This window comes from Episyrphus balteatus, chromosome 1, assembly GCF_945859705.1.
Source record: "Episyrphus balteatus chromosome 1, idEpiBalt1.1, whole genome shotgun sequence".
NCBI classification, from domain to species: Eukaryota; Metazoa; Arthropoda; class Insecta; order Diptera; family Syrphidae; genus Episyrphus; species Episyrphus balteatus.
In genome coordinates, this window is record NC_079134.1 from 51,722,568 (window position 1) to 51,794,656 (window position 72,089).

The 72,089-nt window shown below is 32.4% G+C and overlaps 1 protein-coding gene, 1 long non-coding RNA gene and 1 pseudogene across 4 annotated transcripts; 2 read left to right on the forward strand and 1 right to left on the reverse strand.

Annotated features, from left to right (window-relative positions):
* Nucleotides 1–5,223: 5,223 nt before the first annotated feature.
* Nucleotides 5,224–18,747, forward strand: LOC129906504 (uncharacterized). 2 transcript variants are annotated; one of them, XR_008770808.1, is made up of 4 exons: nt 14,612–15,508; nt 18,079–18,461; nt 18,521–18,627; nt 18,697–18,747. It is a non-coding gene; the product is annotated as an uncharacterized LOC129906504 (long non-coding RNA). The 2 variants fall into 2 exon arrangements; XR_008770809.1 differs by lacking the exon at nt 14,612–15,508 and adding an exon at nt 5,224–7,760 and having other exon boundaries at nt 18,521–18,735.
* A 4,597-nt stretch (nt 18,748–23,344) lies between these two features.
* On the reverse strand, nt 23,345–48,288 carry LOC129921100 (uncharacterized). 2 transcript variants are annotated; one of them, XM_056002776.1, is made up of 8 exons: nt 48,080–48,288; nt 35,028–35,751; nt 29,827–30,148; nt 29,355–29,749; nt 29,166–29,287; nt 28,984–29,099; nt 24,796–24,913; nt 23,345–24,724 (listed from the first exon to the last, which is right to left on the reverse strand). In XM_056002776.1, the coding sequence occupies exons 2-8, from the start codon at nt 35,311–35,313 to the stop codon at nt 24,245–24,247; spliced, it is 1,839 nt and encodes a 612-aa protein (XP_055858751.1). In that variant the 5' UTR covers nt 35,314–35,751; nt 48,080–48,288; the 3' UTR covers nt 23,345–24,244. The 2 variants fall into 2 exon arrangements, with proteins under 2 accessions (XP_055858751.1, XP_055858750.1); XM_056002775.1 differs by lacking the exon at nt 48,080–48,288 and adding an exon at nt 42,491–42,674.
* Nucleotides 48,289–57,636: 9,348 nt separating this feature from the next.
* LOC129920948 (uncharacterized) lies at nt 57,637–58,667 on the forward strand (annotated as a pseudogene).
* The last annotated feature ends 13,422 nt before the right edge of the window (nt 58,668–72,089 follow it).

Consider the following 72,089-nt stretch of genomic DNA (forward strand, 5'->3'; position numbering starts at 1 on the left):
GATTGATGTTTACTCCATATTCCTCTAGTCTTTTAAATAAAATCTCAAGATGCTCTTTGTGTTGTTCTTCAGTTTTACTGGCGATGAGAAGATCGTCGATGTATGCAAAAACGAAGTCAAGTCCAAAACAAACTTCATTCATAAAACGTTGAAACGTTTGAGCAGCGTTTCGTAGCCCGAATGGCATTCGAAGCCATTCGAAAAGACCAAAAGGTGTTGTAATTGCGGTTTTATGAATGTCTTCGGGTGCAACGGGGATGAGATGATATGCTCTCACAATGTCAAGCTTCGAAAAAATTTTGCAACCATGAATATTCATGGAAAAATCTTGGATATGGTGAATTGGATGACAATCCGGAACCGTGGCAGCGTTTAGTCTGCGGTAATCACCACAAGGTCTCCAATCTTGGTTGTTTTTCTTTTTCACCATGTGAAGAGGTGAGCATGTGCTTGAAGATGAAGGCTGACAAATTCCCAATTGCATCATATGTTCGAATTCAGTTTTTGCAGCTTTGTGTCTAGAGGCGTCAAGCCTTCTAGGCCTTGAAACTGGGAGCTGGCCTTTTGTGACAATATGATGAACAATTGTATGTTTTATTGGCGCAAAATAATTGGGTTCTTCTGTTAAACTCGGGAATTTTTGTATTATATCATTATATTCCCTTGTAACTTGAAAATGTTTTGGGGTTGGATCGTCAGATCTTATAGCTGTTGCGTAAGTATGGAGCTTTGTGAGGGGATCAATTAATCTTTTGTTTTTTGTGTCTACTAATAGATTGAACTTTGCTAGAAAATCGGCTCCTAATATTGGTCTATTTACTGAGGCTAAAATGAAGGAGTGAACAAAATTTCGCCTTAGGCCAATATCGAGATTTAATAATTTGGAACCGAATGTTGGAATTGAAGTTCCATTAGCAGCTGAGAGTAGAAACAAAGGATTTTGAGATGTTGATCCTCTTTTATTGTTATGAGGAAGAACTGACAGATCCGCCCCCGTATCAACAAGAAAAGTGAAATTGGAAGTTTTATCTTTAATGAATAAGCGGCGAGCTGAAATACACTGCATGTTTGCCGCTGCAACAGCAGGTTGAACTAGTTTGGGTTATTCTTTTTATCAAAGTTGCAGGGCTTGTCGCATTTTTTAGCATTTTTCCTAAACCGTCTATGATACCAACATATGTTCGACCCTAAATTTGAATTTGCACGACTGTGTGAACGACTACTCCTGCTTCTATTATTTTGAAAAGTTCTATTTTTACTACGTGAACGGGTATCGAACGAAATTGCTTCAATCATCGACTCAATTTTACTAAGCCTTTGTTCAAGTTCATTAGAAGAATTATTATCTTGCTGAGCAGTGGAAACACTACAAATGTTTGTATTTTGTGAAGCTTCGTAAATTTTGTCAGCGAGAGATGATAATTCTTCTAGAGATTTTTGACCGACCGATAGTAAGGCGATATTAATTGGTTGTGGTAATCGACGCATCCACAAATTTTTGACGATATCGTCATTAAAAGAGGTACCGGCTAACATTTTCATCGAACGTAAAACTTCCGATGGTTTTCGATCACCAATGTCCGCTTTGTCAATGAGGGTTTCTAAACGTTTTATTTCGGAAACCGAATGGCGTTCTACGAGTGCTGTTTTAAGTGCGAGATATTTGTTTGTATTAGGTGGATTTGAAAGAATGTCAATTACCGAGTCACAGGTGTCTGGTGGCAAAGCAGCAACCGTGAGACAGTATTTTGTCTCAGAACTGGTTATTCTATGCACTGTAAATTGTGCTTCTGCTTGGATAAACCATGTGACCGGATTGGAATTCCAAAATGTAGGAAGTCGAACTCTAATTGACTCTACTTCTACCGGAGGGGGACTCGATTGTACCGTTGGTGGTGGTGGATCCGTTACGTTTGATCCATTTTGACCACTTGATTGAATATCACCAGGCATTTCAATTTTGATTACTTTCATAAATCAGAACTTGAAATGAAATTGAAATTCCGAATGAATTCCAAAAGAATCGTAAAAATTTTGCAAAAAAAAAGTTTGCACGAACCTTTCCGCTTTAGTTTCTTATTTTTAGTATTAAGCTTAAACCGCAAAGAATATTAAATTAAAAAAATTACTGTCAAAACTGTTGTTCCGATAAAAAGTTAAAAATCGAGAAGTATTTTATAAAGATATAAAATTACTGGAAATTTATTTGTATGTGTGTGTGTGGTGTTGCAATTAACTCTCACCTGTACAATTTTTCACAAAAAAAAATTTTTAATTCAGGAACCAGGATACCAGGAACAAGGCTACCGGCAAGTTGAAATTTTGAGCCGGTGTACAAGATGATGCTGCTTTCGTTTGAACTGGTATTCTAGTTGGGCGCTGATGAGTTTCAGGATTTTGCGCTGATGGCGTTGATGCAGCTTGTTGTAAAATGAGGCAAGTTTTTGTTTCGGAAAAAAACTTGGAAAAAATGTTGACAAGTTATTTGTTGGGAGAAAAAAACTTGTAAAAAAAAATGGCGGCAAAGTTATTTATTCCAAAAAAAAAACTTTGCGGAAAAAAAATGTGTTGCAGCGTGTCTTTTTTGTGAGATGATTGGTAAAACCTTTTGTGGCGAGCGGTTGCGAGGCGGTGCCTGCTTAAGCACCTGTATGCGCTTTGGTAGCAACACTGATCGATGGCGACAATCGTTGGTGGTGACGACGGAAACGTTGGAAAAGTGGTAGCAGCAATGACGAACAGTAGTGGTAGTGGGTGGCAAGCAACGACGGTTAGCAACAACAACTGGCAGCAAACAGCAACAACGATGGGCAACAATAATCGGCAACCGCCAAAATGGGCGGTAGCAACAGCAAGCGGTAGCAACAGCAAGCGATGGTGAAAATTTTTGTGGCAACAAATGATGGGACGTATTCATATATATATAGCACGTATTTGACTGTGCAGTGACGCTTGGCAAATTTATTCGTGAAATTTTTCTCGAAAATGCCTGCACAAATATGTTCTTGTCGTTGGTGGCACTCGATGCAAAAAAAATGTTGTTGAAACTCGCTGGCTTTGTTGAAAAACTTTCGTTTCAATTGAAAGCGTGATGTTGTATGCCGTTATAACTGTAGCGTGTCCTACAACAGTTTTAAAACTGCACTTTCTATATGCGGCAAATGGCGTCGTATCGATGGCGAAGAAAAAGAAAAAAAATTTTGATTCGGGGTCACCAATATAGCACGTATTTGTATTGCTATTCTTTTTTCTTTTTTGACGACGAAACACTTTTTAGTTTTTAAGATTTTTATTTTACTTATTCTTAATAATACTTTAACAATATAATTTAAGTTAGGTTGGGAGCAATATTGCACCAGCACACAATTTAATAGTTTTTATAATTTAATTGAAAATTGAAGTATGAACTGCATGAGTGATGAAATGGAAAGCGAATGAATGAATGACAGACAAAAGTTTGACAGTTGTTTTTTTGTTTTCGTTAAGTTGTTTTGGTGAGCGTTCAGAAAATGAAACTTTAAGTTTGAAACAGAAGTATGCGGTTGCGTTCGCGTAAACGATTTAAAATCGCGATGCGATTTTATTTTGGAGTATTATAAAATGTTTTATTTTATTTTATAAAATGTTTATTTTATTTTATATAATGTTTATTTTATATTATATCCACCACAAGATCTTCGGCACAGGCAAGTTCTACTTGTAGATATAGTCCATTACAGGGGGTCACACATCTTTTCTTTCACGCGATGGCCACGACTTCTTGTTGTTTGTTGTACAGATTGTCAGATGCATAATTTTTTCGGCGGCCGCCAGACTTTTACAGCATCACTTGGTCCTTCAATATTTATTTTGGTACTAAGTTCCTCGCTTGTACCATAATTTGATAAGGATAAAGATAAATATTTCATGTCTTTCTTTATCGACTTTTGTTAGGCGAACAGATAAGCGTGTTTGCAGATAATGAGTTTGCTGAATACTCATAGTCATTGGTGATTGTCGTCGATGGAAGTAAAAAAAAAAAACGCGGAAAGTGAAAATGTTGTCCAAAGCATTGGCATAACCTCATTTTTGGTAGCCTCCCAAAATCCTGGTGTTCAACACCACCAATACCCATGGGTGGTAGATTTTACAAAACACGTTTCTCTCGTTGATGGTGAAACATCATAGCAACTTTATCGCGCTTCTTTGATCTCCGACTACGAAGGAACATCGCTCAAAAGAACATTGCTATTGTCATTAATTTCTCCATGAGTTTTTGGGCCTGCCTTTTCATTGCGATTGTTTTCAAATGTCGTATGCTATCTTCGTTTGAATTGGGTTCTCAGGGTTTCTTCTATGTACATGAAAGTAACATCTTAGTCCATGGTATAAAAAAAGAAGGTATGATCATTAGAAAAAACTCAGTATCGAGAACTGTCAAATGAAAGAAAAAAAGATGGCTACTTAGTGTTTTGACAGCCCAGCCCATTGAAATTGTTGTTGTAAACAAATTTGTCTTGGAAATTGTTGTTGCTTTTGACTTTGCCAAATGCCAAACGTCAAAACACTATTACCCCATTTTGTAAGATGGCGGCTCTAATGATCATACCTTGTCTTTTTATACCATGATCTTAGTCGGTCATACTTTATTTTATCCAAGACGGTATTTTTGACGTGAATGCTTCCTCGGATTTTTAGTGGCGTTGCGTTGGTGTTGGCAAGTACTTCCATAATGCTCAAAATTTCGCGAAACGTTTTTGCAATTAATCGACACTGACATGCTCCTGTTTTTATTTTCTTTTACTATGCCGGTGCGCCGCGGCGGTGATCTCCAGTCGCCTTATGGAAAGCTCTAAGATCTTATTGTGTGTCGCTAGGCTCACCTTGGTGTGAACAGATGAGTAGCTCATATAAGGTCTTCACCAAGTAGTTTGGTTCAAAATGAATGGACCTTTCTAGATATTGCAACAAATATTTTGTCAATGTTGTTATTCAGGACAAATTTAGCTACTACAAGTTATGCTTTTAAACCAAAAGATTGTTCATCAGGAAATTTAAGCCAAACTTTGTTTATTTCCGTGTTGTTGTTTTTCATGGTAGGTAAGAAGCCTTAGATATCCTGTAGATCCGTTAACAAGGCCAACTTCAACGACTATGTTACGTGTAATCATATATTTTAGGTTAATTTTGAATCTTGCCATATTAGGAAGACCGTCAAGATCCGATATTTTCATATTTTTTGTAAGCCTTCTAATGCTCGTACTTTAATTCCTTCTCTGACGTTTCCGAGCACTGTTTTTTTTCCTGTTTGGATAAAACGTTGCAAGCTCCCAATGTCCTGGAATCTTCTATAGTGTTCGTAATCGTTTCCAACTTCCATTTTTTCTTTCTTGTTTGTACAAACGTTTCTGTGGTCTAAAGTAAACTATGAAAAAATTCTACGTATCTATATACATACTCCTTGTACACATAAACCTTACAAACAAGAAACAATAACAATTTTTGTGCAAATTAAAATCGAGAATAAGTCTTCAGAATCTGAAATTAGAGAATAAAACAGCTTTAGCATTGTTTATCATTGACTACAGTCAGATATCAATTTAACTGAAGACAATATACTCACCCTTTGTCTGAGGTAAGGAATGGTTATACATTTTTAAAAAATATTGCAGCATCAACGGGTGCTGCAAATACAAATATCTAAACAATTAAAGAAACATTCAAAATTTCTTATATTTGTTTTCCTTTTTTTTGTATTCTATCTTTAGCATAGTGAAACCATTTTGCAATATTCCCTTTAATGTCAGATATCCTGGTGTACGGCAATTTTTTTGTTGTACATTCTGGAATTCAGCAATCAAAGTTGAAAAGATATGGATAAACAATAAAAAAATTCATCATAACCTTCAACAATGGCAATGCTGTCGTAATGTTGCATTTCAAAGTTTTGATTTTTGCCGTAGAAATCATATTTGGCCGCAACTTTCTCACTAAAAATAGCTTTTAAACTACCTAGACCTTTAAAATATGTCTAGGGTTTGGTCCGGCATTTTGTTGAGCAGGCTCATCTTGTCATCTTCTTCCCTTTCTCGAACGAAATTTTTTAAGTCATCGATTGTTTTACATGGTGTATCTAAATATGGAAGTTATACAACTTAATTTTTGGTTTTCTTCTATACTTCTTTCATCACATTTGTAACGAGATGATAATAATTTACTTGCATCGCTTTTAAAATTTGTTTTGTATCCTCAGAGTGGGATTTCGTGAGGAATTTCTCAATTTTTAGAGATGCGTTAGTTTAAGAGTCAATGAAAATAGTGGTAATACATTTGTAACGGGGCAATAGGATGACGACCTCGGGATAGGAATTGTGAAAAGGAAAACCGGATCTGGAACAGGATAGGGATTTCTGAAAAGGAATGGGTTAGGACATGAATGTGCATCGAAGTGGACCATGGCATGCTGGGGGAGCATGCTGTAAAATAAGATCAAAAAAAGGGTTCAGTTTGTTTCTGTTGCAATGCATACATTAATTCTCACAAAAAAGGGAAATTGTTTTCTTTATCTATTGTAAAATAAGCAAATAGTACAGTAATTTTAGGTATTTGTATCCCCAATCTGTGGAAAAATTCCTATTGGGCTGAATTTTGGTACAGACCTTCGTTAAGGCGTTGTAATGAAGATGTGAAAAATCGACATTGATATCGTGCCGGCAGCGCACGGTTGTCTAAAATGACTTATCTCGTTGCAAAAATCATAACTTTTGAACGGGTTGAGGTAGCGGTTCAATTTTTTTTTTATTTGAAGGAAATTTTCAGGGCTGTTATACCAATGAATTTCAATTTAAAACTTTTCCATCTATCATAGTCAGGAAGAATTCATGTCGAAACAACATTTTTTTTTCTTCGTTAAGTGTGATTCCAGTTGGTGCTAGATTTTTTATTTGGTTCCTTATATTGCTGACAGTTGTCTGAATAATATCTCTGCTCTGGAATCCTTGCCGTATTTAAACATTATCGGTCAGCAAAAGTGAATAGATGACGACCTTGGATTCTTCCAATGTTCGTTTAAATCACTTCTTAGACGAAGTGGAACTAGTGATGCCATAAACATGTTCGCGTCAGATACTACTTCACCATCTTCTGAAACTATTCTTTGTTTGTATGCACTTTTCCCAGAAGACCCATCGCATCCCCATTTGCTTAACAAATTTAATTGTGTTGATAGGACTTGTAGTTCCCTGTTGTCTAGGCTGTTTATTATCCTCTTTGCTGTATGGTCCACCAAATCTCGAAGAATAAATTCAGTGGAAATCAACATTAACAAATACCAGCTTGAGTACATCAAGATTATTTATCTTTACCAAAAAATTTTTCGGACAAGAAAGCCAAAATTATCAAATTTGATATTTATGACAAACAGATGATTGTTCTATTTGTAACATTAGCAGATTTTGAATGCATACAGAAACCAATTGAAACTTGTTTAACTGATTTATCCAATTCTTCGAAAACAAACCTGCAAGAACATGTTCCCTGTGCATTTTCATATTATATGAAATGCTTTCATTATTTTCTTATCCTTATATTTTTGATTTATTTATTTAGATATACGAGAACATTGTGCGAGTGAATTCATCCACAGTTTAGCTCAAGACACCATGAACCAGTACAGCGAACACATCAGAAGCGTGACATTGATGAAACCACTCACAGAGATGCAGTCAACATAGATGAAGGCAACAATATGCGGAAAAAAGATTAACGTTGGAAAAATCAAGGTAAGGGATCATTGTCCATAAACAGGCGAATATAGGGGGTCAGCCCATAATCTTTGTAACCTTATATATAAAGTGCCAGTTTTGGTCCATATCTTATCTGGTTATGATGCACATTTGTTTTTCAAATCGCTTCAAGAAATCGAAAGTGAGATTAAAGTGATACCTTAGAATAAGGAAAAGTATATTTCTTTTTCTAAAAAAAAATCTGTTGAATAATTAACATTCAACAGAACTTACATTCTTAGACTCTTTCGTTCTTTGAGTGAAAGCTAGAAATCCTTCAGACTTCGTTATAACCGGAAAATGCTTTGAAACGGAGCAAATTCTGGAATAAGAGAAAAGGAGTATTTCCATATGATTTTATGGATTCTTGGCAAAAAATTACTAAGCCATGCCTTCTCCTGAAAGAGTTAAATTTTTTAACAAAATCACGAATGAGAAATGCTTTATTGAAAATTATCAGTTGACAATTAATATATGGAATCATTCTAACTGCCGTAATCTAAGAAAATTATAAAGTAATTTAGCTTAAAAGTGGTGTTGTGATGTTAGCTGATATTTTTGAAAATTTCAGCAAAATTTCCAAACATATTGTCGGCGTAAAGCAAAATTATTCTAAGTTCATAGGATTTCGCACTTACAACAATTTAGCTTTACGCCGACGATAAATGTAGATACTCTTTGAATCCATGTCACTACTATTCAAGTGCTGGTTTATATTGGGATGCTATATTAAAAGTGACGAAAATGCTACTTGAACTCTTGACTGACATTGAAATGTAAAATTTCTTTCAAAATGGCATAAGAGGTGGTCTCTTACCCAATGCAGTCATAGATAATAATAAATTTATTGAGCCTTATGACTATGAAAACCCGTCCTCATACTTAGTTTATATATAGCCAATAATTTATATGGATGGGCAATGTCTCGCTATCCAAATGAATGAATGCAATGTAACACTGAAGAAGCCGATTTATCTAGGTTTCTAGTACTTGAAACTTGAGCTTTCAAAAATTCTTATGTATGAATTCCACTATGTCTATATCGAACCAAAATATAATGAAAATGCTCTTCTTAATTTAATGAATACCGATTCCTTTATATGTATACAATACCAAATCTGAAGACTTTTCTTCTGATATTTTTGATGATATACGATTAAGGGGACAAATGTATAATGACAATGATCCTTTATTGCGAAAACAAAAACATATGTACATTATATTATATATTTTCTTTTTTTTTCGCCGTCGGCCATCTTCCATCTCAACCTATAGTAAATTAGCCTCCCGAAGTATTTTATATACATCCAAAATTTCAAATCAAACTTCTCCCCTTAAACATTAGAATCAGATTGAACTTGAGAGTACCTACTGTTAGGCAGAATTTTTATTTGGTATCTTAAATTATAATATGTATCTATAATAATATAATATTTATATCATTGAGTTACATTAGATTAGAAGCAGTTCGGTTGAGGTATTGCTGCCAAAGTTTTTTTAAGACAAAAAAAAGAAAAAAATTAAATTGAATTAAATTTAAATAAAATTTATTTAGTTAAAAATAAAACGCAAAAATTCAAGAGTTGTGAAAAGTTCATACTTCCATTTGGTATTTTTTTTGGAAATACATTAGCTAGGCTTTTGTGGTGAACAAATAAAAAATTTTCAAAATAATAAAAGTGGTTGATATTTTGGCGGTCCCAGATTATCGTAAAAATTATTTTACAACATCTTTTTTTTTGTGAAAAGAAAAAACAAAAACTGAGTTTGGACTCGTAAGTCAGCAGCATCCATGGTATAAAAAGACAAGGTATGATCATTAGAGCCGCCATCTTACAAAATGGGGTAATAGTGTTTTGACGTCTGGCATTTGGCAAAGTCAAAAGCAACAACAATTTCCAAGACAAATTTGTTTACAACAACAATTTCAATGGGCTGGGCTGTCAAAACACTAAGTAGCCATCTTTTTTTTTTTTCATTTGACAGTTCTCTATACTTTAGATTTTCTAATGATCATACCTTCTATTTTTATACCATGAGCAGCATCTGCACTGGTAAGATCCAGAAATTTTCAAAAGTTTTGGAAAGGGAGTTAGTCGCTGTCCACTGAAGCACCCCGGCTTGATTGAGCGCGCGCCGGCCCGTCGGTTGAAAGACACCCACTACACAACCTAAAACGAAAAAGGAAAGAAAAGCGATTACTTACATACCAAAAATAAAGGCTTAGTAAGTTGTTGTAAACAGAAAAATAAAACAAAAAAAAATACAAATTAAAATAAAAAAAGAAAAGTTCACCCAAATCATCACGTGTCCAACAATATTCGGATAGTTAAAACTATGTTAGTTTGTGTTTGCCTTTATTTATTAAAAATTTACTTTTTATCGGCGTCAAAGTTTAACTTAAATTATAATTTATTATTAATTTTTTTTTATTTCCTTAAATTACCCAAATTTAATTAAAATTCATAATTCTGTAAGTGATAAAAACCATTTCAAAGGGGTCAACGCGAGACATATGTGTTTGGGTATCCTAGGGTTAAATATACCTCCAAAGAATTCTCTAGGGGTAGGCAATCCAGGCTCGTTTTGGTGTCTAAAAATAACTTTATAACCGCAAAGGGTAACAGTGATTTTTGGGTGGATAGTAAATAGACTCAGAGGAAGGGTTCTTATACGCATTTTTCTTTCTTACTTTTGTTTTAATTCAATTTTTTTTTGTTGATAAATTTGGTTTAATTTCTTTCTTTATTAATTTCTTTTTTGGATTTATTAGATTTAAAAATGTTAAAATAAACTTCAATGACGCCAAAGGTCGAAAAAAGAAATCTTTTTACTGGTTTTGTTTTGGTTTCATAAAATTTAAACCATGATGTTTTGAAGAAATTTCCAGGGGTGCGGATGGTAGCCGATCGTCAACGATGGTGAGGACCTGATTCTGCTGGAACGACAATTTATTTGGGAGAATCCAACCATGGCCGAAGAATTTTCATGGTTGGGTGGGTAAAGGCCATACTGCACTAACACGTGCAGTGCCCTTGGGGTGGTGAACGTCCGTCCGAGCCAAATTTTGAGTTTTGTTTTTAGTAAACCGGCCTGATTTGTGTTTTTGGCTGCTGGTATCGTTTACTTCCGGGAATAAGATCCCCCCCACATCCGACGAGCTGACGCTGTGCATAGCAAGCAGGCCACGTTCTCGGGAGTAGACACTCTTTCCTTTTATCCCTGTGTTCCTTTTCCATATGTTTCTGCCACGGTAAAGTAGTTTCACCGCCTTATCGACTCATCCTTATCCACACTCCTCTCCCCTCCACTAACCAGCAACAAAATCAATTTCCTAGACTAAACTTTCACATAAAACAACAACAAACTGCAATACAAAATATACGGAAAAACAACAATAACAGACATCACCGTGTGTGCCGGGTATGACAGCGACATGTCGCGACAGTGCTAGCACACAAAAAAAAAAGTTGTATGAACCAGAAACCAGACCTATCTTTCTATATGTTTTTGGGACCGCTGAATCCGATTTTCAAGTCCGTTTTGCCCGGTCACCCTTCAGTTTTGAGAAAAATGCAAAAAACTCCAAAAAAGTCATAAAAATTCAAACAAAATGCACTCACAGCTCAAAACTGGAGGGTGATGGGGCCAAACGGACTTCAAATTCGGATTCAGCGTGCCCAAAAACATATAGAAAGATAGGTCTGGTTTCTGGTTCATGACACTTTTTTTTTTTGTGTGCCGGTGTAATTATAAAAAAGCTAATTACATTTTGTATATTTTTTTTTTAATTTTTCGTATAGCTTCGTTCAAACTTGAAAATGGTTCGAATTCCCGTCATCTTTACGCCTTATACAGGTTTATTTCGCAGCCCTTTCCCCCTTTTTTATTTGTGTCCCCGTGTACCTCTTCCATATAGAAGAAAAGAAAAGTAATTTTTCCTTTCGCCCTCTCGTATGTTGTGTTTTTGTTCTTAATTTTAAGTTTTTTTTTTTGTAAATTAATAGTTTTAAGTAAATTTTTAAGGGAAAAGTGTATAAAAAAGGCTAAAGTCTATATATAAAAAGTTAAAAATTATAAGTTAAAATGGAAAGAAAAAGAAAATAATTAAGCGTATAAATACCTAAAGAAATAAAATTGTAAATAGTGGCCATTTATTGTGTATGCATTGTTTGATATCGAGCAAAAAAAAAAAACAAGTCGATGAAAAAAAAAATTCACGACTGGGGTCGCACGTACTTGCTCTTGCAGTTCAAAGCACTTTTATGTTAGTCTACTTGTAGATTTTAAAAGCTGGATATAAATTTTAAAAAAATTGATATTGGGGAAGAGCCGACATTTAGGGCAAAATTTTGTTAAATGAAAAATTTTTTTTTGTTATTTGACTTTTTTGAGAAAAAATAAAAATGCAGTTTTATTGCCACTGCTTTAAATATTACGTATACAAAGTTTAATCAAAATCGTTAGAGCCGTTTTCGAGAAATTCGTAATATCGTATTTTTTTGTATGGGAGGTATACGTTCTAAACGAGATATAAAAAAACAAAAAAAAACAACTTTCAGAATTCCATAAAAATCATCTGTACCAAATTTGAAGAAAATCCATCCACCCGTTTACGCTGTGGAAATGTGTACAGATGGACGCACAGACGCACGGACGGAATTGCGGGACCCACTTTTTCGGAATTCTCCATCATCGTAATGTTGGTTTTGATTAAAACCTCAATTTTTTTTTTTTCGACACGAAATCAATACTTGCCCTATAGAGCAAGTAAAAAAAATATATGTAAGGTAGATATAGAAAAAAAAAGAAAGCAAAATAGAAAAGGCCTTAACAAAAGTGCATGAAGAAATACCAAATTCTTTAAATAATCTAAAATTCTTTGAATACAGCTCGACATAACCAGAGTGGTGTACTGCTGCGGAAATGTACACATATAATAGCGAGTAAGTAAATTTTATACGCCATGAACTTCATACCTATACCATAATCGAGAAATCGGGATCAATTAACTTTTCCAAAAGTAAACAACAAGTATTTGTTAACAAATTAATTTATTTTTTTGGCACACTTAAAATTTATTATACGTAAACTTTATTGCTTTTATCAGATCGTCGAATGGATCCTCCATTTTTTTTTTAATTCCTCCTGCACTGGTACTCTTCAACCCAGTCACAAAACTCGTGGTTTTAACTATCATTGTAGAATGATCGTTTGACCACTCGCCACTGCGACAAAGGGGTTATCGGTATCATTATGGTTCACCTTTTTGTGAATGATCCCATGATCAGTTAGGCAGTCGTAGGCCTTCCAATAGTCCGTACGGATGGTGGTACCAACGTGTACATGTCTTCAAGGTCTTCAGACACATGCTCAATCATTCCTAGCACCCAATGGCCATCCACACGCCGACCTTTGTTATATTTGCGTCGTCCAAATTTGCTTTCGTCAATTTGAACGACGCGTCCAGGGCCGCCAATCTTACCGCTCTGCTCTTGGTTAGCCATGAATTAGTCGACAGTTACTTCACACCAGTAACCGTAACAGTCTGCGGTTGTTCGTGTAGAGATACTGCTGTCCGGTGAGTTGAAATCCTCAATCCGGACAGTATCGCAGGTGTGCTTCTTAGCAAAACAATACATCAAAAAAAATTCTTTGCAACGGTATCCTAGCTTATTCGGACCAGATTTCCGAAGCGCGAAAAAATTTTTTTTTGTCTCTGCATACGCCTTTATTGCAACGAAAATAGCCTATGGAATGTTCCTTTGTATATATGGGCATTGGACAACGGTGGAGTTTGCAGTTTCTGCTTGCTGGGAGTAATCCCCGCTCCTCCGCAAACTTTATTGCCAAACGCTCGTCGCTAATTTTAATATAAAGTTTGACCAAATTTCTTTAAATATAACCAAAAATAACAATAAACGTACATTATTTTTAAACTTACCACATTTTTTGAATTTCCTTCGTTTTGATATTCTGACGTTTTGAAGGCGTTGATTTGATTTGATTGAAGCTTTGGAAACACTAGCACTTGCACTCTCCATTGTAACAATTTTAAATTGCAAATTATAAATACACTGCAACTTGTTATAAATTTCCGCATTTTTAACCGTTTAAATATCGTATAACAGTAATAAACAGTTGTTTTTACTGTAAAGAAACTACGAACACTAGAACGACCGCAAACTTCCCAAAAAAAAAAATAAAGAATTCCTTTAAGAAACCAACAAAAAAATCTAAATATGGCCAAAAATTTACAGTAAAATCCACATCTGCTAACACTTACCATATCAGAGTAACATATTCTCATTTATGTAGTGGTAAAGCACAGTACACTTACTATACATGTATACACATATACTCTAATCGTAAAGAACTGTAAAAAAAAAGTAGTTCTGTTCTTCGTGGTCGTCTGGTCGTTATAATTCATTCGTTTGAAGAGAGCTAATAGCCAGCTGCATCACTCTGCAACAAAATCAACGTGACGGTTAAACCGTCCTGTCAAAGTAATATTATTAAAAGTAAATTACTTTCAACTTCACATTAAAAACATTCTAATCGCCAATTTACTTGAATTGGCAATCCTTTGAAAAACACATAATAGGAGTTTTTCAGAGGACTGCCAATTCAAATAAATTGGAATCGTGATAAAATTCTGGGGCTTTTATTTTGTTATATTCCGTAAACGACAGGATCCCATCTTCTAATAACTCTCGCACCAATTTTTTTCTCAATCTTCCTTCCAAATATCGTTTTGAATGAAGCTTTAAAAATTAAAAAATAAATTTATCAAAATATTTATTATTATTATTTTCAATTGGCAGTTAGTTGGTACCATTCATGGAAACTCCTTTGCTGCCATAACTTCCAATCAGTCTACATATCAACTGACGTTCCTCTTCGTTTACGATTTCTTCAATAGTAGACATATTTATGCTATAATTAAAATTAAATGTGAAGTAAATATACAAACATATATATTAATTATGATCAAGGCGAAACCCGGTGTATTAATTTTAAGAAGTTTTGTCAGTATAAAGGTTGTTAGTATAATTTTGGAGCGGTAAAATTTAATTGGAAGAGATTTAAATTGAAAAAAAAAAACTATTTCGTGAAATTTAAAATTCTTTACTTGAGTTCTGGGAGAGAAAACGAAAAAAAAAAAATACCGGATTTAGCCTTAGTATCACAGTTCCCTTCAAGCAAGAAAACGGAGTCCAGAAAAGACACTCCGACCTCCGACCGCGAAAAGCGGGGTTGCACTCACACACTTGCAACTTTTTGTGTATGAACACAAAAGTCGAACGAGAATCGATTCTCGATCGTGGTGAAAAAGTGCGAAAAGGAAAACACCATATGATAGAGACAAGTGCAACCCCATATTTCACAAAAGAACAAAACCAAAACGTCAAAATTAATAAAACAATAAAAAAAGTCTGTGTCTTGTTGAGTGGATACAATTCTAAAAGTAAAAAAAGTAGTGTTAATTTCTTTCTATTTAATTGATTTGTCATAATTTAGACAACAAGCAAACCATTTTGTGTAGCCAGACCAATTATAAGTTGGTAATTTCATTATCTTAAGTTGATATAATAATGTATTAATCCATCCATAACTAAAAAGTGTATAAAGAAAAATCTCAATAAAGTTACTATAAAAAAGTCTGTCTTTATTGAGTGGACATTCCAGATCAAAGAAAGTATAACAAAATAAAAATAAAAACCTCATCTCTAAAAAAAAGTATTGTAAGTATATTTTTATTTTTTTCTAATTTTTATTATTAATTCTACTTTATATTATTCTATTGCATGAGAATGCAATCGTGCCATATTGAAACCGTTTTAAAACTGATCGTCTATTGAAACCGTTTTAATAAAATTAAAACGGTTTCAATAGACAATCTTCTTCTCCATTACCGACGATAGTCATGATCTCGGATGAGATCACAACCCTCCCATGTTATACATTATGGCTTTTCCGCATGTGGGGTTCGCCGGGTCGACCTCAGAAAACGTTCTTGCTTGAAGCGCTGTCCAAAAACATAATGCACAAACACTGGCCAGTAGAAGCCCTATTCCATTGGAGGTGGTAGTCTACTAATAGTAGATGTTTTTTTTAATCTAATCTGGTACAATCATCTACTTATGCTCTTCTTCCCGAGTAGATACGATTTGTATTGAATTCGTTGAAAGTGCGTTCCATTGAAAATCGCTAGTAAACTACTAGTAGTACTTTGCCACCTCCCAAAGAAACAGGGCTAGTAGGGTAGAGTTGCTAGTAGCCGGCCCCTTAAGGATATAAAATATATTTTATGAGACAAAATCCTTAAGGGGCCGGCTTTATAAAGCACAGGAAACGTCAAATATCAACATTTTCGACATTTATTTATTATTTTTTCGGTATGTTTAAAAAAAAGTTAATAATAGTTCCCAAAAATATTTTCCTAAAGTTTTTTTTTATAGAAAAGTCCGATTCTCCTAAATCCGGCCTTTGTTTCTTATTTTCCACTGACTTTAATAGGTGAAGCTTAAATAAATTGAATGTTTTTTATTTAAATTTTTGTGTTTTAATAATTTAGAAACAATTTTGATTGTTAATAAGTTATAACATCAAAGGATTCAAAAATGTATTTTTTTTCCCACTTTTTAAGGGGGCCGAATACAGGAAACTCTTGAATTTTAAAGCTTTATTTGTGTTTTACCTCCGGCCCCCCCTTAAAATTACCAAAATTAACATCTTTTTCCTATTTAAAACCTATTTTATTTGAAGAATAATATATATTTAGTAAGAAAAACAACATTTCAAAGCATTAGCTCTGAAATTGTTTCCACAAAACACTAATCGATTGTGTTGTCAGAAAGTATAAAACTGCCGTAAATAAATGGGGGCTTCAGCCTCAAATTACTCAGTGGCTCTACACAACACTAATCAGACCGATTCTAACTACGGTGTTTCAGTATGGTGGACTGCTCTAGAAATAAATGCTAATTGTGTTAAACTAAGCACTTTGCACTACCATTTCCATTGTATTGAAGTGACGCTTAAAACCGTTACATCAACAACCTGAATCGAAATCATTGAAAAATCTGGTTAGTTTTTCACAGCTGAAATTCTGACGAATTCATTTTTCAATTTATAAAATTTTTGTATGCATTAAAAATCACTATTTTCTGATGAAATTGCTTAACCCTTTGCTTCCTAGTGGTTTCAGCATGAAACCACCCATTTATTACTTTGATAGTTTTTTTTAGTAAAAAATGGACTTCTCCTTTTGTACTCTCAGCTCAAAACATTCCTTATGCAATGTTATTACTGGTACAATCATTATTTTTTAATTTTAGTGCGTAATTAGAAAATATCAAAATTTTTTTTCAAGATATTTGTATTTTTTTCCGGGAGCAAAGGGTTAACTGATATACAAACGACCTAGAAAAAATATAAAAATAATATTTTGTTCCAAAATTTGGTGAAAATCAAAAAAAAAAACACGGAATGTTTTTAGCAGCACTGTATGTTTTATCTTAACGCAATGAAAATCAATTTCCACGTGCGATTTGAGGTTACCTAAACCATTTTCCAAAATAAAAATTCTTAATTGTGAAAACACCAACTTTTTTTAATTAAATCGTTTATTTTCAAAATACTATATATATAAATAAATATCCATTTGCTCAAAGAAAGTTTCTGACAACATATCTTTTACATTTAACAAGTTTGATCTTAACTTAAAATGCAAATATTATTCTTATATATCAAAGTATCTATTAATTAAGATTTGAATTCATAATAATAAACAAAATCATCCTTTTGTCGGTTTAACAAAATGGACTTATTATGTTTTAACAATAAACGATTCAATTCATTCATATATTTATACACGACTTGAATTTCGTAATGTAAATAAAAATTGTTTTTGTTTTGCAAACCATGGTTAATAGGATAAAAACAGAGAAATTTTAACTATTTAACATGGACCTCCTTTGGTCCCATTCGTTACTTAATAATAGGTTATTAAGTAAGTTTTCTTTAAACCAGGCAAAAAGTGACTTAGTCCACCTTAATAATTATAATTATTTTAACCACAAACATGCAACTTGGAAACAAATGCAATCTGTTGACATCACGTCCCTAGTCCCTATCATTTTAATCATTATTTTCTTTTGTCTATATTTTTTTTTATTAAAAATTAGTTAAACTTAGCACTACTTTAGCCATTCTCTTATAAATTGACCTAGTGAAATAACTATTGTATACAAATGAATAGCATTTCTGTCTTTAAACGTTATAAATGTCAATCTTTAAATATTTCTTCTAGGAAATAATGTGCTGGACAAAGGCGAAACAAAAAATGCATTTAACAGTGATACGACATCAACGGAGGAATGAATTTAATCGCTAATATGTGGGACGACGTTTATTCACTAGCTGCTATTTTGAATATTGCAACATTAATTGGTTGTTTTTTAAACCATCATGTCGATTTGAGACAAAGGCTATTAGGTCAAAGCAAACTCTCTTAAAAACTTAGAAGTAAAATCAAACGTTAAGCAGAGCAATTACTTGGAGAAGCAACCAAAGCTGTAATCTACCTAAGGTTATTCGTCGAAAAATGACAAACAATCTAATAACCACCTGCCCATGTGTACCACATCAATTTGGACCAGCCACCAATATCGTGAAGATGTTTCACGAATAAAGGTAAGTCCTTTGAAATGGTCAAGGTGACCATAAATAAATAATTTTCAAAACTTTTTCAGACGCTAAAGTAGATGTTGAAACTCTGGCCTGTCAGTCGGAAGGAATAAGAAGCGCCTGAAGGTTGGTGGAATTCGCAAGACACATTCCTGGATTCGGGATTTACGATGTAAGCTGCGTTTTTATTTATTTTCTCAATACCTTTCCAAAATAAGATTACTAAACAAATATTTACCAGGATATCGCCTTTGAAAATGACGAATAGGGTCTTATGTACGCAGAGCTAGCATGGAAGGATTCTTAAATATTACGGTCAATGCACTTTAAGTTATAACAAATGAAAATAAATGAAATGTATTTTATTGTATTTATTGTAATTTCTTTTGCTACAAAAACATTAAAATAAAAAAAAAACATTTTCAGTGAAGAAAATTAATAAACAGGGATTTTTTAGGTTAGAAATGTCAAATATATTCGATACTCGAGTATCGATCGATGTCAAAATGCCGGACGTCATTCGTTCCGCCTTCGGCTCCGTTTTCTCGGAATGGAGATTTTCACCACACTAATACATATGCAATCGACTTCGCGGTGATTATAATTTCCATACTAATTTGAGCCGCCTTCGGACCAGTTTCTGATCCGAAGTCGGACTCAGCTCCGCCTTAGGCGGAGCGGATTCGGACCGAGGTCGGACCTGTTTGCTTGAAGGGTTATAGCTTAGTATGTTATAACTTAAAGTAATACTTAAGCTAATTTTTTTTTTGTTTTTTATTTTTATTTTTTGTTTTTTTGTTTTTTTTTTTTTCTTATTATTAGTATGTTATGATATGACTTAAAGTAATACCTAAACTAATTTTTTTTATTTTGTTTTTTTTTTTACTTATTCATAGAGTAAGGATAAAAGACTATTTTAAATTAGTTATAATATCTACATTGATTTTAAAATTAAGTATAATATATTTAAAAAAACGATTATTAAAATCACTAGCTATACCTTAAAAATAATAAAAGAAATATGAAGTAGTTATATGTAAATAAAATCAATATTTTTATAATTTCAATATATGAAAAAGTGACGTGTGCTCGTATTTGTTTCAAATGTATCTACAAATTGTTATCGGTTTGAAGAGATTATTGGTAAATAGTTTAAATGGAATTTTTAGATCTTATTATGTACACAAAGGGTAGGGAAATAAAATAACAATGAAAACAGATAAATATTAACTTTATTTATATTATATATACAATTTTAATATAAACTATGTACTAAATTTTTATTATACTATATATACAATTTTGCAATTTTCTTAAATACATTTATATGAACATTTCTGTGCCTAATTTTAAAAATAAATTGGTTTATGGTATGAGAACATACTTTCGCATGTTCCACAATCTACATTTTTAATATTTGAAAAGATGACATCAATTTGAGTGTTGTATTCTGTTGTAGACTCGTCTAATTTTAAAGCTGACACTAGATTCCAGCTCTTCAAAAAGGTGTGTAGTGGACTGTTTGTATCATTTATTATGTTTATATTGAAATCTCCTAGTAAAACGGTATTTTTGTTTTCGAAATTAGCTATGGTATTTAAAAATTCTGTAAAATGTTTCTTTAATTCAAAAAAAGGTGTTGATGGAGATTTATACCCTGTGATCACTCTTGTATCACTTACATCGAATGCTACTAGATCGATATGCTCTTCTTGCCTATTAAGATTTCCTGGTCGGAGTGCCAATAAATTGCTTATTTCCTTTGTTGTCTTTTTGAAACACATTAGCCCTCGTGGTTTCCGTTCAGAAAAGCTGCCATCAGATCTGTAAAAGCAGGTGTACCCAGTTATATTTATTGAGTCTGATGGAATTGTGCTTGACTCTGAAAAAATCAAAATGTCGAAATTCCCATACCATTTATCTGCTATTATGCACCCAATGTGTCGTTTAATAGACTGTGCATTTTGATAGGCAACAAGTAAGTCTTTTTTTATATCGTTAAAGTTGTTGTAGGCTAATTCCAATTTCTTTTAATGTCTCATGCGATCAAGCTCAGTTAGAATTGAGTCCTCTTCTTTTGCTGAGCCTTTTCGTAAAATATTATAGTCCTGACAGTGATGTTACTCTGCTTAGGGCAGCGTATAACATAGATCGCCGAATATATCTTGCTTTCCTCAGATCTAAACATATAGAGCTATATGTTTGCCCTTGGCTTTTGTGGATAGTAAGAGCCTCTGCAAGAACAAGTGGAAACTGCTTCCTTACTATTTGGTAGTGGTTTGTAGTGTTGACGCTAATTGGATGCATTTTCCTTGATATTGGAACCAATGTTTTGTCAATTTTGTTGTTGACGACAAATTTAGCTACCGCCAGTTTTGCCTTTACACCAACAGCTTGCTCGTCAGGAAATTCAAGCTATACTTTGTCTACCTCCTTATTGTTATCTTTCATTGTAACTAACCTCAAAATTCCAGTAGATCCGTTGACAAGGCCATCTTCAACGTCTATGTTAGTCGTTACCATATATTTAAGGTTGATTTTGAACCTATACTCCAGTCAAAGCGTCGAAAAAAAGGACCTTACCTTGCGCACAGAGGCACTGTCAGTTTTTATTTCATGGATCGACATTTTTCTAACATATTTTGAAGCCCTATTCATGTCCTGCATTTTAAAGAAAAAATCAGCTCTTTATCATCAAAGATGGCCAAGCAATTGATAAATGAACGCATGCAAAACCGGTGCGAAAACACCCAACAATATCGTTTTTGGGAATAACTCGGTTTCAGAATGTCCTACGACAAAAAATAAAGCTATTGATTGTTTGTTACAATATTTTCTATCGATTTGGTGCACATTATTTTTGTTGAAACAAATAAAAAATAAGTAATTTTTAAATAACTAAACCCACAACCATACATTCGGATGCTCTAGGTTCGAGATTTCGAAAAGTGTGATGCTTTTTAGATTACAATAACAGAAAGCGAATTCGAAAAAATGATTGAATTTGGTGGTGTCCCATCAGGAGCATCAGGCTCTACAAGTGTAGGCAAGCCATAAGTCCGGGCTTTCTCAAGAAAATCTAATCTCTGGTCCAGAATCCAGAACAAGCAAGGACAATTGATTTTACCAAAGATTTGAGAAACGACAAATTTAAACAAGCTCTTGTCCTCTTCTCAATATCGAACTGGAAAAATCAAGATCTGGCATCCTTTATAAGAATTAAAATGAAGGAGAAATTAATTAAAATAATTATCTTGAGCTACGTACAAAGTTATATATACAAAGTTGATGCAAATGGAATAGTTATTCAGACTGAGAGTCCTGATTTCTCTTTACCCTTGCACGAGTAGGCCGACACCAAAATCTTATACCATGCATACAAAACATAAATCCAATATTGTCATTCAGTGTTCAGAAACTGATATAATTGTTATAATGTTATGGGGACTTTTTTTCTATGGGAATTGTCACTTTAGTCGCCTGCGACTTACGTTCACACGAATCGAAAAGCTTCGCCGCACGGCAAAAACCGACTCGTGAAAAGTCCCCATTAGGCTACTTCAGCAAAATAAAAAGCCAAGTTTGGATAAAATGCGGAGCCTCCGAAAAAAAGCACACAATAGGCGTAAATGCACTTCATACATCCTTAGGCCTTAATTTATGCAAAGCTTTGGCAGAGTTCCACGCTTTAACAGGATGTGACTATAATCCTGCATTTTTTAAGTAAGGAAAGCAACGTCCTTACAAAATACTAGAAAGCAACATCGAATTTCAAACCGAATTTGCTGATTTGGAAGACAAATTCGTGGACATCGAAAAGAATTTTCAAATAGGTACTTTTAATTGTAGGCTCAACGGTTTTCCATCTAGTAGTAAAGTGAATGACCTTAGGTTCCAAATGTTTCTTCGAAACTATAAAATAAAAATCCTTACCGAAACGTTCTTAAAGAAGAATCTAAAAAATTTTGACGCTTCCTCTTTACCACCTTGCTATACTGAGCTGCATCAGCAAATCAAAAGAGCTCATTACATTGCTCACTTATGGCGAAACGCTGCACAAGCAAACCCTTCGCAATTAAAGCCTGAAAATTTTGGATGGATTTTATCTGACGAAAAGTATGAATTTCAGTGGGACACAGTTACCGCATACTGTAAAAGATATAGTCATGGATAGTAGAGTGTCCCGTCATTTTATGATGATTTCTGTTTTTTCTCCTATGGACCCGTAAATTTAATTTATTTATAGAGTTCAGAATTTAAAGCAGAACTTTTGATACCCTTTTTTGAATAGAAAAGCGCAAAAATAAATTCTTTTTGCGAGTCTATTTCATCGTAAGAGGTCTCAAAAGCTGCGTATTGAAGAGAAGACTCTGATAAATATTTAAAAGTATATTTACTTTTTAGTTTCGAAATAACTTTTGGGCCTCTTCCAGCGATTTTAAGGGTCGAAAAGTTAGATTTAAATTAACAACTAAGATCATATTAAAAGCTACTTTTGAAATTTACAAATTTGGAATCCTGAGATCATTTCGAACAAATCTGCATCATTACTTTGTAAAACCTGCCGCGTTTTCAAGACCACCATGAAGTTTAAAAAAAAAAACTTATTTTCGTCATATCTCGGTTAAGAGGTTTTGGTTTACAGCCACAGAAATAGTCAGCAGTTTAAGTAATGTCGTTTTCCTTCACTCCAACGAGAGTTCCCTTTTAGGACTTATTTTTTCACACAAACAGTTAAAAATAAAAATTTTCTCTAATTTACGTTCTATTAATTGAAATGGGTACATCAGAAGCATACTCCTCAGTAGAGTGAAAGAAAACCACATTAATTTTCTTTGTTCAGTGTGAAACCTGTGTTGTTCAAAACGACATTTTATTAAAGTAAGACCTTAAATTGTTGATTTCTTTTTATTCATAGTTTATGCAAAATTTTTATAAATACATAATATATTATTTTTATTTATATATAATCAACATAACATAATTAGAATTATATCTAATTGAAAAATAAGTTTTTAAATAAATTGTTGTTGATAATTATATGTATTAAAAAATATATATATATAGATTCACTCTTCCATTTTTTGTTTCTTTTTGCTTATTAAATCAAATAACTTAAAATAAAGAAAATATTTATATATAGATATTAAAAATTTAGGTACATACTATATATATTTTTAAAACTAACTGTAAAATTGATAAACAAAAAAGTTTCAAGTCATAATTAAAAAAATGCTCTTAATTAAACTGTTTCGTTGAAAGATATTTCTAGCTAAATTAAAACTCGCAAATGGTAATATATTTGCTATAAATCGTTCAGATATGTTACTAAAATCTATTTTTTTTGTTTACTTTATCCAAAAATAAAAACAACAACATTAAAAGCGCAGATTATAATTTATAGCACCTCTTTTTCTTTTGAGGTTTTTCTACGAATTGTATTAGGTATTATTTTTTATTAAACTACAAAATATTTGTTCATATTTTTGTTTTGTTTCAATTTGCCTCTAGATCAGCTAACCTTAATTTGTTTAATATGTTTCTTTTCTTTTTGTGTATAAATTAAACCTTCTAAAAAATATCCTTAATCACATATATTTGTCATAGGGGGAGCAATGTTGTGAGTACAATGAGCGTGAAAGGGAGGAGAAGTGCTTGATACTCTTAGAGTTTTTAATTCCGGAAATGGTCAGAGCGTAATGTAGGGATTGATTTGATTGGAATGTAAATTTGGAGACCTTTGATTGCCATTTCAAAGTGCTATTGAAGTATTGATTCTTTTATTCATTTTATTTTGGAGGTTCAAAGTTGAAACGGACGGGAAGGGCTTTTGGTGTAATGATTTCGTCTTCATCTTCATCGTGCATTGAAAAATCACCCGTTCCACTTTGCTCGGTAAAGAATTCATTTGGCACTATTTCGACGTCTGTTGGGGGTGCTACTGATGATGTTCGTACATTATTAACTCCATGGCCTGAAGCTTCGAAATTTGTATTGATTCCAGAATGAGGTTTGATTGACACGTATTCTCGAAGAATGTCAGAATACAAAACATCACTCAAGTAAAACATTGTACCCAAGTTATAAACAAATACTTCACTTTCTGTGATTTTGGCATTATTTACGGTCACATTGCTACCGGGTCGTCGTGTTATTTTTATTGATCCACCACCGATTGCTTCGAAGACTTCGCCATCTTTTAAATCACGATCGTAGAGTCGTCCACGAATGAAATGGTTGAGGAGCATTTTGATTCCTCGTGGAGAAGCCTAAGAATTAAATAAGAAGAATTTTAATAAGAACAATTTTTATCAAACATGAATTTCAATTTGATACTGACAAGCACATCGTCGGGAAGAAGGTCAAATCCAAGTCGTTCAAAAGCCTCATCATCTGGCACGAAAAATGTGTAGTTTGCACCAGAGACATGTGGCGCTATTTCAGCATTGTTAAGATATCTTGTAAAAAATGAAAAATATAATTTTGTAAATACATAGTATTTTTCTAGATAACGTATGTATAATAATACAGTCAAATAAGGAGAAAAAAAGGGTAAATCTCGGAATGAATGTTAGTAGAAATTTTTTTTGCTCAATATCTTCCTTTTGCCATTCTATAATATATCTCAAAAGTCTAGAAAAATCTCATGTCCGCTTGTCGCGATTTCAAGGTCAAATCGCGAAATGGAGATTTTCAAAATTAGCAAAAATAGGCTATGGTATTATATACATATATGATACATGATTTCAAGGTATTTTTTAATGCTGATTCCAAAAAATCTAAAATCAAGACAATCTGACGTCTCTGGAAAAAGTTATACCTGTTTTTCATCTGTCAACTCATATTATTATAACAGTTGCAAATTTACTGCCGAAAACCCCTAAAAGTTATGGTAGACGAACCAAATTTTGCATGAAGATTTTAGAATCCATCATTATTAAAAATCAAAACAATCCATTACAAAAAATATATATACCTATGAAATAATGGTATTTTTTGATGAAGGGGCAAATTTTAGGATATGCACTAAAGAAGATTCTTGTTCATCTTAGGAATAAGTGCTAATAGGCTAATTTTTTCATTTTAATCTTTGTTTGGATATTCTTTAATTACCCTCAAAAATCAAAAAAAAATCTAATGTCCGCAGGTCCTAATTTTCTTGGTTTGAAGATAAGTTGCAGATTTTAAAAAAATAATAAGAAAAGTTTAAATTTTTATATGTATACCTACCAACATAAGCGACATGATTTAAAGGTATTTTTTAACAATTATTCCAACAAAACTCACAAACAAGTCAACCTGACCATCCCTGAAAAGTAATGCACCTTATTCATGTTGATCTGACACAAATATCTGAAGTGTAGTTTTTCAATTTTTTAAAATCTGCACCTTATCTTCAAACCAAGAAAATTAGGACTTGCGGACATGAGATTTTTTTAGATTTTTGAGGGTACTTAAAGAATATCCAAACAAAGATTAAAATGAAAAAATTAGCCTACTAGCACTTATTCCTAAGATGAACAAGAATCTTCTTTAGTGCATATCCTAAAATTTGCCCCTTCATCAAAAAATACCATTATTTCGTAGGTATATATATTTTTTGTAATGGATTGTTTTGATTTTTAATAATGATTGATTCTAAAATCTTCATGCAAAATTTGGTTCATCTACCATAACTTTTAGGGGTTTTCGGCAGTAAGTTTGCAACTGTTATAATAATATGAGTTGACAGATGAAAAACAGGTATAACTTTTTCCAGAGACGTCAGATTGTCTTGATTTTAGATTTTTTGGAATCAGCATTAAAAAATACCTTGAAATCATGTATCATATATGTATATAATACCATAGCCTATTTTTGCTAATTTTGAAAATCTCCATTTCGCGATTTGGCCTTGAAATCGCGACAAGCGGACATGAGATTTTTCTAGACTTTTGAGATATGTTATAGAATGGCAAAAGGAAGATATTGAGCAAAAAAAATTTCTACTAACATTCATTCCGAGGTTAAACCCTTATTTGACTGGATTATAACTTTTTAAATAAGATTGCAAAACACATTTTTAGAAAGGAAATGAGTTCTTAGCTATTCTTTTTCCAAAGGGTATTTTTTGGCGGGATAGATACGGGATCCGCTTAACAATACAAAAAAACTTCATAGAATTTAACTGAATGAAGTGGTTTGCAATGAAAAAAAAATGATGAAATGTTGGTGAGCTTTGACGTTGAGCCACTTTTTACGAATGTTCCGGTACAGGAAGTTCTTGTTATCGTCAGTAAACTGATCAAACCTTCGGCATCAATGACAACCAGGGTTCGGACTTTACTTCGATCGAAGTAGATCTACTTCGATTTTGGGAAAAAAATAAAATCTACTTCCCTACTTCTCTTTTTCAGGATCTACTTCTATTTCTTGATTAAAAAATATTTTTCAAATAATAAATTTAGAGAAAGGGATTTACCTTCAATTTTAAATCTGGTCGAGGCATTGAGAAATAAAGCTCAACTGAAATCTCAAAAGATGAATGGAGGTAAATTATTCTATTCTTCTAATTCAAGATATAAATAAAGTTTATCAAAGTAATTTTGACTGATTTTGATGAATTCCTGATCAAAAATTTGTTAGATTTTGTTGAATTAACCGTTTTACCCCAAAGCATCGTTACAACCACTAGATGAGAAGGGTTTTTTGGAAGAGATCATAATAAAATAAGTAAAGAAAAATAATTTTGTTGATAAATAATTTTTTTAAGAATAAATTTTTGTAAATAAATGTTCTGAAAGTTTAATTTTGAAATCTACTTCCGACATTTTGGATCTACTTCACTTTTTTTTCAAATTTGCTTCGAAATTTTGAAACTGAAGTCCGAACCCTGATGACAACTCTTTTGGAATTTTGTCTTTCTTCAGGTTATTTCTGCTTCAACGGAAAATTTGATCTGCAAAAGGATGGCGTTCCTTGCCCTTTTGGCTCCTTTGATTGCAGATATTTGGATGGAGAATTTTGAAAAAAAAAAAGGCTCTGAGCAGTTCAAATAACAGTTTAAATAACTTTTATTCTTATTTTGCTTCTCATGATTATGACAGTATTGTGTTAACGGAAACCTGGTTGAATGATAGCTACCTTCCGAGTGAAATGATAGGTATATGCTCAAAAATTAAATGTGTATCGTAAAGATCGTTGTTCTTCCACAACCAGTTACGACAGGGGTGGTGGAGTTTTGATTGCAATTCATACTAGGCTGGTTTGTAACCAGTTGGATTTAACATCTAATCAGTTATCTCATGGTTTTGATATTGATCAAATAGTGGTTAAAATAATTTTCATTAATAGTGTTAACATTTTTATGTGAGCTTGAGCTATATTCGACCAGGTAGTCCCTTTGAGTTATATAACTTTCATTTACAAAATATTAAAAAAATCATTTGTAATTTAAGTCCTTCAGACCATTTATTATAATATTTCGGTGATTTCTGTATTGGTGATGTTGATTGGTTATTCGATTATGATGAAAATTGTTTACTTCCGTTTAATTTTACAACCAATATTGAAAGCTTAGTTTTTGATTATATAAGGCAATATAATTTCTTCCTTAAACCGCATTCTAGACCTTGTTTTTGTTGACAAGGAATTTGAAGTTTGTATTGAAAGCTTAAAATTCTATCTGAGTTATAGAGGGAAACGCAAAATCTAATATAGCAATTTGCATATGATTTCGTTGATTAGATTTTTCTATGTGATAATATTACGATTTTTTTGGGTAATTGTTTATTTTTGACAGGAAATAGAAGAATGTGTCAAAAAAGAAGGTAATTATTTGGCCAAACATCGAAAACTGGATATCAATTTTACTTTCACAACGCTCTCGTCTCGTCGTCTCGCAATATTGTGAATCAGGCATAAGAAAAGATACCCCAACTTTCGCAATAAATGGCAATGTTATGTCTCCCTTATTCGTTTTTTTCTTGGGAAAAACAGGAAAACGCAGTTCGAATCACCAAATTTAAACGAAATCGTTAAAGCTGGTTTTCCAGAAAATTTCGACACCTTGAAACAGTTATAAGAGATATATTCGTTCTAAGTAAATGTATTAAAAAAACCTTTGAAATTACAAAAAAAAATTATCTTATCAAAAAATTAAACCCATCCTTAAGGCGCTGTTTACTGATGAATGCACAGACGAACCTACAAACGCAAAAACCAACGCGTTCGTCTCGACAAAATGTATGAACTTCCCCATTTTCGTAATGTTGTTCAAAGCCTTGATTTTTTCTACACGAAACCAATACAAATACTTCTTATAGAACAAATGTATCAGTCTTTTCAAAAACCACTTAAGTGCTTTTTTGCTAAAAATGGTGCCTAATTGAGTGTTGCAACAATAATCAAATCTAAAATTTTTGTGAGTCATTCCCATACAAATAGGAGAAATATTGCAATAAGAACCCTATAACCACCCAAAATATTTTCGGTCAATGAGTGTTTTTTTTTCAAGATCTTAAACCATATTAATTTAACAAGTACTCACCTTGTTATCTGAGTAAATCTTGGATCCCTTTCCAGCGCTAAAAATGAATGCGAAAGGAATTGCGCTCCGAACCATGGGAAAGCCAAAAGCGGTGGTGTTTCCTTATCCTTGTGCATCTGTAGATTATACGAAAGTGTTATTTTTTCACATTTCATTTGACTTCCTGGTAAGATATTGATTACCTGATGCAGCTTTGACACAACTGCCTCCGATACAAAAAGTACTTCCGATATGATGAAAACTTGATTGCCATTCGAAAGAGTGTAGTCAGCCATAATAGAGACATTGTTAATGGATGGTGAAGCTGTAACGACCAAAGACTAATGTCAGAAAAAAAGGATTCTTTTCTGCAGTTCATGCAATATACTAACGATAGCCACGAAAGACGACATTTTCACCGCCCATTGTTCGCATTGTCATGCGATCCACATTCCTTACATCAGCCATTCGGATGGGCTTCTGAGTGGGTAGAAAATGATTCCGCAGCACACTCTCGGTGAACTCCTGCACACTAAACGGATAGAATCCCCAGTCAATGGGGTGCCATCGTTGAAAGGCATTATCTGCCGGAATAAGTATCGTGTATGGACCTTCGTCCATTATCTGCGTAAGATTGCTTTTGCTGAGGAAATGCTGGAAAACTTTGGTTCCGGTTTTCATACTTATCAGGAAGGACATAAGAGGACTCGATTTCGATTCCTTTGGTACTGGTTCGTTCTTCGTTGTTGCATTGCGACTTTCTAGCCTTTGTGGCTCGTTATAACGACTAAAATAAAATAATTACAAAAAAAAAGTCATTTTACAATAACTTGTGTGAAAAAGAATCCTTAGAAATGTCCTTACGTATTTGTTTCTTGGATATTTCTCTTCGAGTAAGGAGACTTTCTGTCACCCAAGTACCCGTCGATTAAGATTGCAATTAAATTATCGCTCAGTCGTTGTTTGTGCATTATTTGGAAGCCATTCAAGAGCCATTGATTGCTGTGGGACTTCTCTAGCTTACGGAAAGTGATTTTATGACCATTTCCGTTACCATAGTGGTCTTCATCAGTAAAAGTATCGAACGCCTTGCCCGGCACAATATGTTCCAACATAAACTCCTTCAGTCTTGGTTTGTCGATAGTTCGAACATCGATTTTGGGAATAATCAATGTGAATGGGATCTCTGAAAATAAAAATAGATATAAGGTAACTTTTTGGGGTGATGAATCAATCAAGTCATTGATTAAATTTAAAAAAATGAATCACAATCAAATGTGCCTCTATCTACGCACACCCAGAAATTATGAATTAACAATGAATTCCGATTGGGCATACTTGTTGTCGGCGATGCTCGTTAAAATTCTTGAGCTCAAACCAATTAGTATGCCATCGCGTGATTCGTCAGAAAGTAACATTTAAATAAGAGACCGACTTTTGCTATGCGGCATATCGTATAGGTTATTCAATACATATGTCGTATTATGTGTCAACCCGACTAATAGGTTTGAAAAAAGTAATAATTATATGCAAATATTGCTGGATACCACTCCTGATTTATCACATAAAGATGAAATGACGAGGTAAATTGTTTATAAAGAAACACGCACTTTAAGTGTCTCATTTCATCCATGAATATTTCTTTTCCTATGTAGAAATTCGAAATGCACTTCAAATAAATATTTTAGTCAATTCATTTTGAAATGGATCATTTAAGGTAAATTGTGCAATGCTGATTATAAAGGGTGTCAAACTGAATGTATTAAAACCTAATTTGAAATAAAATTTAGTAAATTCACCGATCATTAATATCTGAAATACATTAATATATATTATTGGGTATCAGGAATGTATACATGGGTGATTGGAGTGTTGTTTTATTTAGAAAACTGTGGGTGGTCAGAACTGGTAATTTGACTTGGCTTTAAAAACAAAGGCAAATGGAATTCCAATGAAGAAGATCTCTAATTAAAATTTAAAAACTCGATTTTTTTTAGAGATTTTTACAAAAAGAAGAATTTACACTACCATCTGTGAGAACATTAAATCGGTAGTATGATAAGCCCTATCTGAAACTGGGATTTGAAAAAGGATTCTTGAAATGTTAAAAAGACAATTTAAAACAGACCAAGCAGCTAAAAAAACTGCGTTTTGGTTTTTGACGAAATGAGTAGGCATTAAGTTGGAGCAAGAATACAGTAAAAGAGAGGACACTGTTAACGGTTTTGGAGACTAAGGCAGAATGGGGAGATATACAAACTTTGTTTGCATTTCCTTTGACTAAGGAGTTTCAAACAGAACGGCATAGAAAAGCTATAACCGTCGAGTGGCTGTAATATATTTCTTATTTTTATTTTATTTAATTATAAAAATACATATATTCGTAATATCATTTTTCTTAGGAACCTTATGACATCAGACCAATTTTTATTTAAAAGTATTATTTAAAAGTATTCGCAATAATTTACTGATTTCGGATATTATTATTTAGAATGAGGTTATGTCATGGAAAATATTTTTTTTTGTGAAAATAAAAAACAATAAGATCTATGCTCAAACCTTAGAAGCGCATATCGAACCCGACAGTTTTCAAACAAAAAAATGTATGTTTTTTTTGCTACGTCTACAAATGTGTACATGTAACAAAAAAGAAAAATTTGTTGCATGGAACACGAGCAATAATGGAATAAACAAGTCTTTATTCCTAAGCAAAACATTTTAATAAAAATAAAAGTTGATTTTATCTACATAGGTTATTAGAAAAATAAAAGAAGTTAAGTTGCGAAAATGAGAGGAACCCAGACTTGCTTTCTGTTTTGATGATTTTCGTCAAACTTTTAATAGAAAATTTCAACTTAAGAATCACATTAAAAGTGATAAGCATCAGCTCACATCCGATATTATTACCGATTGTCTGAAAAACAATAAAGGTTCCTACCTACACGAAAAAAACCTCGTAACGTATTTCTATAACAAAATGACAGAAAATACAAGTTATGAAATTTCCATTTCCGAAAATATTTTTAAAGGTGGAAATTGGCAAATAGTCAATTAATTTGGGTCTCTAAGATCTGAAAACTGGAAGATTAGAGTTTTAACTGTTTTTTTATTTTAGATTTCAGTACGAACATTTTTCGTATGACTAGCAGAAATCAGGGCTACCTTCGTAGATTTTCAAAAAGAGGCAAAAAAAGAGGATTTTGATAAAAAAAAAGACCCCAATAAAAAAATGTAAAAATAGAATAAGTTAAGTACGACAGTCACACGAAATACCTCATTTGCGCCTTTCCCGAACCGCAACATTAACTTTTTAACACAATTTTTCTTAAAATTAAAATTGTGCTTATAATAAAAATAATACTCGTACACAAAATTTATTAAAAATAACCTTATAAAAATCAAATCAGCGCTAAACAACAGCAACGTATATTTTTTTTACAATTGAGTCGTTATAATTGAAAGTGGTATGAGGCAAATTTTCCATGATTTTCAAAAATATGTCTATTTTTTAATCAAACGTACATAATTTTAAAAAAGAGTAAAAAGAGGAATCAAAATATCAAAAAGAGGGATTTTTTGACAATTTTGAAAAAGTAGAGGGAAAGTGGATTGGGTGAAAAAAAGAGGAAAAACGCATCTTTAGAGGCGCAAAGGTAGCCCTGGCAGAAATCACAAATAACAACACTGCAATATGAAAACAGAAGAGGATGTGCCTTGCATTCTGCCCAATTTTTAAGTTGATTCGGATTATGGAGTTTTCAAAATTTCTTTTGTTTTTATCTTTGTTAAACAAAGTCATTAATGTTATAAAAACTAATGTAAAGATAACTTAGTACATACTATAAAAGATATTTTATCTTAATGTACCAATTAATTTATTATAAAAAATTCATTGAAATTGAATTGAATAAGTGTCAATATATTTTGAAACAAATAAATAATGTTCACAACAACTTTGACATAGGTACCCGCACAACCAAATCGAAATAAAGGGCTCTATAATGACTTGCGATTCGGACAAACATTTCTTCAGGAAACATTTTTCAATATATTAGATATTGTAATGAAAATTGTACTGTAGTACATACCTACATAGTTTCAAGATAATATTATAATAAGTGTTAAACGCTAGTCTTTAGCGCATTGAATAGATAGAGCCCAGATTTCTTTAAAATACACAAATTAAAATAGAGCCTCGTTGTCGTTATTTTGCTCATTCTTTGCACGCAGTTGGAACGAAATTTTTATATAAAAAACAAAGACATTTTGAATATTCGCAGCTGTAGATACAAATTAAAGATTATTGGGAGAGATTTCATTCATGTGTCACTCATTTTGTGTTGACGGTTCATTCATTTTCAAAACATTTCTTGTTTAAAGCTAATTTTTTGATGGTTTATTTCTAGATTTTAATTTTGAATTTGACAAAATACTCGATGATATTTTTTCATATGCATTGCGTTGAGACTTGAGACTTGGAAAAATTTTCATTTCGCTTCAGTGTTTTTTGTGGTTTAGTATATACTTCTTTTGTACTAATTCTTTTTTTAAAATGTGTTATTCATTTCGCCATTTTTAGTACGGTGTGTCCTTGAAGTTAGAGTAATGGACTATCAAGCCGGCCTAAGCCAGAAGAGGCTATGAGAACAATATTGGCGTAACCTACTTTTTTTCAAAAACGAGTTTTTCATAAAAATTGGTCTTAATATATCTTTTCTAATACAAAAAGTAGATTTATGCGGCTAGATACACTCAAAACTAGATGGCACTCATAAAAATCATAAATCCCGGAGCAACATTTAAAAAAATTTTTTTTCACGAAAAATTACAAAAATCTTGAAGAAAAATTTTGATATTTTCTAAGTACACACCAAAACGAAAAAATAATGATTGAACTAGTAATTACATTGTATAAGGAATGTTTTAAGCTGAAAGTACAAAAGTTGAAGTCCATTTTTTAGTAATACAACTAAAAATGCAAGTACAAACCAATGTGTTTTATCAAAAAGTCTTATTAAACTAGTATTAAGATTGGAAAAGCAAATTTTCTGATCAAAAACATGTTTACATATTCCATAGATTGAAGAACCTTATAATCATTCTCTTTCAGTATTACCGTTATTTCATTTTATAGCTCTAAGCTTAAGACTTCTTGAAAAATTGAGAAACCCCTCACAAATCCTGCATTTTTTTTTGTTGGTCGTACTAATGCATTAATTTTCAAATTTTTGTTATTGCAATAAAAAATAATTAATAGGTGGTTTCATGCTGAAACCACTAGGAACCAAAAAAAAACCCTGTATCTTAAATCTCTCCTAGCTCAAAACGGAATTTTATGGCTTACGCCACTATTGTTCTCATAGCCTCATTTAATGAATGCATTTTTCTTCAAATTGTTTGGAATAGTACCTACATACATTGCCTTTAGCGACTATTATGATAACATTTATATTTTCAAGCTATTCATTCGACAATACATTTTTAATTCAAGGTAAACTATTTGCTCTAAAAATTTGAAATTTGGCATAGGTACTTAAACCTTAAAGTGGTAGCTTTTCCTCGGAATGTTTGCAAATTTTCAGTTCTCAAAAGTTTTTATCATTGTTTAAAAATTTTTTTAATCAGAGGTATCTTTCAAATATTTAAAAGATAAAGTATTCCTAGTTTCAGCTCATTCACAGTCCAACAAACATTCCATCAATAAAACGATTTTTTTCGCTGGTTAAGTTAAGTAATAAGTATTTACTCCAAAACACCTTTTTCCGAGTACGCGTCAGTAAAGTGAACATTTTTGTATACAATTTGAAACAGAAGAAAGAAGTGAAAGAACATCTTATACATAAATCAAACATCGTAAATAAAATAATCAAGTCACGTGCCTGGAGCATTTCATTAAATTGTATCGGCCTTGTCATCCAATGAAATTAAGGTCCATTCTAACCGAATTATATAGCAGACACACAGTATAAGTCCCCACTAATTTTGCGACACAACAAGAAATAGCAAACAAAAAGCAAAAAAAAAAGCAACATGATTAAATAATTTATGCTCGAATAGAAACTCACCCTTTTTCGGTTTGTATCCGTAAACATCTAGGACGGGCAAGCCATCCTCCATGAAACGCCTAGTGTGCTCCCACTTTTCGTCGCGGGCATTCTCCTTATCCTTGAGAACACTGCTGACTTCTGGGATGATTTTACTCTCGATTAACTTTTGATTTTTGAAATTATGTTCGTTTTGATGCACGGGTTTTAAATCACTCACGGTCTCGCTTCCGGTTACCACCAACGCCATTAACAAGGCCACAGCGGCCATCACTAAAAATCTACTACGCTCGGTAGATTTTATCATTTTCGATTCAATAAAAACTTCGATGTTCACAAAACTAAATTTAATTAATTTTTTTTTTGTTATTGTAATTTCGATGGACAGTTAAATTAAGTCTCAAAAAAGTATTTTATTCGAAATTTATTACATTTCTCGGTTTAAATGCGTTTTTATTTGCGAATTTTCATTTTTTGAAAAAATTAACCGATTTTCATCCGTTTACATTTTTCCACTTGCACTTGTTGATGATGGAGACGATTTTATCCAAACGGCACTTGCTGGGCATCTAAATAGAAATGAACTACTCTCGGGTAGAGTGGCAACCGCAATTCACAATTCGTCGTCGATTAGGGCTGGGGTTTGGGTTGGGGTAGCTTCCTGGCGGAGGAGGTAATTTAACTGATTGTTGTTCGGTTGTTGTGCTTTGTAGTAGAAGTTTCGCAATGCGCACAACGCTATCCGCTGCCGGATTAAGAGTGAAATGAAAATGAACGAAAAGAAAAAAAGAGGAGAAAAAAAAAAAGTAAAAAGAATGAAATTGATTGCGGAGAAGTTAAGTCAATCATTAGGGGAGGGTCACTGTATGGGAGATGATGTGCTGTGATTGAAGAAGGTGGGGGTGTATAGTAGGAGATCGGACAATGTGCGCATTTTGATTTTAATGCGGTGTAGGAGAGCGAGTGTTCGTATAGTGAACTGTTATGTTGGTGTAATAAAAGTTCAAATAAGTATTAATTTGATCTTAAACTCGTGTTGATACTAAAAATATCGTATACATTTTAAATTGCACTTAACAATCATGATGGAGAAATTTACCATGTACTTCTTGGAAATAAGTGTGTGTCTCTAGAAAAAGTTGTGACCAGATTTCTGAAAACAACATATTGGGTAATATGCATAAGAAAGTAAATGAAAATTGTAAAGTATGAACTTTTTTATCCTTATTTTGTGCATATCAAACCTAGTTTATACTTATTAATTCCCTATTGGTGGTATTTACTATTTTTGAAGGATAAGGGCCCTTTTGTTTGCGATGGGGAAATGAACTCAAACACACATATTTAAACAAAAAAGTGAGTTTTAGGAGTCAGACGCAGGACCTGAAAAATTATAGAATTTAAGCTCAGAAGCGGAGCATAGTGGGTTAGTGAATAAACGAACTACACTTTCAATGCAAGCGTCATAAAGTACACTGAAGAATCGAAAATATTTGGCCTATCCTATCACTAAACTTTCAGTTCTAATGAGGCAGTTTACTAGCGGAAATAAACGCTACACTCAAATGTGAAAGACACCTCGAAAGAAAATGCCATTATGTTAGACAGCCAAGTCGAACTTAAAGCAGTTAACACATACATATGTCACTAACGATTAACTTCAAACTTGTATAGGAGTGTGTGAATTGTGAGGAAGCTTAACGAGCTTCGTAAGGTAAATAACATGGGTCCCTGTACATGTTGGAGTTCAGAGAAACAAAAGAGTAGACTCCTTAGCTTTGCTACACCGCACATAGGGGTATTTGATCAAAAAAAAATTACTAATAAGATATTTCAATATAAAAAGTTACACATACGCCACAGTGAGACATAGTTAAGACGCAAATAAAATAGTTAAAACAAAATTTTAGCTGACTTAACAATTACACTATTTGTTGACCATTAAATAATTGTCAAAATTTTGCATATGGGATGCGATGACTTTGAAATAGCATGCGAAAATGGGTATTTTTTACCCACTAACACATGCAGAAATCAAATCATAAAACCAAATGGCGGAAGTTGGCCGAATTTTTTATTTTCTTACCTGATAAGTTTTAAGGAAGGACTACTAGCAACAAGCACTACCTTTTAAAGGAACGGATAGACATAAGGTGCCAAATATGGTTGTCACAAGATGTAGTGCCTATTTATCTATGACATAACGGTAAAACTTTTATATTAAGCTTCATTTTTTAGAATTTTGATCAGCTTTTTGGTATAAAAACCCCTATGTGCACCGTAGCAAAGGTAGGCGCCACAGCAACTCTTATGAGACCAGAAAAATTATGCGGTATTGGAGATAATATGATCAAACTATGGATTGGGGTCAAAATCCCGAAAACCCAAAAGTCCAAAGTCGCGAAAACCCAGAATCCCGAAAATCAAAAATCTGGGTTTTCGGTATGTTGGATTTTTGAGATTCTGCGTTTTTAAGATTCTGGATTTTGGCGATTCTGGGTTTTCTGGATTCCAAATTTCAGGATTGTGTTCGTCTCCCTCAAACAATTGCAACCAGAAACGATATAAAAACTGCATCCATTTAAGCAGGAACAACCTGAAAATAATAACAGGCTTGCGCACAGGCCACTGCAAATTGCGAAAGCGCCTCTTTAATAGTGGCCTAGTAGACAGTGCTGCCTGCAGATTTTGTAACGATAACGGAAAGACACCAGAAAGTATCCTGGCCAACTGCGAAGCACTGATGAACCAACGATACACACCTGGGCCAATAGCAGGTAGTAGTTTGTCGGCTAAGGGTGCAAACCTCGTAAATCCACTTTTTGACAAAAATTAGATTTTTGAAAATGTATAAAGAGGCATCGAAATTTGTGTTTCCATAAAAGAAATATTTGTTTTTTTTTTAAACGACCACAAGAGACAAAATTAGACATGAAAAATGTATAGAGCTAGTACAAAAATGAAAATAAGAAATCGCTCTCCTGACCAATTTACAAAAATAGAGTTACGAGGCTTGCACCCTTAGCCGACGAGTTAAACATCTACCATCTCTCTAAATAATCAAAGTAATATGATACATGAAAGTTATCAACCTATAAACCGGCCTTTAGAAGTTAATTGCAACTTTAATTGGAGGCTATTTCCCCACATCCATTCATTCATTCAACTAGAACAAAATTTATAATATATTTTTGAGTAAAAAACCGACTAATAAGTTCAAATACGTGTCAAATTACCGAATTTTAATGTTCACCATCTCAACCCGTACCATTTTGTATTTAATTTCAAATGAATATATTCAAAAATAATTGTAGTCCAGTCATTATATACATTTGGAAATGCAAAATGACCGAGAAAGCTTAATTTTGGATATGTTGTAGGGGATGCTTAAAAAAGCTTTACTTGAAGTTTTCGACCAAGATTTCCTATGAGCTTTCTCCGCAATAACTTTTTTGACAATAACTCGGCTATCCTTCGGGATACGAAAATTGTACAAGGTGTTTTTTGTAGCTTTTACCATGTTCTACAATTCATCCATGCATTTTTTGCGTATCATGAACCGTTTTCGAGATATGGATAAAAAAAAGTCAAAAATTTAAGATATGCGATTTGTTTTTTGACATTATCTATTTTTTGGTGATGAATATCCAAAAAAATATTAAAATCAAATTTGTAGACCCTGTTCAGACCTAAAATTTCATATTTTTTTTTGACAATAAAAAAAACATGAATGATTGTTTTTTTCACAACCGAACGAGCGGCTTGCTTGGCGGTGGGTGCGGACTAAACAACTTTGCGAGCGGCTGGAGGTCGTAATTTTTGTCCAAAAAATACGAAATTGTAGGTCTGAACAGGGTCTACAAATTTGATTTTAATATTTTTTTTGGATATTCATCACCAAGATATAGATAATGTCAAATAAAAAATCGCATATCGTAAATTTTTAACTTTTTTTTATCGATATCTCGAAAACGGTTCATGTTACGCAAAAAATGTGTACGCATGAATTGTAGAACATGGTAAAAGCTACAAAAAAGCACCTGGTAAAATTTTCGTATCTGGAAGGATAGCCAAGTTATTGTCAAAAAAGTTATTGGGTAAAAAGCTCATAGGAAATCTTGGTCGAAAACTTCAAGTAAAGCTTTTTTAAGCATCCCCTACAAAAAATCCAAAATTTAGCTTTCTCGGTCATTTTGCATTTCTAAGCCGTTTTTTCCGACATAATGACTGGCCTATTGAGTTTTCCTGCGACTGTGTACCGTTGAGCTACGCATTTTTGGGAAATTATGTATACACTGAAACAACTCGGTTATGTATTTACGATAAAGATGTTTCAAAACCCAATTTCTGGCCCTAAAACAAGGTGTACCACGAAATTTTAGGCGGAAAAAAACACTATACGTCAAGCTCTAACTTTTTGTCGCAACTTATACAAATCACCCTATTATGGAGTGCAAATAAATTATTTGTAAAAATATTTACAAAGAATTATATGTAATTACATAAATGTTAAAAAGAAAGTATAACACGTAATCAAATAAAAGAAATTTTGATTTCACGTCATTCTTGATTTAATGATGGAAATAAAAAAAAAAAGAAAATAGCAAAATTGAACCAAAGCTAAATTTACTTTTTGGTATTGAATTCTTGAACGTTCCTACAGGAAATTCAATTAACTCGGTTAAATTTGAAGACACCAGGGGGCCGTTGTTGCCGAACAACAACGACAGAAGATTATAGCTTAGCTCGCAGCTTACTTTACAATCCATGGCTTTATTGTCATAATCAATGAATAACGAGGTTGCTCCTTCCTCTCGTTTTCTTCCGCACAATCTTTGTCATCGTCAATGGCGCGTCGTCGCTTATGTCCGTCCGTCCGTCCATCAACAAGATACAAACTAAAGACAAACATTTCTTCTTTTTTTTTCTATCCCTACAGATATAAGCACATTATCTGTGTGCTTGGATTAAATTTAAAGCAACAAGATAAATAAAAAAAATAACAACAAATACAAAAAATCTAACTATACAAGTGAAGTAACCAATCTGATAAAATTGGTCTCGAGAGTAGAAAAAAAAAACATCTACGATTTATATACCGCATATCTACCCCGCCGTATATTCGAAATAGTGGGTCGAATGGTCGATGAATTTACGCAGAGAAATTAATTTCCGCATACTAAAATATCTACAAGATTATATCTGTGCTGTGATACGAAAAACTACAGAGTTGCAATTTGTTTTGCAGAACAGAATCATTAAGTTTGTAGTTTGTTTGCAAACGAAAGTATCTATAAGATGCATGCGTGCTTAATTGCACAGTGCTACGCGCCAATTTATGTCTGAACAACAACGTATATATGGGCCATATTATGCAATACCCGCAAGTCGCAAGCAGACTAGGCAAGATAGGTTTTTCATTTGGAGCCGGTTTTTCCACACAAATTCAACTTTGGAATTTTCTTGTGTCACATCGATTGCATCACAAAATGACTATGACCATAACTTTTCTGCGCTCCTTTCGATGATAGACGATTTTTATTTTTGTTTTGTTGAAAAGTGATGAGAATCAACTTTTAGTGTAGCTAACTATAAAAGAATTTGAAGTACTCGTTCGGAATACTAATTAATTGATTAGAATTTTGTTTATTGAACGAAGTAGGTATGCGGATAGGTAAAATTTAACTTACGCAGCGGTATCTGATTGTTGTTTTCTTTTTTTAAGGTGACCCTTTCGCATAAAATAAATGTTGCTCTTAGAACTCTAAGGAATTACTTCAAATTTAAAATGCCCTACTTTGAATAATGTCTTACCTACATTAAGAAATGTCCTACCATCAGAAAGGCCTTACCTTCAAAAATGCCCTACCTTCAAAAATACCCTTCTTATAAAAATGCCGTTGCTTCAAAAATGCTTTAGCTTTAAAAATACCCAACTTATAAAGATGCCGTTCCTTCAAAATTTCTCTAGCTTTAAAAATTCCAGCCTCACTAATTTTGGGGATTACTTTCATCTTATTTTAAAAACAATTTCGGGCCTTGTTTCATTTTTCATAATTTACATGTAAATGCTAAACTAAATAGTCTTTCAAAAAAACTTTTGTAAAATTCCGCTTATCAATTACCCAGACTAGAATACCTAAAGTCCCGCTTATTGTGGACTCGTTGATGGTTTGCACACCGATCTTTACATTGAAAAGCATTAATAAGCAACAAAAAAGTTGACAAAACAACGCGATTTATCTAAAATAAGTTCATTTTGAAAAAGAAAAATTGGAGTTCTATTTCATTTTCCCAAAAAAGGTCAAAACTAGGCGCCGGTTATAGCGATCAGGAAAATGCAATGAAATAAGTTAAGTCCTTATTTCATTGGGACATAATTTCATTTTGAAAAAATACTCCAATTTGGGGCCTTGAAAAAGATATTTAGGCCATTTCAGGAACATAATAATACAAGTGGTTTTGACCTTGTAACCTTGTAAGAGCAAGAATTTAAAGAACACTGTTTTTAACTTCATATTTTCAACTTTGTTATCGATTTAAGCCATACACTATTAATACATGTAATTTTTAATTTTTATTATAAAATATTCTATACAATTATTTTAAAGTTCAATGAGGTACTTTTTATTGAATAGGTTGAGAACTGACAGAAAAAAAAGCGATTGCTTATGCCCTACCTGATAAGACCCTTGCCCTACCTTAAAATCAACTCTAGCTACGGGCCTGTATGAAACTAGAAGCCTTATGTACATTGTACAAATATTAAATCCTTCTTCATTATATTCTGTAACTTAAACTAAGCTTACTATTTCCCTATTAGGTTGGTCACCTGGTTTCTAATAGAATAAAGTATAGTATTCTTAATTCCTTAAAATAATTGTCAACACGAACGGATATTGACCATTGAAACTGATTGCTGAAAACATTTTATATTCACAACCTGATTAGTAATAGTATCATAAAATGTGTCAGCGGTGAATCATGTCCATCGAGTGACAAGTTAAATCAGAAGAAACAAATACTTCTTCTGTTCTGCTCAAAAGAAATATTTGGCATTTCGGTACACTACGTTCATTTCAAGATGTCAAAAATTGTTGATTGACCAATTTAGAGAGAGTCGAAATTAAAATGACAATAAGATTCGTGTCAAATTTTATGGTAGAATGTGGTTTAGATTTTACCGAAATTCTTAACTTTAAATGAACTTAAAATAGCTGCGTTCCTTTGGAAATGTTTAACTACTTTTTAGTACTTAAAGCTGCTTTGAACTACTTTTTAAGTATAGCAAAGTAGTTCAAAGTAGTTTTAAGTACTAAAAAGTAGATAAATATTTCCAAAGGAACGCAGCTAATAGTAAGTTACAGAACAATAATAAATTGAATTGCAGAGAACTCAATTTAAAAATATCAACTACACCATCATCAATATGAAAGCTTAACATTTAAATTAAAAATAACTTGATTAATATCCAGAACACGTACAAGTGCTTATTTTTCCAGAGATAGCAATCAGAATTGCTCTATCAACTTTGATATTTGACTGATTGATAATTTAATTAATAAAGTCCAACTATCACTGTGCGCGTATCTCACGTATGCGGTGAAAAAAAGCAACCAGTAAATTGATGGGTATGGCATCCGCGTTTAACTTGACTCCACGAAAACCCGAACTAAACTGGAGGCTCGATCTGATTTCACTTAGTTTCATGCAAACTTCTTGGATAAGTAAGTTCTTTTTTCTTTCATTTATTCATATTAGTGGAGTCAAGTCAATCTTGGTGAAAATTTTTCATATTAAATGTGTTTTATTATATTGTTGGCTTTTTATGTGGCTAAGTATTGGGTTGGTTAAAAAAAATTAGGTCTTAATTAAAGGAGACAATGATGGATGCATACAATATGAGATTTCAATTTGCATAAATATTCTTCCAAAAAATATCTTCCCTTCTCATATATTTTTGTGTGCAATATACAAGAAACCGACTAAGATCTATAACATATTTGGAAACTTCGTAATAAGAACCAAAATCCATTTATGTACCTACATTTAAAAAAAAAATTAATTTTTTAAAATACTATATTTCACATTTATATAGTTTAATTTCAATATTTTATAATAATAACTATGCTTGAGGTGACAACTAGTACGTATTGTTCGAGTTTAGTCTCAATATTGTAACGATGGATTACTGAACACACTACCTAATACCGTTAAGATAAGCATCTGAACGCACCTGTAATAATAAGTGTATAAGTGTGAACATGCCTTTAAAAATTTTCTGAACGCAACTACTGGATGTATGAAGCGCCCCCTCCCGGAAAGGAATTTTCGAGAAGCAAAGACGAGAACCTTCGAAGACATTCTCGAATTTCGAAATTCATGTATAAAAGCGCAGCGTGGAGACTGACCGGATACAGTTTGATTTTGAAAGTGAAAGAATACAAAGTAAAATAAAGTGTTGGAAATTGTTAGTAGTATAAATGAAGTGATTTAAAAGTGTGTTTGCTTGAGCGAATAATAAAAATAAATTGAGTTGAAATAAAGTGCGTTCTTATTTGAACGGAAGATAAGTGGAAATTGAATAAACGAAATAAGTTTTATTGTGAACCCTGAATAAAACATTACAATATCATGACTGGAAAAAGTGAAAATCATAATTTGAAGTGATGGAATATGAAATTTTTCCACGTATGAAGAAAAATTGCTAACTGCTTTTTATATATTGGACTAAATAAATTTTAAAAAATAAAACCCCGGGAAGTTTAATATGTATTATGTGTGCCGTAAAAAAAATTTCACGCCTTTGTAGTTCTAGATCTGGATTTAAACAACGATCGTTTTTGTCGTAAGCCGAAAGAAAGACTTTTTCGAAAAATTGACCCTAGTTAAATTTATTAAAAATTCTTGTAAAAACGATCAAACATAAAGGAAATTTTTGATGAGCAGTGCCATGCTATTACGAAAGCCTCGACTTCGGTTTAGTATGGTCCAATGCGGAAGCAGTTACTCGACATTAAAAACCAAGTTTTTCCTAGGTCTCTACACACTTTTAAAAATGTTATAAAGGTTTTTGAAGATAAAAACTTTAAAAAAACATTTTGGAATGCCAAGTCCCCTTTTTCATCGGGATACGATAGTTAAAATGCCTAGTGACTTACAACTCTCAACCATTCTTGTGTGCGTGTAATTAATTTTTAAGAATAGAAGGAACCTACAGTTTATCCAAACGGCTAAGCAGAGATGCACTTTTTCAAGACAAAGATACTCTTGGAAGCTTTGTCAATTCTTGGCAAGAGGTAGTACCCCTGAAAAAAAAATGTTTTGGTGGTGAAGGCTGAGAATCAAACTCACAACAACGGATTACGGAACTGCACTTCGGAATAAAATCAGTCTAGGTATCAAGGAGTGAAACTCATTGTATAAAGGACATTAAAGACTGATAGACAAATATCGTTTACTATCGCTTTTAAGTCCCAAAAACATTTGGAGGGGATATGAAATTCTGAAGGAAGAAGCATCAACGCAGCAAACAAAATGTATACATATTTAAAGCTTTGTATTGTTCTTTGAAAAGAAGTGGCTTTTTCGAAATAACTTAAAAGGGTTAGCTGAAGGGAGGAGCTGAAATGTTTCAATTCTTTGAAGAGGACAACGAGGTAATTTTTTTTTCAACTTCTTGATGTGTTGTTAGACCAGGGTTGCAGTAAGACAAGTTATTTTTTAAAACCTATCAATAGATCCATTTAAATGTACGAACCACCAAGGAAAAAAACATCTGAGCAGCATTTTATCATTAACAAAAAAATCAAAAATTTGGACGATAGAAGAATTTTGCTTGCTTCGTTAACCAGCTAACGCAATAAGAATCCTTATTTAATCAATTGATAACAAAATTTTAAAAAATATTTGAATCTGCTCATAGATACATACTATTAAAATGTACAAACTTACACTAGACTGTTGAGACTTAAATATACTATTTCGGTGAACTCGAATCCGAAGTCAGAAGTATAGGATCAGCTCGTGTTTTTTAAATACTATACCATTAGAAAATTAAAAAAAAGTTATTTTTTACTTCTTCTAAGGTTATGCTATTATGTGAATTTTTAAAAATATAAATCGTTTTAAGAAATTTGTGTATGACTTTTCATACTTGCAGGGAAGCTGCCTGTGTAATCAATTTATATTGAAGGTTTTGAATGAACGACACAAACTTGTGTGTGTTACCACCAAGTTCACAGGCTGGAAATATAGCTATTTCACGGGGACCAACCCGATCATCAGACTCCTTTCAGTGGTGCTAAGTCGCTTATGTTCAATTAATTTTGAAAATTGCGAGACTTGAACTCAAGACGTCTTAAAATCTTTGAAATATCTTTTTTATGAACCGAAATATCTTAAGTTGAAGTATAAAAGAGTTTGGCTTATAAACATAAATAAGGTAATAACGTTTTTTGAATTTTCTAATATTAATATTTCAAAAACGGGAGCTGATCGAATATTTCTGACATTGGATTCCGAAAACCTTAAGAAAAGTATTTATGTAATTTGGTTTCAACAACAAAAACGAATTTCTACGTTTTTTTCATATTTATATTATATTATTATGCTCTTTTGTTCGAAAATTTTAAAAATATGAAATTTATAACGTCCGGATTGTTTCAGCAAATTCGTACGACCCAACTTTTTGCATTATTTTTTTGTAATTCTGACGAGAACAATGTAGAGAAAAGTTAAAAAAATAACGTGCTGTTTCAATTCGGAGAAGAAAAATGAAGATAGAAAGAGGGTTTCTTTTTCTGATTTAAATGAGATTTGATTGAATTCACTTTGCACACTTAAATGTGTGCATTAAAGCATTTAGTGGTGGTTTTGGTTTGTTGATAGTTATTATATCATCATATTGGATATAAAAAAAATTGATATTGTCTCGTTTTCCGAAGAAAAATTACTATATACAATTGAAGCCGTTTAAATTGAAATGAATTAACTAGCTACAAAAAAACAAAAGTTTTTCCTGTATCTGATAAATCTAAAAAAAAAAATTTCTAGGAAAAAATAAAAAATAGTAGAGAAAGGCTTCTATTTTATTTTACTGTAGGACAACTGATTCGTTTTTTTTTGTCAATGCTGAAAATTGGTGTTCTTATTATCAATTAGAGTCGTTTATGAAAAAAAAAACAACCAGGAAGCCTGCGAAAAGTGTACCTACATTTTCACAAAAATTGAGATTTTTTTAAACTGAACAAAATCCTACCTAATTGAACAAAATCAACAACAAACAAGAGAAAGTTACTCTTAGAATCCGTTCCTATTATTATATTATGTTCACCCTTAAAGATGTGAACGACTCCAATTTGGGATTAATCTCTAACAAAAGCATCACTCATAGATGATTTATGTTTGGCAAGGAACTGATTATCCGAGCTGTACGGAAATAGCGACTGGCAGGGGCGTACACTCCCTTGGGGCAAGCGGGGCGGTGCCCCGGGGCCCCCGACCGACCCCAGGGCCCCCACTGGAGACAATGCAGAGAAAGAAACTGTTAGCATAAATTGAGTTACGAAGTAACCAGGGAGACAAATTATGTCATTCAGTGTAATGTATAATGCATTAGTAGCCACACAATACATATATGTATATTGATTTTAAAAAAAGGTTACCCCAGGGGCCCCAAAAAAAATAAACTGCTTTTTTAAAAGAAAAATTATAATTTTATCTTAGGGCCCCAAAAAATATTACTTGAAAAATCTTTTCCACCACAAATAATACATTAGGGGCCCTAAAAAAGCAAAAAAATATTATTTGAGGATCCTCAAAAGTGGTTCAAAACAATCAAATGGAAAATTAAATATAAATTCAGGGGCCCCAACATACATAAATACATCAGGGCCCAAAATAAAAACATTATGTTATTGGTGGCATTCCGAATATTACTTCAGAACAAAGGCCCCAATACCTATTAATTTTTTTTTTGTAACCAAGGGGCCCCCAAATATCAAAGGGGCCCCAAAATTTAGTCTTACCCCGGGGCCCCGGCGACTCAACGTACGCCACTGGCGACTGGGGTACCACAAGGCAGTGATCTTGGTTGCATTTAGTACCTTTAATTCACACGCGATTCGATTCCTATTAGTAACGCAGTTCATTGTGAAGGAGTCTTATATAAAAACTTTTTTGAGCGGATTAAATATGATAATCAGAAAAAGTCGTAGGTCTGCATCTTGGACTGCAGTTAAAATACACGAAATTTACTTGCTTAATCTGTGAATGGGGCAGTCTTGAAAGAAAAGAACACTACACAAACAAGTTGTGGCCTCATTGTAAGTTATTCAGCCTGGACAAAAAAAAATTTTTAAAAATACCCTTAACTTGATCCACAAAAATTCGTAAAAGCAATGAACAGAGATGGAGCTGCTTTTCAATACCTACGGCCGAATGATTTTCACCTTGTCACAAAAAAAAAACTCTGAGTAGTGATACCTATGCTGAGCTTGTTGTAAGTAAACTGTCGTCATACCCAAAATTGGATTGCAACATATCTTTAAAAATACACATTTTAGAGTGTAACTTCATAATTTTTAACGAAAATAAGTTTAATAAATCAAAAACCAATTTTAAACAATCCTGCACACAAATATACTGAAGAAAATAATCAAAATAAGTAATTTCACGCAAGCAAAAAATACACACGAAGCACCAGCGCACTTACTATGTCCTGCCTTTAAAATACAACCAAAATAACTTCGTGATTCAGGTATTAGATTGCAAAAGCAAACACAGGCAAAAATGTCGGCTTTTTTGTACGATAATGTCACCCAATTTAATTAAATTAATTATTCAACTACATTCGAGTGCATTGTGCAAAAGGTGAAACTGAGTAAAATGCTCATCAAAATTGAAATGAATTATTCAATCAGTTTGTGTTTGGATTATTTTTCATGGGGATTTATTGGGTATAAGGGATTTTTTTTCTCTCGTCCAATTGAAGCACACAGGATGTGGATGGATAGGTATAGAATAAAATTCTAAAGTATAATAGTTACTTTTGTTGCGCTTAAAATATTTACCGTTTTCTTTTGTTGTATTATAAAAATTCACAATATTTTCGATTTGATTATTATATTAATATTTGCAGTCAAAACACAAATGGAAAAGTGCAAAATTTTCCATGGTTAATCATTGAATAAAATAAACGAGACAACTTGTTTTACCGGAAAATGGATTCACAGTAATTGAAGGAGCCTTTTCCGCAAAATCGTAGTTCTGGCTCACTCTGTGCCGTACGAGTATTTTGTTTAAATTAAAGCGCAAGCTCCATCGATCCAACTGCGTCCATTCATTCATGAGAAACTCATAAAGCTGAGGCAAAATGGAACCCAAGCTCAAGACTTAAAGCTTTAAAAATTTTGTGTGTGGTTGCTGTCGGAGATAGCTTGATTGAAGCTTTCGAAAACAAAGTGATTTATAAATTGTACAAGAAGAAAGGGAACTTATGTGGATACATTGGAAAGAAAAAGTATTGGTTCATTGAAAGTATTTTGAGCAACAAAAATGTTCGGTTGATAATAAGTTAATTTAAAGCAATTATAAAAGAGTTATCTGGGTATAAAGCTTTTGTGTATAAAGCTTCGAATAATAATTAATATAATAATTAATAATATGTATAAAAATTCAACTAAACAAAAGTTTATATTTCAAACAATTTTATACAAAAACACAAATAATGTTCCATACAGCGTTGCCACAAAGTGCCCGATCGGGCCATTTGGCCCCCTATTTTATAATTTGGCCCTTTGCCCGGGCCAATCAGAAATGGCCCACGAATCCAAATTTTAGTAGATTTATCTTCATATCGTGCTTAGTAATAATTAGAAGGCTTTATTTATTTTTTATAATTAAATATAAATCATCACTATGCATCGAAACTACAATATGTTTAATGTTTCCACTACAAATAAATAGGTATGTATTTGTATACTCAATTCATTAATTTATCTAATATCTCCTTTAGTAATGTGATTTTTCTCACGTCACGCATAGGAGTATTTCGATCACAAACCTGGACAAAATTATTTTTTAAAGTAAAACAATTTATTTTTGCTAAAAATTATTATTTATGCAATGAAATGATTTTTATTCAGCAAAACTTTAAGAACGCTTGTGATAAGAAAAACTGAAAAAATAGTATGAAATTTCATACACCCAAAATGTGAAAAATTAAAATATCTAAAGTATTAGAGCTTCTAGAAAGGAACCATTGTGATTTTTAGGCTTAGTGAATCCAAATGCATTAAGTTCAATTAAAAAATTTCTTAAAAATGTTAAAAACCAGTAAATAAAAACGTAGGGCGTATGAGTGATTTTTACTAAAAGTGAAAATTTCATTTGCAAATTATTTTGTTAATCGCAAAAATTCGCACCCGAATTTTGACATTAAATTAAAAAAATAGTCCATGTTATCATAAATCTATGTTTCGAAGCAGAATAGTAGGGTAAACTATAACAAAGCACTTAGACTTAAAAAAAGCATAAAAATATCTATACATATGTGGCAGCTCTTTTCTACTGTCATTTAACTGAACAAAAAACATGCCATTAATGCATTAAACAAACAAAAAAAAAATGAACACAATTTTAAATAAATTGTAGATATTTTGGCCCACACTTTTGTAAAATGGCCCTCAAAAAATTCCGAAATGGCCCTCTCTGCTTTTTTCTTCGCGGCAACGCTGGTTCCATATACACCTTGTTGTATGAGTACTTTTTTCCATTTGATAATAATAATAAACTGCGCAAAAGTAATTACTTTTAGAGCAATACATAGTCAATTAATAGTTCCTGCCTGTTCATGTGTCCAAGGACACAGTAAAAATGAAATCCTTAATTTTTTTCTTCAAAGTGGACGCCTCGTGCAGTGCCGGTTTAAGCACTCCCAGCGCCACTGGCCCACTGGGCAAGATTTCACTTGGCGCCTTTCCAATTAAATTTTTTTTGATTTTAATTCATTAATATTTTTTGACACTTAAATATGACAATTAACTGATTGATATTCTTCTCGGTCCAGTTCTGTTTTTTTATTCATTACAGTCTCGGTATTCTCGATAAATTTTATGTCACCGGTCTATTCTATTCCTTATCCGTAAAATTAAAGAAAATCACTGCATCTCCATATTACCAGCTATACAAAACTCAATATTTGCACCCTTTTCAATAATTAAAAGAAACGAACAATATAAAAGAAAAATAAACTCTTAGTTTAATATAATATATGAAAAAAAAAAAATAATAAAAACATAAAGGTATCTACAGTTTAATGTATTTACATGAAAAAAAAAATAAAGGTACATTTTTTAATTTACCTATTTACATTTACAGTTTAATGACAAAAAAAAACAAAGGTACATTGTGTATAAGTCCATTAAAATTTCTTAAATAGTTAAACAAATTGCACTTATCTGGCCTTCTAATTGGCAGTCTTTTATCAATTGGGAATAGTTAATTTTTTCTGCAATTTCGTTTTCAATCAAAGCTTAATTTGTAAGCTGTGATTGGGACATCGTTGACCTGAGGTAGGTCTTTATAAGCTTAAGCTTATAAAAGCTTCTTTCTCCACTTGCGATTGTTACAGGAATTGTCATCAAAATTCTTAGCGCAACCCAAATATTTGGGAACAATTCCTGTAAATTTCTTTCATTTATACCATGATCCGACGTAGTCATTCAGCTGCTGAAATCTCTCGTTTAATGAATTCGACGTAGTGTCCATAAAGCTGTTAAAGAATTCAACTTCAAAAATTTTTGTTGGGGATGTTATCGGTTCATCGCGAGGCGTTTCACCACATTGTCGTTTCACCTTTCGTAATCTAGAGGATTTGAATACAGGTTCAATTTTAAGCTCATTTGCCATTTCTGTAGCCACCACCCACCAATATAGCGTCCTTAAAGCCAGTTTGCCTATAGCTCGCAATAAAGTCACAGCACATTTTCAACAAAACGATGCTCTCATTTATATCCATATTTGAAGATTGCATAGATTTACTGACTATATTGATTTGGATGAGGTCCTTCCTCATACCAACTGACCACTGACACAATAAAAGCGAAATCTTTAATTTGCTCCGCCAAAGTGGACGCCTCGTGAGAAACTTGAGCATCCATTCATTCAGTTTCGATGGCCAGAGAAATTAAAGCGTAGTGAATAGAACCTATTTGGTAAAGGATTGCCTTAACGCTGTTAATTTTAGCTTACCAACGTGTGTCACTTAGTTTTTTTAGAGAATAATATGGTACATGGTGAATTAGGATATTCCATGTGTGGACGGAAGTAAAAAAAAATTGTGAACTTTTGAATTCCATACAACCTAATCGATTTGACGGATGACCTATCCAAATAGCATTAAACTAAATTGTAGCTGTGGCAAACACATGGAACGTACCGCTCTAAAGGGTTAATATCAGAAATTCTGTTTGGCACTCAAATATTTTTTTCCTTTTTTGTTTATCCAGTTGTGGTACCCTTGACCTTTACAATTATCTATATTCAGTCCATTTTTTTTGTTAAATATTTAAAATATTTTCAGTTAGTCCTGCTCCGGTCGATTCATTGACTTGTCCAATAAAGTGCTCTTCAGTCTTAAGGGGTAATAACACCTTGTAAACCATGAAATCGAGCGTCATTTTCATCAGCGTATAAAACAAAGAAGAAATATTATTTTTTTTTGGTGTTTGTTTAGTTTAATTAAGTATATTAATAGGCAACAGAATAGGCTAATGTTAAATTTTTTAATGATGTGAAATTTTTTAAATGGCGGTGTAGTTCAGGATGATAGTAAAATCCTGTGCTCCCATCGGGCGACCAACTAACTCCTACAGTTTTTAACCGATTGGGCTGAAATTTTGTGTGGAGCTTAGAAATACTATCCTCTAGTGAAGTACGTAGGGTTTTTTTGAAATATTAATTTTTAAAGAAATGGCATTAGTTTGAAAAAATTATTTCATTCCAAAAACAAAATTCATTGAAAAAAAGACCATAAAACCGCTAAATTTTAATATTTCAAAAAAATACTACGTACTAGAGAATAGTATTTTTAAGCTCCACACAAAATTTCAGCCCAATCGGGTAAAAACTATAGGAATTAGTTGTTCGCCCGATGGGAGCACAGGATTTTACTATCATCCTGAACTACACCGCCATTTAAAAAATTTCACATCATTAAAAAATTTAACACTAGCCTATTTTGTTACCTATTAATATACTTAATTAAACTAAACAAACACCAAAAGAAAATAATATTTCTTCTTTGTTTTATACGCTGATGAAAATGACGCTCGATTTCATTGTTTACAAGGTGTTATTACCCCTTAAAAAGACACCTTGCTCTCTGTTGATATGTCAACAAATAGCAGTCAGCTGATGTGCAGTCAGCTATTACAGCGTAATATTTTGAGTTTTTTATTCGTTCAATTATTTCTTTTTCAACACTCTCCCCCATTAGCTCTATCAATTAATAGTCTCAGAAATATTACATCTCATAGCCAATCTTAAATGTTCTTCCATCACTGGAACGAATTTAGCAGGTAATTTTACTGAAATTAATGGCGTCTTCCTCCTTCAAATTGGTAGGGCGAAAAATAGAAGCGCCTTTGAAAAAGTAAAATAGAAAAAAAATTGGGGAGCCTTTGTGACTAAAATATCAAAGACTTAGTTCTTCATATAGAGACTCTTGTAAATTGTTGCGCCCCTGGGGACAGCTTTAACTGATTTCTGTAGTCCCCGATCCTCCAAAATTGTTCCAATTGCATCTAATTGAGTCTGAGGTTTATGTGGGTTGAGTGCTGGAACACCAAGTATGACTTCAGTTGCAGAGATTAAAACTTGTAGTCTTTTGACTATCTTTCATGAGCTTTCCATCAAAATGTAAAACAATAGCCTTCATTTCAATGCTTCTTGAAATTTCACGAATTTTCTGTGCACACGTATTTTTCTTCTCGCCTCCCAAATTGAATTCTTGTTAAAAGTTAGTGTTTCTAAATGAACTCCCAGAGCTGCTGCTATTGCCCCAACAACGAGATGAACAGCATCACTCTACATTAATCGAGTGCTGATCCTGCCACAACCTTACCGTCATTGAAAATATTGATCAATGATCATTCCCTCCTTCAACGGAATAAAAAGTAGATGGACTCGAGTTGGTGCTTTGACTAGGGTTATGTGACAGATCATCGTCACTGGACGTCCACTTCATTGTTTGAACTGAAAGAACAGATAAATAAATTAATTATAAACAGAAATTACTGATGTTGTGTAATATACATGCGGCGAAAATCGTTTTAACTGATGTAGTGATTTTGAGTTTCAGTCCCTTATCGAAAATATTTCTCCATCTGGTTTTCATCATACCAAAAGCACACTCAACTACATTCCTAGCTCTGCTGTGCGCAGTATTAAAATGTCGTTGGTGTGCATTTGGTACTTTGAAAGGAATAATAACTGGCACTGGTCTTAACCGACATGGGTAACCACTATCCCCCAGCAAATGATAATTTGGGGGCGGATAGTTTCCACGTGCATAAAAAGGGCTCATCTTGACAACCTGTTAAAAAATTAGTTAGAAATTCATTATTATCGTTATATTGTATTACCATAGTGTCATGAATCCAATGAATACATCCAACAAATACATTGTTGAATAAAAATTTGCTGTCAACAATAGCCTGGCACTGTATAGAATATAAGCCCTTACAATTCATGTACTCGTCATGTGTACTCACTGGGCATGTTATACGTATGTGTTTCCCCAATTGCCCCAATAGCATTTGCAAAAATGCTGGTTCTGGCACGTCTGCGGATCCTGGCAAGCTGCGGCCATCCAATACAAAAAGACGATGCTCTCGTACTCTTTGCACCAACCACCTTTCTCTTATTTGGCATAAGCTCAAGGCTCAACTATTCTCTGAAAACTGCTCTCTACACTTGCTCGAATTGCCGTCAATAATGGATCGCACATCCTCCGAAGTTACTCGGAGTCGGCATCGCCAGAACTCCAAACGCTGTAAAAATATGAATATTTTTAATTAAATTTACAGTCATAGGACATACAAATATAATATGGTATTATTTTTGTCTTCATGTTGTAATATGTAATATAATAAGGAATTAAAGAAAAATTTTAAAATAAACTTCATTATGAAATATACCGAGTTTTTACAACAATAAATAAATAAAAATGAAGCTACGCATTTCGGAAATTTATTTCATCATCGAGCTTTTAATGCTAATTTCAAGATTTTATTGAACAAATAAATCAATGATGAGTTGAGGAATCAAATCACTGTTGTACAAATATAGAGCCCTTAAGGGCCAGTTGTACAAATATTTAATCCGTGGTTCAGCAACTTTTATCTTCTGAATACGGTGGTAAAATTGATTTTTAGCACTGGTTCTAGGACCATATAGGTTGAAATAGTCAATTCCATCCTTGAACCAAACTTAATCCACTGCTAATCCGCCAAAATCGGCGAGTTAAATTCCTGATCCGAGACTGAACCACGTTTGTACAACTGGCCCTAAGTTAGCCTTTCAGTATATTTTGTTTGAACCATTTCCTTTGGGACATCCTTTATAATTTCCCAAAATCAAAGTCAAACAAATATTTTTTGGCGACAGCGAGAAGTTGAGGCAGGATTGGTTGGTTTTGAGAGTTTGAACTTAATCTCTCACTTCACTAGATCAAAAAAATATCTTCAGCGGCAGGTTAGCTTTTCGAAGGAGAATTGATAAACACTTTAGAAATTTCCCTCACATTTCGTAGTGAGAGCTCCCGATATAGTTTCAAAAAATCGTAAAGCCAATCATGTGCAGCTTTTTTTTTAATTTCTCAACTTGGTGGGCAAGTTATGTTATTCGCTTTGACAAAGGTATGTATGTACAAATGTCTTAAAAGTTTCATAAGATAATCCATATGCGTAAAATGAACATTTTTACATAGGTATCCTATTAATGCTATTTCTTGCAACTTCGTATGGGTTTGTCGAGCACCGAGCAGTTTATTTTGACTGAAAGGCGAAATCTTTGTCACTAATTTCATTGCCCAAATCCGACCAGTCTTTTCTCCCATTTCATATGCATTATCAACGTGGTTCTATGGACTCTATTGACAGCTGCCTTTAAAATTTTTTTTTGGGACTGTCTGAAAAAGCTCTTCTCTTCTCACTTTGTCTTCATTAATCGCACTTTTATTTGTCAGCTTATCCTACTTGGCCACCTTTGTTGTGAACCTGGAGTCAACATTTATTTGTATGTCTTCTTAAGCAATTGTAGACAAAATTTTAAAAAAATGTATCCTTTTCGTTCTCAATATATATTGTAAATACTAAAATTAAGTGTAGTCCATAATTAACGATTTTGTTTTGGTGCTTACGACAAATCGTCAGAAAGGTCTCGATATGTACCCTAATATTAGGTATTAATTAAATGTCACGAAGGCCATTTTTTATTCATTTGCCAATTTTGAACGATGAAAGCTACGAAGCCTTTCCACTAAAAACAATAGGTTTTGGCCAAATGAACTTCTTTTTTTTTTTGGTGGTGTTCTTGATTTGTTTTTTCAAAAAAAAGGATTATTTTCGAATTATTTTTCCCCCAAAAAAAATCAGCTTAGTTTTAATAAAAATTCAATTACCTATATACTCTCAATATTAAAAAAAATGACGCAATTCAATTTTTAATCAACACTGCAGTGATATTATTTAAAATATATTTTTCATTTAATACTAAGCAAATAGAAAAAAATAAATACTCGTACAATCCAATTTGTGGCCTTAATCAAAACTGCACACACAAACAGATATACTATGTATGCTTTGCATTTAAAATATTCTATTGTCTTCTGTTATTAGGAGACCCGTTTTTTTTTTAGTTTCAAATGCATGCATAGATATTGCATTTGTTCATTGTGAATATAGATATGAGCCTGGTGCCAGGAACCAGGACTATTCTCAATTTTGTCCCACTGCACAGATTTTGTTTCAGTTTTTTTTTTTTTGCTATATATTTTTTTTGTGAACAGTGTATACTCGGGCAGAAAAACCACTTAATTTGGAATAAAATTGAAAAATACTATCTCGGCTAACATAGCATAAAGTTAAATTCGCTTTGTTACTCTGGGTGTGTGCATAGGCAAGAGTCCATGTAAATTGGGTAATAGAAGCTAGAAGCGCATTTTACATGCAGAAGCAAATATATAGTAGACCGACCGAAGCTGGGATTGAATTCTTACTATTCTGGAAATTCCTCTGATATTTAAACCACCATATATACATAAATAAAAATGTCGTAACCACATATTGCACCATCTGTTGTCTGTATAGTCCTCTGGGGCTAGGAATTTTTTTTTATTTTTAAAGAATCCCTAAACAAATACTCTAGTGATAGAGTTTGCAATTTCATTTAGAATATTTGTTTATATAAATTTGAAAGGATAGTCCATTGTTTGCTTTTTGGAGTTCTTCTCTTAGTTATGTGCCGTAGTTTTTCATGAAACTCAAGACACAGATGCAACTGATTGACTTACTTTTTGAAGAAAGCACAGGTATTTGTTTTTCATTTTAGAAAAAAAAAAATTCTTAATTAGAATTTTCACTAACGTATTCCAGAAATTAGTTTGCTATACCAATACGAAACCATATTTTTGAAATTGTTTTATTACTTTTTTATATTTTAAGATACTTAAAGGTACCAACTATTTACCTAAAAACAATAAAATTCCCTTATTGAGCTGTTTTACCAAGAAATCTTATTAAAATCAAAGATGTTGTTCCATAGACATTTACACTTTCTTATAGAAAAAAATCTTAAATTTTTAATTAATTTTGGTCACTTCTACTTGGTGGAGATTCATATTTGTTTTAGGACAAATCAATTAATTGTTTTATAAATTCCCACTTTGATAAGGAGAGAGCGTAACAGCTGTTTCGGCACACAGTACCTTCATCAGACTGAAGCCTGCCTTAAGGCCCCAACCCATAGAATCCGTTGCGTCCGTTCCGTCAATCCATCAGTTGAAGTTGAAGGATTCCATCAGTTGAAGTTGAAGGATGGGACAGAAAGGGGTGACCCATAGAATACGTCGTATGACGGATTGCTTTTTGACAGCTCACTTCAAATTCCTAGGTGTGTTCGATTTTTTTTCGCTGAATGTGCTCTAAGGAAGTTCTGAAACAATTTTTAAGAATTATCGTTGCTCTTTTTTTGTAAAATAAAAGGGAATTTCTGATATTTTCTGATGTAAACAACTTTTAAGAGTTAAGTTATAACCACAATGGTCATTTTTTGCAAAAAGTGAGAAATTTACAAAAATAAAAAAAATTTTTTTCTAGCGCAATTTGTACTCTAAGTTGTCGTTATTATTTTTCTTTTATTAAATAAAATGCACGAATAGATCTTACTAGGTACTTGCTCTTCAGAACTCACCCATTGGTTTATATGCCTAGCGACACATTGGCATTATAAATTGTCGGACTCACTGTTTTCTTATTGTTTATCTTTGTAATGTCATGTTTGATTGTTAATCGGGCTTGACTTTTTTGTTTACAAATTCACAATTTGGCAAAGTACCTTTTTATGACCCTAGTGTAAGTTTTAAATTTTATTTGTCTTGGTAAATCGAAGAGTTATATGCTTTGTATTTTTTTATAGATATTTGGCTCATGGAGGTAGCAAACAACTATACTCAATGTCGTTTAAAATGGGACTGACAAGTGTCAAGAGAATAGTGAATAAAACATGCGAAGATCTCTGGAATTCACTAGGTCATATATACTTGTCAGTTCCAACACAAACGGAATGGAGTAGAATATCGAAAGATTTTTATACGATGTGGAATATGCCCAATTGTTTAGGAGCCATCGATGGGAAACATATTAATATAACCTGTCCAGCAAACTCCGGATCGATGTTTTATAATTACAAGGGGACATATTCCATTGTATTATTAGGCATTTGTGATGCTAACTACACATTCACGGGAATTGACCTTGGTGCATATGGTTCCCAAAGTGATGGTGGTGTTCTATGGCACTCCGATTTTGGAAAGAAACTTTTTAATGGGAATTTGGGAGTGCCGTAAGATAGTACTCTACCACATTCAGATGTGAAGTTTCCGCATTATTTTGTTGGAGATGAAGCATTTCCATTAAAAACATTTTTAATGCGCCCGTACCCAGGTATAAATTACGAATTCTTCTAGATTATGTTATTAATTATATATCGTATAATTTAGGTGACCATTTACCATATGACCGAGAAAATTTTAATAAACGCCTTTCAAGAGCCAGGCGTGTAATTGAAAATGCCTTTGGGATTTTGGTGTCACGGTGGAGGATACTTCTAAACCCGCTTCAAATGAGTCCGGAATCCGCGGAAAAAATTGTTAAAGCCGCAGTTTTACAGCATAATTTTATTAAAATGCACGATGCCACCTATATACCGCCTGAATATGTTGACAGGTATGAAGGGGAAGAAGTTATCAATGGCCTGTGGCGAAGTGATGTTGATCCGTTGGAAAGGCCAAGAAGAATTTTCTCAAATAACGCATCAAAGGATGCGTTCAAATTGAGAGACCAACTGAAAGAATATCTTTTAAATGATGTTATTTGAAATTTAAATATGTGTATATGTATGTATATGTAAAAGTAAAGAGCAAAAAATAGAAGTTTAACAAAAGTTTAAATTATTTTTATTTGGTTAATTATCAGCATTTGGGTTTAACAATCTTAAAATACTTCTCTAAATTTAACAGCCTTTGTTTTTTTTAGTTATTATTAATAAGGTACATTTACAGTATTATTTGATACATTTTTTTCTACTAAGACAATAACAGACAAAGTTTTTGAACACATTTTCCAAATTAATTAAATTAATATTTATAAGTCTTGATCTCCTTGAATCTCATTGAAGACAATGTTGAGCAGCTCAATTTTCAGATCGTCTTGGCGCCGCTCTGGCAATTGTACCAAATACCCATCGAGAACTTTCAAAAAATCAGCATTACGGCTCACGTTTTCCTCTCTCTCTGCCCTCTCCGTTTTCACAGAAATGATGTTTTGAACAGCTCCCATCAAAGCCTATTAAATATAGTGAAGAGCAATACAATAACAAAATATAGAAATTTTACATATATATATATTTGTACCTGCATCGAATCTTTCACTCCGAGTACTCGTCATCCTTTTTCTTTTTTGGTCGTCTCGAGGACACTGATGGCATGTCCGTTGATGACAGGCTCTCATTCAGCTGGCTGCAGCCCCCTGAAACACTTGGAAGTTGCGTTTTAGATGAAGCCACTTTAGCAGGAGCATTGGGTATATCATCCGAAGCCTCACCTTGTGTTGGTTGAGGTCCTAGAAAATTTATGGTACCTTTACATTGTGAAAAATAAAAAAAAAATGAAACCTGACTTCGGCTTGCGGCACAATTCTTTGAGAAACCGATCTCTCAAAGACCTCCATCTTTTTATGCAGACCTCTTCTGAAAAATGATAAAGCATAATATAAAATTTCTATTTAAAAGCAAGATACATATATATATATATTATATATATATATATTACCTTCGGTGTGGACAGCAGTTGACACTGCTATCCATGCTTTTTCCTTCAAGAGCTTATTCCTGTATGAAGGAAGGTATTTGTTGTACAGACATGGATGGTCTTTGATGGCTTTGATTAATGCTTCTTCAAACATCTAAACAAAAATATTTGTTTTTATTTATAAAAAGTTAATCAAATTCTACTCACCTTAAAAAATTGTTGAAAAATATTTTTTGTTTCGGCAAATGTGCAAACCACAATTGTTTAATGACTGAATGAATGAATGTTCGTTGATAGTGCGTTCCATTATGCATCGTTCTTTTTTTCATCGTAAAATATGAATATATATATATTTATATTTTTTTCTCGCTACCGCAATTTTTGTAAGAAAGAGTACTCAAATTGTTCTTTTCAACAAAAAATATGTTTTTCTGCATCATTTGTCTTAATTTTCCGGTCGGAAAAACTATCGAAAAATGCGTTTGAAAATTTTCACTTTGGTACTTTTTCACTTTTTGAGCCAATGTAGTTAAGGCTTTCAGCCTAGTACGCAGCTGAAGCGAAGCGAAATTTTGCATATAAAATTTCGTTAACAAAATCTTGAACGAAATTAAATTTGTTTTGTTTTTGCTCCCAAAGTTATTTTCTGATGTTTTTTCTCGAATTTTTTGTTTTGTACTTTTATAATTTTTACTTTGCTATAATATCCGATGTTATTTTTTCGTTAAAATGTTCGCTGTTGACTCTAGAGACTTCAAAATTTTTCGTTTCACTTCAGCTGAGTACTAGGCTTTACGTTTAAATTTGCACAAGCTCTTCATATAATATATTCCTTAAAGCAAAAGGTTTAAATATTTGTGTTTTAACATTTTAAGGGTATTCATGGTGAATTCACATATCTAATTAAATTCAGACATAAAATAGGGAGTTAAATGTTACTTTTATTACAATTAATTCACTAATGAATACTGAAATTTCACAACTCATAAAATCGGAGAAGAAAAGAACGCAGTTCATTTAGTTCTGAAATTCCCCGGTGTGCACTCTCAAACAGAAAAATGAACAGATCTATTGTTGACAACCAATGTCAAACCATACGACGGATGAAAAAGTAGAAAGTTGGGCAACTTCTTCCGTCGAAACCGTCCGTCTCCGTCGCTTATGGGTCGCTTCCCATAAGAACGTGTGTCATTTATCGAGCTGTCAGTCAAAAACTTCGGCGGAACGGACGCAACGGATTCTATGGGTTGGGCCCTTTAGGCACGGAATCATTTGATTCGATCACTTGCATAGATGTTTGAGGATCCCATTTAAAAAAGGTATGCAGACAGATATATAGGACATGAGATATTCTATTTTGAATTTACTTAAGCACACCTGGAACAATTCTTAACTGTCTGAAGATTTCTTTCTTCGAAAATTCACTGTCAAGAGTGCCTCTAAACAAATATTCTGGAGCGATCGAATCGATCGCAGGTTCAACAATACGTCTGAACTTTTGCCACAAAAAACAAATTTTTTTACAATTTACCTATACATATGTACTTCTCGTAAGGACATGTCGCTCTCCCATTCCCTGTTTTTTTTTTGTTGGCCATTTAATTTGTATGCTCGTTCTAAGCTCTTCCACTTGGTTAAAATTTGTACCTTGTTCATTCATTTTGACGGTAATATACTCCCAACTTTTCGTTTTGGTTTTCAATGCAACATTTTTTTCTAAATCCTTATTAATGTAAATGAGAAAGAGACAGTTACATCTATCACATTTATTTTAATTTTTCGTAATGTTTTTGTAGTCTTCAACTACTCTTTTAAATTAATTAATTTCAATGTTTTTCTTTATCGACATTTGTTAGAGGAACAGATAAGCGTGTCCGAAGATAATGAGTTTATTGGTGATTATTTATTTATATTATTTTCCTATGGATGGCCCATATTGTATATACCTACAGTTTTACACAACCATTTTTTCAAACCAACCGATTGAAAATTAGGCTCAGTAAATTCCTACTTGCCTACATATTGGGTTTGCCTTGACTCTTTTGGATAAGTATGCGTGAAAAGTCGGACGCTTTTGACTAAGTATGCGTGAAAACAATGTGGTTACACTGAGTGTGTATTTCACAATAAAAAAGAAATTACAACAACACGAAATATACAAATAGGGTTTTGCGGGGTAAAATGTACGAAAGTTTCCGATCTCCTCCTGCTCCTGGGTATCTCTGGTTTTGACTAGTGCTGGTGGATGGTTGTTGGCGAGTCGGCAGTTTGGTAGAAAATCGCCTTGTTGCTATTAGGTTGCATGGCTGTTGGTAGGTTGATGGTTTCTCGGGTCGTTTTAGCTCGATTGGTTCCGGGTCGGTTTGGATATGTTGCTTTTTGGGATGAATGGGTTTTGAGCTTCCATTTTATTTATCTCTGAAATTTTAATGATTGATGTTTGAACGTAAGCACGTACACTGAAAAAAGTATTATTCTTAAAAACTATGAATCTCGTTCATTAACCAAAATTCATACATTTTTAAGAAAAATTCATTAAATTTAACACAAATTCTTAAAAAAAATGTTTAGTTTTAAGAAAGATTCATAAAATTTAAGAATCAGTTTTCATAAAAATGTTTCTATGGAAAAAATTTTAATGAATTTTTTTTAAGAACAAATACGAAGGTTTATGAATAAATTCATAAACTTCTAGCTCCAATTTGAAAGAATATTTTGCTGAATCATAGAATCTGGACATACTTTTATGAATGAAATTCACTATTATTTTCCATTCAGTTGTATTTTGAGTTAAAATAATTTTTAAAATTGACTTTTTTCCCTTCTAAAATTGAGAAACATCTATTTTTAAAATTACATTTGTAAGGAGTTCATAAATTTTGTGTTTTTAAGTATTTTTTCTTAAAATGAATGTATTTTTTCTTAAAATGAATGTATTTTTTCATTAATTGAAAAATAACGAAAATTTTACCGTTATCCTGCATTCGGTATTAAGAACTTATTCTTAAAATCTAAGAATCTGTTCATACTTTTTAAGTTCGAAATTCATATTTTTCCAAAATTTAAGAATTAATTCATTAAATTCTATGAAAGTATTCATATAATTTATGAAAAAATTCTTACCTTTTGAGTTTTTAAGTATATTTTCTTAAAGTCTATGTATTTTTTCATCAATCTAGAAAATAATAACTGTTGTTTTGAATCTATGCCTTAGAAAGTTTTCTCTGCTGATTTAGTTTAACATCTGATATTCAAAGTGGACAGTCGTTGCCGAAACAAGTTTGTGAATAAAAAACAATACAGTGTTAAGCATTTAAAACCACGTATACAATTTTGAAGAGTATAAGACTCTTGTTGGTTCCCGTTGCCTCTTTCCCATATACTCAGATAAGTATAAAAACATAATTAATTTGTTAAACATTTCTTTCTTTTATTGTATTTTAAATATATTTAAAAATTTTTTTGGTATAGGTACATAATTTAGATACTTTTGTGAAACGAGTAGGCACGTGAATAATCTTCAATTTTAGACAATGTTATTTTCGCAAAAAAGCGAAATATAATAGAACCGGCAAAAGGGCACTTAATACTGCACCGTAAAAACCATCCTAAAGTCTATTTGCAACAGATCCAGTACACCCAAAGTTGTCATTGCAAAATAAAGCAAACACATCATGTTTGGAAAACATAGAATTTAGTAAGTGTTGCATGTTATTTAATCCCTTTAAATATTTAAATTTTGTTTTAAAGTAATATTATCAACATTCCTCAAATTATTCTATTTAATTCTGTATCTACCTAAATTTTTTATATTGTGATTTTTCCCCACCTTATTCAATTTTGTATTGTTTTTTCTTTCAGCTGCTGAACCTAATGCTGCCGATTACAATAAGGTAAAAGATAATTCTACCTTCTATTTTGATTTTTTGAACCAAATAGTACATAGTCAATTTTACTAATACAAACTTTTTTTATCTTTCCAGATGATGCATCAATTAAAAAAGAAAAATTAAATTAAAAAATAAATTTATAGTGATATTTATATTTGTATTTTTAATTTAATTTATAGTGAAAGTGACCAATAAAACATTTCTTTTATTTTTAAAAACTGTTTCATTTCTTTGTCTTAGATTTTGGGTTGTTTTCTTTTGCTGTTTGTTTGATTGGAACACAATTTTTTTCAGGAACAAATTAAATGCTTTGAATGGTAATGTATATTATATGCATCTATATAAATAAATGCATACATTTTAATGAAAAGTGTACTACATTTTATGGAAACAATCATAGAAAAATTCATAGTTTTTACGATTTTTTTCATAAAATGTAAGCAACATTTCATTAAAATTTTTACGGAATTTATGAAAAAAATCATAAAATATAAGAAATAATTTTAAAATGTAAGAAACTTTTCTTAAACTTTGTTCTTAAATTATAAGAAATAATTCTTAAATTGTATGAATTTTTCTTAAAATCTAAGAAACTTTTCTTAAACATGTTCAAAAATTTTCGAATTCGTGTATGAACAGAATTCATAAAATTTAAGAACTTATCCTTAATTTTTAAGAAAGATTCATTCCCTTATGAATTTGTTCTTAAAAAGATTCTTAAATTTAATGAATTTTTACATTGGCTCATTTGCCATGAATTTTTACATTAATTTAATGTACAAATTCATTAATTTTATGTACCTTTTTGGTTCAGTGTAACAATTGCGACCTTCTCTCTTCTTGTTTCTTGACCAAACGGTAATAGCAGGTGATTCTAACCTTATTACCTGATAGGGACCTTCGGATTTTTTAGCCAATTTCTCGGTTTTCGTCAACGAAAACTGCTGTCAAGAACTATAATTATCAACTTGAGTCGACACTTTATTCATTGACAATTTTTTACTTTTAACAAATTAACAAAAAATTCACTTTAATGCAAAAAGGAGTACCTACCTACCTTAAATGCATTTCAGAATGATGTTATTCCATCCTCAGCATCACGTCTAAAGATAAAGTAAGTGTTGTTGTTTGTTTTGTGCGTTATGTTAGGTAATACGAGAGAACGAGTGCGATTCAGTGTTCCCGTCATCTAAATTCATAGCATTTGAGTCTTTTTGTATATAAAAACTTTCATACGCATCAAGTTTTCGTTCATCGAATAATTCTTTCATCAGACGCACATTCTCCGTATTCACACCCATATAGTTGTTTTTTAGTGCATGTTCAGCCAAAGGCCAAAGCTGATCTATAAGCTTGGTTTTTACGTATATGTACGTGTTTTTTTTTTAAGTTAGTAGCTGTCATTAGTCATTTCATTACATTCACGGTTACAATGACTCGCGTTGACACACATTTTTGGATCAAGGCAAAAGAAAATTGCATAGGTACCCTTGGGACAAACCGTCGAAAATATCTGTGCTGATTTCAGCTATCCAGAAACTACCAACGCTTTGGGATGGGGGATGCAGCGAATACAAGTTTTTTCAAACAAAAAAAGTGACTGCTGGAGATATGATATAAGTTGCTGATGAGCTCGGGATCCCAGATATACGTCAGCGTTGAAGCGAAAAACAAAAAGCTTTAAAAGAAACCGAGCAAAAATCCATTGGGCTAATTACTAAGTGAATGTGGGTCTCAACAAGTTCAATCCAAAAAAAAAATTCGAAGATAGATCTGATTCAGATGCTTCCATTTTTACTTGCGATATAGGTACTATATCTGTGGCAACAAGGAAAAACAACATAAGTCAGTTTTTACAACTTTTCAGGAGAGCGTTTTGAAAGTTTGGCTTCCCATAAGAACTCAATGCTAATGTCATTTTCCTTTTACCTGTAATTCAAAAACCGCTTAAGATAAAAATACGAAAAAAATATGGTAGATAGAATCGCTTATTGTGCATCAGATTTTGTGAAAATCTCAATTTCGACATAAGTTGACTTATGTTGTTATTCCTTGTTGCCACAGATATATCAAGTTATGCATTCGTACAAAAAAAAAAAGTTGAGATAACATTTTTCCATGACATTACGATGGTAGACAATGCAAAAAAAGTGGGTCCCGGAAGTCCGTCTGTCTGTCTGTCTGTCTGTCTGTATAAGGAGCTACAGCCTAAACGGATGGACCGATTGATGTCAAACGTGGTATGCAGCGTTATTTGGCGACTCTCCAGAGGGGTTTTTGGAATTAATTTTTTTGGACCAAATATAACGGTACTTGTCATATACCGATTTTAGTAAAATTGAAATATCTCGAAAACGGCTCCAACGATTTTGTTTAAAAAATTCAAGTGTTAGTTTAAAGTTAAGGTCTATCTTCTAATGAAAAAAATTTTGTTTGAAAATCATTATTAACGGTACCTGCCATAGAACCGTTTTTTTCAAATCCGATTATCTCCAAAACTGCTTATTCGATTTCAACGAAACTTTTTGTGAAGAAGCATTTATATAATTTAAATATAAGCCAAAAATAAAATTTTGAAGAAAATAATTTTTGGATTTTTAAAAAAATTTTGAAAATTTTTTTTGAAAAATCAAATTTTCGAAAACGGGACATTGAATTTTTTTGAAATTTTGTTTTTAGATGTTGATTAGTGATTTCTACAAAATGGCATACCAATTTTATTTTTAAACTTTTTTTCCAAAAAATTATTTATAAAAAATTAGTTTTTAAAAAAACGGCTCTAACGATTTTGAAATTTTTTTTTCTAAAAATGCATGTTAATATATCAATCAAAACTGCATACTTGTTTTGGAGGGCAATTTAATTTCAGATTTTATTTTATTTTTTTTTTTTAAACGAATTTTATTTTTTTTTCCAAATTTCTATATAAAAAGTCTTAAAAATTTAAGCAACTTTAACTCTAAGAGCAAGTTCGTGCGACCCCAGTCGTGCATTTTATTTAAAGTTCATTTGTGCCTTTACGGTTGGTTTGTGGCCCTAAAATCATTTGGCAAAATCCAATTACATCTTCTCCTCGTTTTGCCGGCCCTGCCCTAAGAATACATTTAATCAAAAAAAAAAACACAGACATTACTAGAAGTGAAGTGAGTTACATTAAGAACAAGATTTGTTTATTGAACCGAACAGTATTTTCTAGTTATCCAGGTTAAAGCATACCTTATTTTTCACTATGGTAGATGGAAAAATATGTAATGCCATAACTGAAACTTCATCAACTTTAAAGTGTTACATATTGACTTCAAAAAAATTCAATAATTTAAGCATGGAAAGAAAGGAAATTAATTTAACAGCTCTTAAGTTTGGACTTTCTATTCTACATGCTCGTACATACATATTCGAGTTTTGTAGAGCCTTTTACAAATTAAGTACAAATTGCCATTGAAAAAAATGACAAATTAGATCGGAAGTACCTATGTAAAATAAGAAAAATTCAAATTCAAAGAGAATTTTGAGATGGAATTTTGCAATGGATATAGCAAAACTTTTTGTGCAGTTGTAGGTAATCATGGTACCCAATGAATCCTACATTGCATAAAATATTAGTTCATAGACCTTTCATATCTGAAAAAGCTCTGCTTCCAATTGAGAAGAAGTGGCAGGAGCTAGAAATAAACATTTGTATATTTCTTTTCTAATCTTAACAAGTTATGGTTTTTACCAAATATATTAAAAGCTTTGAAAAAGAGACTACCGGCGAAACTATGAAAGGAATTTCTCTAGGAGAGCCTGCGACCTCGATGTACTCAATAGTTTGCTTTTGAGTTCTGAATTCTGATCCACTTTTAAAATTGGTTCATAAAATTTTCTATTTTAAATTAAGTTGATATTTAATATAAATTAAGTTAAGACCATTTACGTTGATCGCCTGATCTTAGCTTTACTATAATTCTTGGACTAGAACATTTTGAAAACTTTTTTTAGCCACGATATCCTTAATTAAATATATTTTCAACTTCAAGGATCTTCTTATTTTCTATTTTGTTCATAAAACTTGTGTTAATTATTGCTAAAAATCCTTATTAATATTTAATGGAAGACACCCTTTAAGTAACTTTGAAAACAAACTTTAAACCTGCAGAACAAAACGTATTCATAAAAATATGCCCAAGATTGTAGTTATAAGACTTTTTTCCAATCGAACCATCCAAAATACACAACAGAAACAACAATTTGTATTAAAAAACTGTTCTTCTTCCAACTCAAAGTAGTTATGATTCTTTTTTCTCAGCTGTTTTGGATTATCCAGGAATTTATTTTATAATTATTTTCTATTTTTGTTTTTCCATTGAAAATCAGAAAAATCACACCTTTTCTCCTTTAGCGAAAGCACAACGCAAATATATCCCAGGAACAAAAAATTCAAACAAGAACGAAATAAACTTTTTTCTGATATAATAATTGTTTGTTTCCTGTGACAGTGGAAGTTTTTTTTTACTTTGTCCTGGAATTTATTTTGAATCCAATAAACAAAGCCACTCATAACACAAAAAGCTATTAAAAGTGTTCCTGAAAAAAAAAAATTAAAAAACAAAAAAAGAACGAATGAATAGCTTAACAACAATATAATAATTATTATTATCTTTGGGACGCTTGCTGTTAAAGTGAGAGCAAAAAAAAAGGGAAAAACTTCGAAAAGCAAAATCCTAAAAGGACCAAAAGGCACGTCCTTGTTCGTCGAAATGTAGAATAGAATACCCCCTAGATGAATTAATCTAACTGGTTTGGGTTATCAGATTGGGGATGGGTATTTATGTTAAACACTGAATGCAGAGAGGAAAGGAATTAATTTTAAACTTTTTTGTACCAAAGGATTCATATTGTCTGGACTGGGACTCTTCAGTTTGTTTTGCGAACATTCCTGTTAGTATAATTTTCAAACAGCATGACTCTTGTTCAGTTGGTTGGTGGGTAGGTAGGTGGGTATTTATTATTCCATTTGATTATTTTCCACCTGCAACTGCAGATTACTACATTTAAGTTGAAAGGAAAACAATGGAATAAATAAAATTTTGTTATGAATTTCATTCGAATTTTATAAGAATTTAAAAAAAATTCTTTGTTTTTGCACAGGAATACAATTTTTAAGTGGGAATCTGTAAAGAAAACTAGGAGTCATAGAGAAAGAAAAGCTTTTATGACAACAAGAAGAATGCTATAATTTATCAACTTTATTTCTGTCTGTTCAGATAGTTTTTCTAATTTTTTGTTTCGGTGAAAACTTATACCATATTAATGTCCAGCCGTTTTTGCTTACAATTACCAATGAACCGAATGCGGATCACTACGTAGAGTGAACAAGATATGTGGAAAGTTGTAATGAATGATTTTTTTAATTTCAAATTTTCACAACCTTACTCATGAGTACTTTACTAGCGATTTTCAATGGAATTAACTTTCAATGAAATAAAAGTAATTCTCACTATACCATGTACGTGGGCAGAAAAGCAGAGAAGAGTCCTGTCCTAGTAGTAAATGTACTTGAACAATGAACATCCCTACTCATGAGCAGTGTTGCCAGAATGTTTAGTAGCAAGGAGAAGAATTTGAAAAATCTTGGAGCCAAAAAATAGCCGCTTTCAGAAATGATCCAGAATGGTACTTGCCTCGAAAACATTCTAGAAACACTGATGTCAAATAAAAATGACATATCAAATCAAAATGCTTCTTTATTCATTCATGGAAATTTAAACCCATTCTTGAACTTATCCATTGGTTTTTACCGAACTATAAATATTAGTAATTAATTAACAGTAAATACGTATATATTAACAAATAAATGAACTTACATTATTAATATAACCACCAAAATCCATTTTCTAATTCTTCTATTTTTTTCGATGTTTGTATATTTTGATGAAATATTTGATAATAGCGTTTTATATAGAAGGAGTTTCGTGCTTTTATCCACAAAGGAAGATCTTAAAAGGTATTTTAGGTGGGCCGCTGCAGCTTTAATTTTATTAAGTGAAATACGAGCGTGGGGGTTCATTCTGACTTCTGAGTCTCTCATGGAAATTAATACCAAGACATTTTATCTGATTTTTAAGAGGGCAAGTTTCCTTTAATAAAGAGTTTGAGTTGTCTGCTTTCTCTCACTGCTACATAGTGACTCCGAGGAGAAGCGTTCCTAAAACAATTTAATTCGCTTTTTTCATAGTTGATGGAAATGCCGCAGTAATTAACATAGTCGACTAGTTAGTCTTTCGACATGACTTTTATTTAAATATAAAGCATCGTAAAGTCTTTCAGAAAAGGCAAAGATAACCGTGTCGTCTGCATATTTGTGAAGGTCCGAGTATGGAAGGTAGGACATGGATAAAAATGTTGTAAAAAAGGTGCCCGAGAAGGAACCTTGAGGGATCCTGGCGAAAATTTGAAAAGCTTCTGAGAAGGTCGAACCTATTTTGACTTATTTTTATTGAGTTAGTTGGGAAATTCAGGGAGATCATTTTGAAAACAAGGCCGTCATACCACATTGAATCAAATGCTTTTTTTAAGTCCAATGAGCAAGTTGCAGTACAGAGTACACTCTTTTCCGAAGGTTTTCAAAGATTACATTTTCAAGGTACATGATGTCGTGTTCCGGAGAATGGAATTTTTTAAACCCAAATTCGGTGTTTGGAATGATGTTATTATAAAATAATAATAAAATTAAAACCATTTAACTTAAGTAAACAACACTTTTTTTCACTAGAGCCTAATTGAGATAATTTCGCAAATGAGGTCAGTTCAGATTTCAAATTCAATTTTTTTTTCTATAGAACTTGACATTAGAAATGAGATAATTTGCGTAATAATCTCATTTGGGCAACATTTTTAAACCACTTTTGCTCGCTACTGATATCAGAACTCGTAAGTAAAAAGGAAAAACGACACCCGTTTTTGGGGAGTGTAAGAAAACACATTTTGTAAGAAAAAAAAAAAATCTGAAAAGATAATTTTTTATTAAAGAAAAAGAAACCTGTTAAATAAAATTAACATTATTAAATAATTAATACCAAAACAATTGGGTTCAAAGGTTAAAATTATGAAAAGAAATAGGAAAGAATTCAAAAATAAATAAATGTGTAACTATTTCAATCCTCCAACAAATCATCTTCGTATTAAATAGAAACACACAAGACAAATAACCAAAACGGTAAAAAACAATCTTCTTCTATCACAACCCAACAGATAGTACCAAGCTAGCCGCTTCATTTGCCATAAATAGCCGACTCTAGGTAACACTGCTCATGAGTAGTTTATTACCTCCGACGCGGCTATTATGTTCTCAGTGGTTTTTTGTCTTCAAAAACTCATTGTTTTCGATATTATGTTTCTACTATTTTCATTTCTTCGATTTCGAGAAATTTATTTTATATTATCCGGTTTAACAGACTTCAAATTTTCATTCCGTTGCTTAGAAATTCCAGAAAACATAAACGATAATTCAGAGAATTTCGTTTGTGTTATTCAGTTCGTTTTGATATTGGTGTTCTTTTTTCGATTAAATTATTTGTGATATTTTTTTCTTTTCAAATATTCTTAAAGTGAGTTAATTTTAGCTGCGAAATTGTTTTCAAGTTTAACAACTTAATCAAGTATACGAAAGCTAGTTATTGTTTATATTAACGTGGTTGGATATGGTTTGATTAGTTTGAGTTATTATTATTTCTAATGATTGCTGTTACAAGAATTGAGTCCGGTCATGAGGTTGGTGTTGAGTATTCTGCTGTGCAATCACTTGAAGATTTCAAAGCTTAGCTTTGCAATTATGATACCAAACTGATTAATTTGATGTGTAAGCCTTTGCTTTGTTAATCCAGAGCAGGAAAACCCAGTAAGGTAAGCTTTATATAAGTTTAATTAATATTTTTGTTTTTGGTACTTGTCGAATACATTAACTAAATTTGAAGCCATTTCCTCTCTGACTTTCATCACTTGTCAAAAGGATAGAGTTAAAGATTAATTTCTTTTGTCGATATTTTTGTCATGGAACAGATAAGCGAGTTCGAAGGTAATGAGTTTGCTGATGGATTACTTAAAGGGTCATAGGTGACGGTAGTCCGTGGATGTGCAGTTGAAGAAATCCACGTTATCAGAGACATCCACAAAAAGTTATTTGAATCTCTACTTAAAGTAATCTAAGTAGAGATTCAAATAACTTTTTGTCAACAAGCCTTTCCCTTTACATACAAATTTGAAGTACATAGATCCATACCTCCCTTTGAAATTCTTTTTCATGCAAAGTTGACTCCACATAAATGTTGAAAATTGCTTTTTGGTCCGCATCCAGTTCGAAGGCTGGGTCAACAATTCCTCTTCCCGTCATCTTTTGAGCTGGTGGAACTTCTTCCTAACACTGCTTTTGATTCAATTGGTATGATGCCAAAATGATTTATTGATCACGGTGTGTAAGCTTCTGTTTATTATTATTTGTTGAAAACCCAGTATGGTAAGCATTTAAATTTCGAGCCATTACCTCTCTGACTCTCATCACTTGTCAAATAGATAAAGGTTAAGAGTTTTTTTTTGTTATGGAACAAATAAGCGGTTCCGAAG

Excerpts from the sequence above, each read along its gene's own strand:
- LOC129921100 (XM_056002776.1), bottom strand. The coding sequence starts at position 35,313 with ATGATAAAATCTACCGAGCGTAGTAGATTTTTAGTGATGGCCGCTGTG. Across the intron at positions 30,149-35,027 it reads CGGATACAAACCGAAAAAGG|AGATCCCATTCACATTGATT; the intron begins GTGAGTTTCTAT and ends TTTTATTTTCAG. Across the intron at positions 29,750-29,826 it reads AATATCCAAGAAACAAATAC|TCGTTATAACGAGCCACAAA; the intron begins GTAAGGACATTT and ends ATTTTATTTTAG.